Source organism: Talpa europaea, assembly GCF_964194135.1.
Source record: "Talpa europaea genome assembly, chromosome: 12".
NCBI lineage: Eukaryota > Metazoa > Chordata > Mammalia > Eulipotyphla > Talpidae > Talpa > Talpa europaea.
This window is the reverse complement of record NC_140079.1, coordinates 83701246-83768209: the sequence shown is the minus strand read 5'-3', so window position 1 is coordinate 83768209 and position 66964 is coordinate 83701246. Positions and strand designations below refer to the sequence as shown.

At 48.3% G+C, this 66964-nt stretch overlaps 4 protein-coding genes across 5 annotated transcripts; all 4 read left to right on the top strand.

The window, feature by feature from the left end:
* Positions 1 to 14409: 14409 nt before the first annotated feature.
* Positions 14410 to 24758, top strand: ZDHHC4 (zDHHC palmitoyltransferase 4). Its single transcript, XM_084251045.1, has 6 exons — positions 14410 to 14533; positions 15997 to 16070; positions 16902 to 17080; positions 18814 to 18939; positions 20433 to 20677; positions 24463 to 24758. The coding sequence occupies exons 1-6, from the start codon at positions 14417 to 14419 to the stop codon at positions 24748 to 24750; spliced, it is 1029 nt and encodes a 342-aa protein (XP_084107171.1). The 5' UTR covers positions 14410 to 14416; the 3' UTR covers positions 24751 to 24758.
* A 2143-nt stretch (positions 24759 to 26901) lies between these two features.
* On the top strand, positions 26902 to 36210 carry INTS15 (integrator complex subunit 15; the record flags this gene model as incomplete). Of its 2 annotated transcripts, XM_084250892.1 has the most annotated exons (7): positions 26902 to 27093; positions 27581 to 27745; positions 29870 to 30035; positions 31186 to 31249; positions 31481 to 31710; positions 32365 to 32404; positions 35620 to 36210. In XM_084250892.1, the coding sequence occupies 7 exons, from the start codon at positions 26902 to 26904 to the stop codon at positions 35819 to 35821; spliced, it is 1059 nt and encodes a 352-aa protein (XP_084107018.1). In that variant the 3' UTR covers positions 35822 to 36210. The 2 variants fall into 2 exon arrangements, with proteins under 2 accessions (XP_084107018.1, XP_084107017.1); XM_084250891.1 differs by having other exon boundaries at positions 27524 to 27745; positions 31186 to 31710.
* Positions 36211 to 37607: 1397 nt separating this feature from the next.
* On the top strand, positions 37608 to 37835 carry LOC311181741 (protein transport protein Sec61 subunit alpha-like; the record flags this gene model as incomplete). The annotated part of the gene is made up of 1 exon (XM_084250177.1): positions 37608 to 37835. The coding sequence occupies one exon, from the start codon at positions 37608 to 37610 to the stop codon at positions 37833 to 37835; it is 228 nt and encodes a 75-aa protein (XP_084106303.1).
* Positions 37836 to 49020: 11185 nt separating this feature from the next.
* On the top strand, positions 49021 to 53638 carry ZNF853 (zinc finger protein 853; the record flags this gene model as incomplete). Its single annotated transcript, XM_084250176.1, has 2 exons — positions 49021 to 49135; positions 51336 to 53638. Exons 1-2 carry the CDS (start codon positions 49051 to 49053, stop codon positions 53636 to 53638), a joined length of 2388 nt encoding a protein of 795 aa, XP_084106302.1. The 5' UTR covers positions 49021 to 49050.
* Between the last annotated feature and the right edge of the window lie 13326 nt (positions 53639 to 66964).

Below are 66964 nucleotides of genomic sequence, written 5' to 3'. Positions count from 1 at the left end.
CTCACAGGCCTCCTCTTACTTGAGCCATAGGAGATGGGTAAGGTGTGCCCCTCTCCAATCCCCCAGACTTCTGGAAGAACAAGTAATTATGTACTCTTCCTGGTGTGGGGGGTAGGTGAGTAGGGGGAGAGAGAGCAGACCTGGCCAATCCTGGCGTTCCAGCCTGTGTATGCCAAAGAAAGCTCCTCAGAGCTCACTCAGATTTGACATGTTGGCCTTGGGAGACAGAGGGTCATTCTCTGGGCCTATGAGCTATAAGGATAAGGCAGACTTGGGGAGGAGCAGATCTTACCATAGTATCTGAATCCTGGATCCCACTGTACCTGAAGTTCACCCAACTTCCATCTAACAAATAGACTTCCCAGGGTCTTTAACTCACAAATTCTTACTGAATTTTGTGTTTGGGGCATAGGGGGAGGACGGTTTTCCTTTTAGGTTGTGAAACTCTTCTTGACCACTTGGAAAACCGAATGTGGCTGATTTGGGTCTCTGGAATCCTGACTCTAGGACAGGCTTGGGGGGAACAGGTGTCTCTGTTCTCCAAAAGAGACTGTGTGGGGTGGTGAAGTGGAATGGAGACCCAAACCCAGCCTGGGGAGGCGAAATGGCTGTCCTGGATGGAATAGTGTCTCTGTGTTTCTCTGTGTCTATTTAGAGTGGGGTCCCTGGACAAGCTCTGAAACTGTAGATGATATATGGTGCAAGGTTTAATTTTCTTGGGAAGAGACTGTACTTCCACGCACTTCCTGACCCTGTCTTAGAAGAACCTCTGAGGATGGATTTTGAAGGCCCAGGTCTTGTGTACCCTTTAGTCTTCTGCAGATTCTTGGAGACCACCCTCTCCCATGGCAGTCACTTTCCACTGGTGCCCTCTCCCAGGAGTGGGCTTCTCCCAGAATACCTTGGAACAATTTTTGGAAGCTGAAGAGTTGGAGGGTGAACAGGAGACCCAAGGTTATAACAGCATCATGGACTAAGATGGTATATCCTTGCATAACAGCTGGTGAGAAACCCATGTCACCTGGTCTCCAGAGGGTACAGTTTGAGACCTTCTTACACTGGGTAGGGTGGAAGTTATACCCTGAGGCTGCAGGCCCACTCCTGAGGCCACCCCAGGGACCCTCTTTGTCCTCTGCCTATCCCTGGTGCTGCCACTGGCATGGAGCCTCAGGGACACCTCTGTTACGTGGTGGCAGTACTGGACTCCTCAGTCCATCAGACCCAGACCAGGTGGGGGCATCACCCTGGCTTGGGGCCAGAGGTCAATCATCGTGCCATGAGAGAAGCAGGCAGCAACTCCATGATCAGAGGGCTGATTGGAAACTGAATTTGGGGCATGTGCTGGCTCTCCATGTGCACCCCTACTCTGATCACCTCACCTGTGCAGGGTTGCCTGTCAGAGGCCAAAGCAGGCCACTCCTAAATTCTCTTCCCCAACCTATAGAGCCCACAGGGCCAAAGAAGCTGCCAGCACTAGCACCTCCCTGGGCTATTGAACCATGTCCGGCATGTCCCCGGCCCTGAAGACTGTTCCTCCCACCAGACCTCCCAGTCTAGGCCACTCTCTCCTCCCTCACCTTTACCTGGATATAGGAAGCCCAGCTCCTGTTGGGGCTTACTGGGCTATCTCAGGGTGTGAGAAGGAGGCATCCCAGTGCCCCATCAAGAATATCAGGAGCTCACCTTCCCCCCAGGCTTGCTCACCTTCCTCACTGCTGACTGCAGTGGCTGCAGGGACAGATGAGAGGGCTCCTGGAACACTGAGGGACACTTGCTTGTTGCCGGCCCTCTGTTCCTTAGAGCCTTCGCATCAGTTACTGATGTGTCTGAGGTGACAGCTGGAGTTTCTAAGGCAAAGTGATCCTCTGAGTAACCTGAGAAGCCCCCCCCCCCGCCCCCGTTACCAGGCAGACCAGCAGGATGGCTGGACAGATTGGCCACAGCCCAGGGTGGCAGGCCCCAGCTGCATAGTACTGGGGGGCAAGCAGGGTGCTCAGGCAAGAGTGGGGACTGGCCAGGACTGGGTCTTGGACCAAACCCTGCCCCATAGCAGCCATGGAACTGGGCAGGTAGATCAAGAGGATTTAATTGGGGTGTTTTGGAGTAGGAGGTGTCACGTGTCACTCAGTTTAGTGGGACCAGTGATGGCAAAGGTAGAACAGGCTGCATCGTGTATGTACTGATGAGACTCAAAGGCCCCAAATATCCAGCCCCCACAGAGAACACCACTGCCCGCGCCCCACAGGCAGGCTTCATTGGCAGGGGCCAGGGAAACAAAAATGGTGTGTATGGGAGAAAAAATGCTGACCAGAGCACTTCTGGAAATAAGTGGAGTCTGTAAAACTAAAGCAATAGGGGGCCCTCCCTGGTGCCACGGGGGTTAAAGTCTCAGCATTATCAAGCTATCGCCAGCCACTGCGGCCTGAGTTCAATCCCCGGTCAGGGAACTAACCCACATGGCGCAGCAGACCTCTCCTGTCTCGCCCGCTGCTCCCCTCAGGAGTATATTTCAGTCAATTCGCCTGTTCTGCTCCCCACTCTGTCTCTGGTGAATCCCCTTACCACATACCCCCACCCCTGCACCTCTGACCTACACCCCAGTTGTATGAATAAATAAATAAAAATAAATCTTTAAAAGAGAGAGAGAGAGAGAGAGAGAGAGAGAGAGAGAGAGAGAGACTGTCATTCCCTGCCCTTAACTATGGGCTGCTCATAGTGATGTCCCTCCAAAGAGGACAGCGAGAGGACAGTGTGCTAGCAGTATGGGTGCAGCTTTACACTGGAGAAATCTGACAAACACAGCTGCAGTCAGGTGGCAAAGGTCAACATCCATGGGGATGAATCTGGTTGACAGCATGTTCTCTTTGCCTGTGGTCCTCCTTCCAAAAACCCAGAACCAGTCTAACAATGAGATAGACACCAGGCAAGCCCAAATTGAGGGACATTCTGAAAATATCTGATTCTTCAAAACTGTCAAGGTCATCAAGAACAAGAAAAGTCTGAGAAACTCAAAGACTGGAGGAGCCTAAGGAGGCCTGATGACTGGATGCAATGTGGGGTGGTGGGACCAAGAAAAGGGCATGAGGTAAAAACTAAGGAAATCTGAATTAGTTAATAATAATAGATCAACATTAGCTCATCCGTTGTGACAAATGTACCACAGGAATGTAAGGCATAAGCAATAGGGGATGTTGGAGCAGGGTGAAAGGGAATCTGTACCATCTTTGTAACTTTTCTGAAAATCTAAAACTATTCTAAAATGAAGTTTATTTTTATTTATTTATTTTTTAAAAAAGATTTATCTATCTATCTATCTATCTATCTATCTATCTATCTATCTATTTATTTATTTATACAAGCACTGGGTACAGTCAGAAGCGCGGGAGGGTGAGAGAATTCACCAGAGCCAGAGCGGGGAGCAGAGCAGGCAGAAGGACCGAAGTACACTGCTGAGGGGAGCAGCGGGCGGCAGGAGAGGTCTGCGCGCCATGCGGGACCCTCCTCTGGTGGCCGGGGAGCAGCCGGGGATCAAACCGACACTGCAGAGGCTGTGGGCAGTTTATTTTTAAATTCTCCTCTCTGATCAGGGAATGGGCATCAGGTTGGCTCCTAATAGGTATCCATGACTGAGCTGGATGTTCTCCAGAGTTTGCTTTACTCAAAGGTGCTCTCTAAGTTTAGTATGTATGCATGTCTATGAGATAGATGAGAGAGAGAAAGAGAGAGAGAGAGAGAGAGAGAGAGAGAGAGGTGTTCTTTAGTCTTATGCATATTATATACTCTGCCAGGGAGCTTACGGTACATTTTCATCATAAAAAAAAAACAACAAAAAACACCAAAACAGAACAGTCAGTGAACAAGGATGTCCCCAGGGCACAGTAGAACAGGTTGTGGTGTTATAATAGAATTCATCTTCCAGCACAGCTCCAAATGTTTAACAGGCTGCATAATTGTGCTGCATGGTGATTAGACACAAACTGCAGCAGTCACATGGGTGAATTTACTTGGCATGCTCTTTGTTTTCTTGCATTAAAAGCTGATGTGGCTCCAGATAGTGAAAAATGGAGTTACTAGACACTGCTGATGGGAATGTAACACGGTGCAGCCATTGTGGAATTCCATTTGGCAATTTCTTAAAAAGCTAAGTAAATGTTTATCATATGACCAGGTATCCAACTCCAGGGTATTGACCCAAGAGAAATGAAAGCACAGGTCCACAAAGACTTGGACATGAATGTTTAAAGCAGCACTATTTATAGTAGTTAAAAACTGGAAACAATTTAAATATGATCTATTGGATATCCAACTGATGAGTAAAGGGTTTTGGCACATCGATACAATGGAACGCTGTTCAGTAGTCAAAAAACCATTTATCAATGTGAATTATTGATACTTGCATGGATGAAACTCCAAACATTATATTAAATGAAAGAAACTGGTCACAAAAGATGCTATGATTCCATTTATATTAAATTCTATACCATGAAAACTAATCTATAATGTCAAAAAGCAGATCAGTGATTTCTGGGACCAATGTCGAGGGAAGGATGAATTGCAAAAAGGCATGAGGAAACTTCTGGGGAGGATGGAAATGTTCTACATGTTGACTGGGATGGTAATTTTACATGTGAAAACTCAATGCACCCTTTAACTATAAATTATACTTTAATAAGATTGATTTTTGAAATTTTAATTGCTTGAGGGCCGAACATCTAAACCCTGTAACTTAAGGAATGGGGGAAATAACACACATTGAACCAGATCCAGTCATGTGCCAACTAATTGTCCTATTTGTCAGAACTGTCCCAACAAAGTCAGATTTGTCCGTCTCAGTTTAGAGAGGAGAAAATAGAGCTCCCAGGAGATGGAGGCACCTGTCCCCAAGCTCACCTGCGGCCGGGGTGGTGTTTGACTGTCTCTGCCCTCCATTCTCTGAACCCTCAGGGAGCCTCCAAGTCCAGGATTCCTTTTTTTCCAAAGTCAAAAAGCAATTTAATAGTATATCCAGTTTGCTGAGTGACTGGTTAACAGGGGGGAAATCCTTAAGAGGGGCTCCTTCTGCAGCTTGTAAATTTGATTTGCAATTTATATGTTCAGGAATGGATTACAGATTATGGTCTGAGCCTATCTAGTTATGGTTCAACTCTGTTCCCACACCGCTGTACCCTCTCCTATATCCCATCTGTCTCATTCTATGTAATCACTTTTCTGCCCCTTCTAGTTTTCTGCCCCCATCCTATCCAGTTCTGTGCTTTCTTTTCCTTACTAGGCAATTCTGCTCCCATCTCCAGCCCCAGCCTCTGATTTACAGCAGAGGCGTACTGCATTCTACACTGCCTTGTGCCTTGTGCCTTCTGCCTTCCCATAGCATCTCCCAGAAAGTTCAGCTAAGGGATGCCTGGTAGGAGTGTGCAGATCTCCTAAGTGACCTGGTTGAATTATTTTAAGGCCAACAGTTATACTTTTAACTATCTTTTTTAAAAAAGATTTATTTATTTATGCATACAGGAACTGGGGTACAGGCCAGAGGTGCGGGAGGTGAGAGGATTCACCAGAGACAGAGTGGGAAACAGAACAGGCAGACTGACTGAAAGACACTGCTGAGGGGAGCAGGGGGCAGGAGAGGTCTGCCGCGCCATGTGGGTAGCTTCCTGGCAGCAGGGATAGAACTCGTGCTACAGAGGCTGGGGACAGTTTCAACCTTTGCGCCACCAGGGATGCCCCCTACTTTTAACACTCTTAATAATAGCACCTTAAACTTAGTAAGGGACTCCTGGATGGGTCACAGAAGAAAGTATAGTGCTGCACTCAAGCCTGGGTCCTTTACTGCAAATCCCATCTTCCTTAAGGCTCTTCGTAGACCAGTTTGCCATCATACTAAATCCAGGGTCGGGGCACCAAACTTCTCCAGGGACAGCTCCCTGAGTCTCTGGGCCCCTCCCACAGGCCTGCCTGCTAGACCCTGCTGGGGAGTTCAGAGAACAAGCCCTCCTTTTGGCTTCCATGGCAGCCCTCTGGTTCTCCCCCTACTTCTTTGACCATCCTACCTTGGCTGCCTTTGCCACCCCCTCTTTTTCTGCTGGTCTGTGATGTTTAGCCTCTTCTCTCTTTACACCCTTTTGCTCTTCCAAAGGAATCTCATCCATTCTGGGTGACCTTGCAGAACTGCGTGACTGCAGCTTTGTGGCTAAAATTTCCTCTATCTTCCTTTGAATACACATTTCCTTGAACCTGTACCAGGAGAGTCGCCAGGAAGGAGTTTTATTAATAGATTTGCCTTTGAGTCTGAGAAATGAAGGCCATCTACCGCGAGCTCCTGCCATGTTCCAAACACCCCATATATTCACATTGCACCTTCAATCATCCTGGGACAAATTTTTAATTTTGTGGGCATTTTAGATCTATTCCTTTTGTCAATAAGATATAACAACTTTAGATAATTATTTATTGATTGTCTGCCCACACCCATGCCCTTTTCTAGTATTACCTAGATCTCCCAGCTGGAACCCTCCCCTCCCCTGATAAACTCCTGTGATTTGGGATAATCTGACACCCCCCACACCCCCAATGCCTCTGCAGCCTCAGCAGACGAACTTGTATAATTCACATGCCTTGCCCTGTCATTGGTTCAGGAGTGAGCCCATGACTCAGGCCAGCCCAATCAGGGTAGTCTCAGCACTCCTTAGAATGCCAGGGTAGACCTCCCCACTCTCTGCTCATTGGAAATGAATGTGGATGCATGAAGTCCCAACTGTGGCTGGCAGCCATGCCACCACCAGGGAGAAAGCTGGTCTAGGGATGACATTGATACTGGGTGTGCAGAGTGAGGGACAAAAAGAACCTCTGTCCTGGATGATGCCATTGGACTGCTGTTTCAAACCATTCCTGAAGCTTGCCCCATCTCTGGACATTTCAGTGGCAGAAACTGAAGTCTCCATTGTTATTGAATCCACTTTTTTTTTTTTTTAATAGAGGCATGTTTTCTTTCTTTCTTTATTTGTTTGTTTTGTTTATACATGCACTGGGTACAGTCAGAAGCACGGGAGGGTGAGAGAATTCACCAGAGCCAGAGCGGGGAGCAGAACAGGCAGAAGGACCGAAGTACACTGCTGAGGGGAGCAGCGGGCGGCAGGAGAGGTCTGCGCGCCATGCAGGACCCTCCTCCGGTGGCTGGGAAGCAGCCGAGGATCGAACCGACGCCGCGGAGGCCGCGGGCAGCTTTGCAACCCAGCGCTCAACCGCTGCGCCACCGGGGAGGCCCTGAATCCACTTTTGAGTTGAGTTTAGTATTTCAGCAACATAAAGAACCCTGATACTCCAACTCCCTTGGACCAGAAATTCTTCCTACTTTGTTCTTCTGTATTGATCTCAGTTGTTAACTTTGAGAATTGCATCTATGACATGGGTGTCTAATTAATTGAATGAACTATAGGAATTATCTCATTTAATCTTCACAATAACCCTTTGAAGTAGATTCTCTCATCCTTACTTATTAGCTGGTTCAAAGCCATATAGCCAGAAGAGATGGATCCTAGCACTCAGGAAGCTTAATTTCCGAGCTCGTCCTCTTAACGCCTATGTGCCTTCTCATCCAGTATTTTCATTCTGCGTGTCTTCCTGGAGTTACATCTATGTCTACCCTTCACAGACCCCACTGTTTGCCCTGATTCACTCAGTGTCAAGAGCATTAATAAGGAAGTCATGATTCTGGGACGCTAACCAAAACGTGCCGTTAATTTCTTCCCCACTGTTCTGACACAACACTCATATTATCATCCCTGGTCATTCTCAGGCCTCTTTCTGTGTAATATACAAATAAAGTCAGCTGTACTTTACACGAGAGGGTGGACCATCCTCTGTTACTCAGTCTGTAATCTCTTTGTCTGTCTTCTCCAGGTTGTCAGGGGGATTCTCTTTTCTGAAAATGTCTCAGATGGCATCCTGAGACAGTGCAGCCCAACTCCATTTCCAGGGCTGGATGTTCCTTTTGCTCTGCACGACTAGCCAAGGAATGAGTTAATTTCAAATGCAAGACTGATTCCTGGACTCAACTAGAGTAGAAAGCTAGAATCTCTTTGGGGAGGCATTAATCTGGCTATTGAAGTAGGATCTCCGGTTAACAAATAAAAACACAAGATGCCCAGATAACTGTAAATGTCAGATAAACAATGAATACTTATTTAGTATGAAAGGGAGGACTTGTATTCTATATGGCAGCCCACATTCAAGAGATTATCCCTGCTGATAGTGAACTGCAGTATCGGTGGTCAGAGAAACAGTATGTGGGGTGAGGAAAGCTGCGCAGTGCATGGGTTAAAACCAGTTCAGGAGAAAATCAACATAGAAGACAGACAGAATTCTTTTCTGACAAAGCCCTTTTACGTGGAAGGTGAACATAATTGCTTTAAGGAGCAGCAATTTGCTTTAAGCTGCAGCAATCGATGTAGCAAAGCAAAGTGGAAATTCAAAGTGTAAGGTGGCCATAACTACAGAGTGCTCTAAACTGGCTAATGATGATACACCATGGCCCCACCTACTGGCCAGAGGGATTTTTTGTTTTGGTGAATCTCTCCAGTACCATCCTTTTACTTTTATTCACCCAACACATTTTTATTGAGCATCTACTATGAGCGGGACACTAAATTAGCTGCTACTGATAAAACAATAAGCAAACACAGATCCAATCCTTGCCCTCCAACAATATAATTTTGTTACATTCCTTTAAATTTTTTTCTACTTGTTTTCTGGATTGTAAAAATTCCTCCTAACCAACAAATCACTGATTATAAATAAGAAAACCATATGCTATTTGCTTGTTGTATGGGTAGCTCTGAAGTTCTATATCCCATTTCCAAATGGTTGCCTTAGTCATTCCCTTGGGGACAAGGGATCGTGGTATAAAAGGCGGTTGATCCTGTCAACCGATCTTGTAGCAGGTAAAAAACTGATACCACAGGTCCAGTTTCAGGAGCTGACAGGAAGGTTTAGGGATGCTCCAAAGAGGGGTTCTTTGCTACATGTTTCACAGGTGGCACAATCATTTCTATCACACTTGAATCAATTTTTCGGTTTTAGGCTTAACTACTTACTGTACTACTTTTTAAATACAAGTATCAAGGTTTGTGAGGTTTTAGTTTTAAAGAATAGAGGAAGGAAATGCCAGAAATACATAAGTTTCTTGGAATTGACTGACCACTGAGAAACTTATCCTGAGAAAATAATTTAACAGAAAAAGTAAAAGCTATGAATGCATTACCCACAAAACTATAATATTCAAAAGCAGAAAATAATACAAATGTCCAACAATGAGATCTCCTTAAAAATATGTTGTACTCCTGAAAAATAGTTAAAACTATCTAAACAGATGAAAAACACATGACAAACTAACAGAAGAAGCAAAATTCAGATTTGTCTAAAAACTACAATTACAACAATGTAAACATTGACATTGGCCATGTCTTGGTTGACTTTTATTTTAAAAAATTATTGTGATGAGAAGGATAGGATTTTGCTCTGGGCCTCCCCGGTGGCGCAGCGGTTGAGTGCTGGGTTGCGAAGCTGCCCGCAGCCTCTGAAGCACCAGTTTGATGCCCAGCCGCTGGTGAGGGTCCCAATGGCGCACAGACCCCTCCTGCCGCACTCTGTGCCTGCTGCTCCCCTCAGCAGTGTCCTCCTTCTATCTGCCTGCTCTGCTTCCCGCTCTGGCTCTGGTGAATTCTCTCACCCTCCCACGGTTCTGACTGTACCCAGTGCTTGTATAAATAAATAAATTTTTTTAAAAAAATTGTGAATTCATTGCCAATGTTAACAAAATCAGAGTTGTAATAAATATCCAGATCTTCAAATACTCTTTTAACACTAGAATCAAGTCAACAACCCGTTAGTCTGTGTAAATAGCTACTTCTGCTTAGACCAAAACATGCCTGTTGTACCTTGTCACTTTGCTGACTTGTTACCTAAGTACCACGCGCAGACATTGGTGTTTCAGACCCTGGCAAGTGAGTTATGACTCAGCTAAGGAATGAAATGTCTTAATGAAGTAAATACAATGCAGTGGATATTGTGGGCTGAAATAGTGATCCTAGTAATTAGTGGTAATTAGACAAAGAGTTTATTAGCTAATCAACGTGAGGCCTGGAAACCAGGAACACCCAGACAGATTTGACTCTGACAGAATTGCTCCACTATTCACAAGTTTAAATCAAATTATGTACCTTAAGAAAAAAAGGCAATCATCATTTTCTTATATCAAACAATATAGTGATTGAAACATTACTTTTGGACAAGAGTTTCTGATTTCCAGTTGTAGCTTTTGAAGCATAAAATCCTGTTTGTTTTTTTTTTAAGGTAAACAATTGGATAACTCAAGTTTTTTTTTTTAAGATTTATTTATTTATTTATACAGGCACTGGGCACAGATTTATTTATTTATTTATTTATTTATGGCCTCCCTGGTGGCGCAGCGGTTGAACGCTGGGTTGGGAAGCTGCCCATAGCCTCTGCAGCGCCAGTTCAATACCCGGCCACTGGGTGAGGGTCCCACATGGCTTGCAGACCTCTCCTGCCACCCGCTGCTCCCCTCAGCAGTGTATTTTGTCAGTCTGCCTGTTCTGTTCCCTGCTCTGGCTCTGGTGAATTCTCTCACCCTCCTGTGCTTCTGACTGTACCCAATGCTTGTATAAATAAATAAATAAATCTTAAAAAAAATTATTTATTTACACAAGCACTGGGGTACAGGCCAGAGGCTCGGGAGGGTGAGAGGATTCACCAGAGACAGAGTGGGGAACAGAACAGGCAGACCGAAGAAATACACTGCTGAGGGGAGCAGCTGGCGAGAAAGGAGAGGTTTGCTTTGCCATGTGGGATTCTCGCCGGCCAGCCTGGATCAAACCTGGGCTGCAGAGGCTGTGGACAGCTTCACAGTGCGGCGCTCAACCACCTGCGCCACCAGGGAGGCCCTGTATAGTTTTATTCTTATAAAGTACATAATATTCCCTTACTTGAAGAAATTTTTAAAAATTAAAGGTAACCCAGGGTTCCCTGGTGGCACGGGGCATTGAGCACAGGGCACTGAGTGCAGCGCTGTGAGGCTGTCCATGGCTTTTGCAGCACAAGTTCGATTCCCGGCCAGCCCGGAGCAACCCACATGGCGTGGCATACCTCACCTGTCTCACCCGCTGCTCCCCTTAGCACTGTGTTTCGGTACATCTGCGTGTTCCCGCCTCTCTCTGGTGAATCTTCTCACACACACACCCCCACCATGACTCTGGCCTGTACCCCACTTCTTAAAAAAAATAATTAAAGGTAACCCAGCAATAGGTGATCAATCCAATATTCAATATTAGTCTCAACTGAAACCACTCAGAGAAACATGGATGAGGATAAAGTTCCATTTATGAGCAACAAAAAAGTAACTCAAAATATTTAACCATCAGCTCAGTATAAACCAACAGGTTGATGAGTCAGCTGAAGACAATGAGGAAATGAAGTGGATGTCTTGGGGCTCCAGCCACAACCAGTATTCTCTGGTGGTATCACATCTTCATATAGATTTCAAATATGTATCTACAAGTTCATGAAGGCCTGTGTACAATGTATGAGGAGGTGCCCCCCTTAATAAATTCTTTAAAAAGGAAAAGAAATCAAGAGCTGGACTGGCAACAAGGACAGAGGAAAAGAGCTTTAAGGTTCGTGTCTAGAGATCACACATTTCCCCTCAAAGAAAGAGTAGGCCCTGACTCAATTAGTCAGGTTCAGAAGCATCAAGGTTAGACTGGTATGGGCGGATTCAGACGCATTCAGAGCCAACGGGCACACCACAGAGGACTTCCCGATGCTGTTTGGAAGTGGCTCTTCTCACACCAGGTTAAACTCCCATTGTCTTCTGTCTCAAGGTTTGTAGTCAAGAAACTGTCGTTGGCAGAACCCATGTAGAACAGGCAGATTCGTGGATCTGGGGTGCCCCTCTCCCTGACCTGTAACAGTTGCTCCTAGCGTTATAGGACAGGGAGAGGGGCAGCCCAAACCCCGCAAACCTGCCTATTCTAAATGGGTTCTGCCATCCGCCGCATTAACACAAAACATATGAGACTTTAATGGGAAGGATCTTTAATAAAACTAGGAAACAATACAGGTAAGGCAGAGTCCAGTTTCTAAATGAAGCACCCAAAGTTACCCGTCCCCTCGTGGGTAAAAGTCCATCCATATGGGATTGGCCCAGAGCAAGGCCCCAAAGCCTGCCACAAGTCTAAAGCATCTTCCAGTGGGGACCCACAGAAAAGGGTCACAAACAACCGGACAAGCCCAGAAGGAAAAGAGCAAAATCAACATCAAGATAAAAGCTGCCATTGTCACCTCCCCACGGGTCTCACCCACATCTGTGTCACCCAGTCTATGACCAAAAGACAAGCGCAGTTTCTTCACGTGTCTCTAGGCTCCATGTGCCTCCTCCAGGTCTCCTGGCTCCATCCTGCTTCCTTCCTCAGTCTCTTCTTCAGCTTCTCCTCTTCCTGCTCAGCTCCACCCTCCCTTGGGTGGGGCAGGGAACCTCCCCCTTTCCTGGGGACCACCCTGTTACACTAGGATGTTCAGAGCTGTCGGAGAGAACAAGGGCAAAGACAAACGTGGATTGCAAAATCTGACCCAGATGGCTACCCATTGGGCCTCTGCCCGCCTCTGCGGTGGAAGATGCTGGAACGGTTCGAACAATTTCAACAATGTGTGTCATGGTGAAAGCAAAGTCATCTGTTCACCACCAGGGCAGCGGATGAGCCCGGCAAGTATGCATGCCCTGGGCCGCGTGGGCCCAGGCGCGGCTGGAGCCGAACCGTGCTGGGTTCTATCCGGGCCCCGGGGCTGCTCGGCCGGTTTCCCAACACCGTGATTCTCGCCTGCGCCAAACTCAAGCGGTCTTTTTGTAAGACTTCTAGCAACCACGCTGTCACGTGGGACTTCCCGACATCCGGGCAGGGTCCGCAGCTGGGCTCTCGGATAGCAGGTCGCGACCTCGCTCCCGCACTTCCGCCCGAAGTCGGGCTGGACGCTAGCGGCGCGTGGTGACGTCACCTGTACGCCGGAAGTCTCGGGCGCGCCTTCGGGGCGCCGGCGCAGTGCTGGTGGCAGTTGACTGGTGTCTGGGGTAAGGCGAGCTCCCTGGTAAGGTTCTCTCCGCAGAGCTCTTGGCCGCCCAGGCTGATCAAGGATGTTCATTTCCCCGTCTGACCGCCCCTCCCCTTTGTGTGTGAGGCCGCCCTCCCATTATCTCTCCCGAGGCCCGGGCACCCCTTTGTCTCCTCCAAACTTACTGATCCCTCCTTGCCGCGGGTCCCGGCCCTGGGAAAAACCCGGACCCTCAGAATAGTCGGGGAGGCCCTGTTGTCAAGTCGCCAGCATGGACACCTCAGGGATAGGGATAGACATCGTGAGCTAAGGCTCTCGGCTTATTTCTTCCCAACTAGCCAATTCTCTGGGAGATAAAATTTTCATCACCCCCGTGGACTGAGCATCCCCCCCACTTTCATACTCGTTCCCCTAATTGGTATTCTGCTCTTATCCTACTGCGTGAGTTTTATGTGAGTGTTGAGTTGATCTGCGCAGCCAGAGCCATCTCATGGATGAACCATGTCTTCTGCCGCCTTTGGGTACTACCTGTTGTGCCAGGCGCACACTCCTGCATAAAAGAAGATGCCGTTCGAATTCTCCCTGAAGGTTAGGAAGAGGAATGCCAGCGCTGCGGGCTGATAATTATCCAAACAAGAGAAATATGTGGGGTGGGGACCCGGAATCACCTCATGAGAATTGCTGCTCTTTGTTTCCTCTGTCATATCTCTTGAATAGTTTCTGGTTTAGTTATCTCTATTGGAATTCCGGCCCAGAATCATTTTTGTAAAGGTCCAAAGTAAAAGTAACCATTTCCAGTTTCTTAACATAGACCTTTGTGTTCACACGCAGGTTTTTGTGGGTGACCCTTGATGGTTGTGGTCACTGTCCCAGAGGGACGCTTCATAAGACAGGTTGCCTGATGCTGGGCTTGGGCCCCTGAATGCCTCTAGGGGGTACTTGTTACAACAGTATTACCATCAGATTCTTTTGGGTACCCTCTGTATCCGTGTGAATACTTATATTTAAGAAATAAAAGAATACTCTTGCAGGCTGGGGGAGGGAAGGTACATGCATTTTGCATATTTACCACTTTATTTTGGAATTTGAAGGCGGGAGATGCTCCAAAGCAGAGCATAGTTGAAGGAGAGAGTGCTCAGGACCATGTGGGAGGCCTCTTGGAGCTGCAGTGTGCTCTTGCTAGCCAATGGATTCTGTTTTGGGAGCCATTTATGGAGTTGATGTCTGAGAATATCACCATGGAATAAATTCCCCTGTAGTAGTAGTCACTTTCTTTCTGTTCCTTTGTAGCCCCAGGATGGACTTTCTGTTTCTCTTCCTGTTCTACCTGGCTTTGATGCTGATTGGTGTCGTTATGATATGCATCTGCCCAGAAATGCATTATGTGACAGGCCTGGTCAGGGGAAGAACACAGGTAATGACGATGCTTGGAGACCACTGGACTTTGAACACCTCCAGTTTAAAAGTTCACCAACTTCCTAACAGAAGGAAAAAGAGATGCCATTTTATTCATTTGTTCATTTGTTTTTTCATTTATAGCAGTTATGGTACAGGCGCACCTAAGCTATTGTGAATTGTGTGCCAGACCACCACAATAAAGTGAATGTCGCATAAAGTGAGTTACACAAATTTTTGGTTTCCCAGTGCATATAGAAGTTAGGTTTATGCTATCCTGTAATCTACAAAGTGTTCAGTAATATTATGTCTGAAACAATAGTGTATGTGTTTTAGTTAAATATACCGCAAAGACACAAAGTGAGCACCTGGAAAAATGGCACCCACAGACTTGTTCAATGCAGGGTTGCCACATACCTTCAATTTATAAAAAACAGTATCTGCAAAGTGCAGTAATGCAAAGCATAGTAAAATGAGGTATGCTGGTATATTCAAGAATCTCTTTTTTGTTACTCTTGAAAGTAATCTTTTTTTTTTTTTTTTTTTTGTTCGATCCCCGGTGGCCAGGGATCGAACCGGCGCTGCAGAGGCTGCGGACAGCTTCACAGCATGGTGTTCAACCGCTGCGCCAGCAGGGGAGACCCTTGAAAGTAATCTTGTGATGATACTTTGAGAAAAGATAGCATTCTCAAGTTTCACTATTTTTTCTCTGGATTTGATGCCTGCCATTGGGCATGGAATGTGAGCAGTATCTGCCTGGAGGGGGCAGATGGGTGCAGATGGGGGATGTGTGAGCTCTTGGGAAAAGGATGACTAGAGAGGGACCAGGGCTAGTGATCTACAGATGGACTCTGGAACCCAAGTGAGGGAAAGGTATGGCATTAACATTAACATTACCTGATCCACCTCTGCTGCTCACATCCCTTTGACTGAAGACCTTGATATGGGGTCAGGGTGGAAATGGAGGAGTTGGTATTAAAGGAAAGGTAGCTGAGGGAAACCCTCCTCTTTATTCTCTTTTATTTAATTTTTTTTTTATAGAGGCATGTTTTATTTATTTATTTATTTATTTGTTTGTTTGTTTTGTTTATACATGCACTGGGTACAGTCAGAAGCGCGGGAGGGTGAGAGAATTCACCAGAGGCAGAGCGGGGAGCAGAGCAGGTAGAAGGACCGAAGTACACTGCTTGGGGAGCAGCGGGCGGCAGGAGAGGTCTGCGCGCCATGTGGGACCCCCCTCCGGTGGCCGGGGAACAGCCGGGGATCGAACCGGCGCCACAGAGGCTGCGGGCAGCTTCGCAACCCAGCGCTCAACCGCTGCGCCACCGAGGAGGCCCTTTATTCTCTTTTAAATCTCTTCTCTGGCCACATGCAGAAACACAACTTAATACCACCAATATTACCAACTGAATGTGTAGCATCTAATTTGTTTCAGAGTAGGGAAATGAGAAATTAAATTGAATCTTTTTTTCTTTGTTTCAGATATTCTCCTGTATAATTTCAGAATGCCTTCAGCAAGCCATACTAGGACTGCTTCATTATCTCTTCCATACACGGTATCTCTGTCTCAACATTTAAATATTATCTTCTTTTCTGTTCGATTGTTAATTGTTGTCCTCTAGCTTCAGACACCTTCTATGGTTTCCTGCATGGTACAGGGAAGAAAGCTAGAAAGGATCAAGCTGGGTTCAAACCCTCTACTCAGATAAAATCTCTAATGTCTGATATCTTGATATGTGTATTTTTAAATAGAAATATTGAAAGAGTGGGAAAATATTGACATGTACTTCTGTAAAAATAAGTATAGTTGGCTCTTGAACCACATCAGTTGGAGCTGCATGGGTCTTCTTATATGTGGAGTTTTTTTCTCTTCATGATTCCCACATTCTCTGACTCAGCCAACCATGGGTATTGATTGGTTGAACCTGAAGATATGAAACCCACAGATATGGAGGATGAAAGACTTGTAAAGGACTTGAGCATCTGCAGATTTTGGCATGGGGGTATGTCTGGGGAGTGGGGGCTATTCTGAAACTAATCCTGCATAGTACCAAGGGATGACTTTAATTAAGTTTTGGGGAATCAAAAGTTTAAGTGGATTTAACTGCTCAGGGGTCAGTGCCCCTAATATCAGAGTTGTTCAGGAGGCAGCTGTATGCTCTGACACAATACAGAGACCAAATACAAAGAAAGTAATAATAATAATAGATACCACTTATTGAATACTTATTATGTGCTAGGTGCTATGCAAAATGTTTCACATGGTTACTTATGTTACTCTTACTACTATTTCAGGCCCAAAAGCAGTGGTTAGCCTTTCCTTAGTATTATATGATTTCTTCATGGAAAAGTCCCCAGGAATAAGCCATGTGCCTATTTCTTTTCAGAAACTATATCTTCATTATCTTGCACCTCATCTTGCAAGGGGCGATTTATACTGAATACACCTGGGAAATATTTGGCTACTGTCAAGAGCTGGAGTTCTCCTTATGTTATCTTATTCTGCCCTATCTGCTTCTGATTATAAACCTGATCTTTTTCACATTAACTTGTGTCAGCAACCCCGGTAAGTTGAGGCTTTTAGCATAAAGACTAGTGGCAACTCAACTGTCATCTTTCCTGATAGTGCTGCAACAAATAGTGATCCTGCCAAGAACTTTGCAAAAGATTTGATATGTATTATTCTCATGATCTTTCAGTTTTGGGTGTTTTTTTCCCCCCCTTTGGGTTATTTAGAACAGCTAAAAAATTTGCATAGCTGTTTTTTTGGTTTATTTTTTGATAGTTATGTTGTCTATAGGGCTTGTGGTTTGTATGATACAGTTCCTTTTTTAATCCTACTGATATTTGCGTTATGCTGATAAGTGGTCCATTTTTTTAAATGATCCATATGTACTTGAAAAGAATGTGTATTTTCTAATTCTTGAATACAGAGGACCATATAAATTCATTGGCTCAAGCTTGCTAATTATGTTCAAATCTTTTATATTCATACTAATTTTTTGTTTTGAGCAATTACTGAGAGAGGTATATTATCTCATTCTGATGGTAAATTTGACAGATTTCTCCTTCTGCTTTGTTTTTGCTTTATGTATTTTGAAACTATTGTGTGTGTATACATATATAGGTGCATACACATGTATACACATATATATATATATGACTATGACAGTGGTCCCAATAGGCTGCACCGGAGAGCCTCAGTGTGTAGTAACCTATACCATTTAGGTTTGTGTAACTACACTAGGATTTTCACACAATGACAACATTGCCTAATGATGGAACACATTTACATCATAAGTGACATATGACTGTATATTCTGATTAGATCCATTCAAGGCTAAGATCAGCATTATCTCTTTCTTGAATTTTTTTCAAAATATAATGAGCCTCTTTGTCCCTTGTAATACTCTTTGCTCTTAAGTCTCTTTTGTCTAATATTAGTATCACACTATCTTTTGATTGATATTTGCTTGATATTTTTTCCATCCTTTTACTTTTAACCTCTTCTGTCCTTGAAATAACAAATATTTATTAACTGATAAATGAATACATAAAATGTGATATGTCTATTCAATGGGATATCATTCAGAAATCAGAACAAATGAATTCCTTTGCAGCTACAGCATGGATCAACCTTTAACACATTCTACTAAGCAAAAGAAATCACATATTATACAATTCCATTTATGTGAATTACCCAGGAAAGGCAAATCCTTAGATTATTGATTGCCAGGGGCTGGGAGACTAGAGAGAAATGAGGAGTAGGTGCTTAAAGGATTTCTTTTTAGGGTGATATAAGTGTTCCTAATTGATTTGGTGATTGTTGCACAATTCTGTGATTATATTGAAACCAGTGAGTTAATACTTTTTTTTAAAGATTTATTCATTTATGCATACAAGAGCTGGGGTACAGGCCAGAGATGCGGTGGGTGAGAGGATTCACCAGAGACAGAGTGGGGAACAATACAGGCAGATTGACCAAAATACACTGCTGAGGGGAGGAGCGGGCGAGTCAGGAGAGCTCTACTGCGCCATGTGGGTTGCTCTCTGGCCAGCTGAGATCGAACTCATGCTGCAGAGACTGTGGATAGCTTCATAGGTTGCGTCTTAACCCTTGCGCCACCAGGGAGGTCCAGTTATACATTTTCAATGAGTAAGTTAGGTTTATGAATTATATCTCAATAAAGCTGTTCAAATTTATAAAATGAATTCTTTAACTATTAAGTATGGAGTTTTGGTTGTGCTGTTGGTTGTCTTGTATTGTTCAAATCTGACATTTGTCCTTACTTATTTCAGGAACCATAACAAAGGCAAATGAATTACTGTTTCTTAAAGTATATGAATTTGATGAAGTGATGTTCCCAATGAACAGGAGCTGCCCCACTTGTGATTTAAGGAAACCCGCGCGATCCAAGCACTGCAGTGAGTGTGCTCTGGCTGCTCTAGTTCATCCCTTGCACCTCAGACACATAGGCTTAGTTGAAGGGAATGTTACAGAAGTCTAAAAGCAGGATGTCTGATCATGGCTTTTTTCAGATGTCTGGAATGAGGTCTTGTGCCTTTCTTTTTTTTTTTTTTTTTTTTTAAAGATTTATTTATTTATTTATACAAGCACTGGGTACAGTCAGAAGCATGGGAGGGTGAGAGAACTCGCCAGAGCCAGAGCGGGGAGCAGAGCAGGCAGAAGGACCGAAGTACACTGCTGAGGGGAGCAGCGGGCGGCAGGAGAGGTCTGCGCGCCATGCGGGACCCTCCTCTGGTGGCCGGGGAGCAGCCGGGGATCGAACCGGCGCCGCAGAGGCTGCGGACAGCCTCGCAACCCAGCGCTCAACCGCTGCGCCACAGGGGAGGCCCGGTCTTGTGCCTTTCTGCCCCCGCCCCAGGCGTGCTGTCCTTCACTGCCATGCGGCAGAGCATGCTGCCCTTCACTGCCATGCGGCAGAGCATGCTGCCCTTCACTGCCATGCGGCAGAGCATGCTGCCCTTCACTGCCATGCGGCAGAGCATGCTGCCCTTCACTGCCATGCGGCAGAGCATGCTGCCCAAGAGATGTTTCAGCAGGATGTTGTGTTTGCCTGCTCTTGTAGGAGAGGCCAAGATTCTAGATTAATGCTGTCCAACAAAAATGTAATATCAGCCACATGTGTGATTTTAATTTTCCAGTAGTCACATTACAAAAGTAAAAAGAAATAGGCAAAATTAATTTTAATCATGTTTTATTAAACTAACACACTAAAATACTATTTTAACATATCAATGTAAAAAAGTCATTCATGTGATAATTTGTTCCTTTTTCAAGCTAAGTCTTTGAAATCTAGTATTTATTTTACATTTACAGCATATCTCAATTAAAACACTAAATTTTCATTGGAAATCTTTTACTCGTATTTAGATTTCATAAAATTTACAGTTGACAGAGTAGATTCACATACCTGAACTATTCCAGATGTTCTTGGAAGTTTATCAGTAATTGAATCAGTACCAAAAAAATCATTCTTTAATATCCATATCCACATTATCATAATAGTTCATCTGTATTAGAACTGATTTGAGTTTAAAGCAGGGGTGTCTTTTAAAATTAGTTTTGTCCAAGTTATGTAAATTCACCAACTCATGTGATATGACAGTATTATTCATACCGAGTCAAAGGAGCATTTCATAAATTGAAAACAATTGGACAATTATCAATATCAACAAAATATTCTTTAAAATTTTTTTTGTAGCTACATTTCAAGTGCTCAATACCTACATGTGGCTAACAGCTACTATATTGGGTACTGTAGTTCTCAAAACTTGAAGATAGTAGCTGCCAGTTCCCCCAGCAGTCAGTTTGTAAGGATCTCTGTAGGTGTGCATGCTGTGTCATTGTCCCATGAAGGATCAACCAAGAGTTGTGACTCCTCATTTCTGTGCAGGCGTCTGTAACCGCTGTGTACACCGTTTTGACCATCACTGCATTTGGGTGAACAACTGCATTGGAGCCTGGAATGTGAAGTATTTCTTTCTATACCTCTTGACATTGACGGCCTCAGCTGCCTCCATGGCTGTCGTGAGCACTGTGTTTCTGGTCCAGTTGGTGGTGTTGTCCGACATGTACTCGAAGACTTACATCGATGACCTGGGGCACTCCCAAGTTATTGACACCGTCTTTCTTATTCAGGTAATGAGTTATTCAGGCAGTTGTGTTGTGGGCTATATGTTTATGACTTCAGGTCAAAATTGAAAAAAGGACATTTGTTTTCTTAGTAAAAACATGAAATTATTCCTTTTTTAAAAAATTATAATTTAAAAAATTAATATATAATTCACGTGGTAAAATTTACCCTTTTAAAATTCATGATTAGTGGTTTTGGTATGTGCACTGGGTGGTACAGTCATTGCCACCTTCAGGGCATCTCATCACCCCAAAAAGAAGTTTATACCTATTAGCAATTATTCCCTATTCCCTTCTCTTCCAGTCCCTGGCATCCACTAATCTACTCTTTGTCTCTATGGAATTGCCTTTGTTTTGCTGTTTCAGTTCAGTGGAATCATAAAGCATGTGGCCTTTGAAGTGGCTTCTTTCACTTAATGTTTTCAAACATCATCTGTGTTGTAGCACAATCGCTACTTCTTTCCTTTTTATAGCTGAGTAATATTTCATCATGCTGATATGCCACATTTTATTTATATATCAATTGATGGACATTTGGGGGGTTCCACTTTTTGTTTCTTTTTGAATAATGATGCTGGGAATATTGGTGTACAGTGTTTGTGTGAACGTAGGTATTTATTTGAGTAGATACCTAGAACGGGAATTTCTGGGTCATGTTGGTAACTCTATTTCTAATCATTTGAGGAACTGCTAGACTATTCTCCAAAATGTTTGCAGCATTTTACATTCCCGCCAGCAGTGTATGAGGGCTCTGGGGCTCCGATTTCTTTTTTATTTTATTTTATTTTTGCATAGAAAAACTGGGGTATAGGCCAGAGGGGTGGATGTGTGTGTAAGAGGATTCACCAGAGACAAGAGTGCAGAGCAGAACAGGCAGATCTACTGATATACACTGCTGAGGGGAGCAGCCATTGAGACAGGAGAGATGTGCTATGCCATGTGGATTACCTCCCTGCCTGGGGATTAGATCCCTGGCCAGGGATCAAACTCAGGCTGTAGTGGTGATCGTGCCAAGAGTTAACCCATAGGCTACCAGGGAGACCCCCAGGGCTCCAATTTCTCTGCATTTCATGAGTACTTTATGTCCTTTTGATTAGGGCTGTACTAATGGATAGAAAGTCATTATGGTTTGATTTGGATTTCCTTCTTTTCATGTGCTTCTTGGCTATTTGTGTATCTTCTTTGGAGAAGAAGGTTTAGAAAAGGAGGAGCTCAGTTTTAGGTTGGGTTAGTTGTCTTTTTTTTTTTTTTTAAAGAAAGATTTATCTATTTATTTTTTTATACAATCACTGGGTATAGTCAGAAGCATGGGAGGGTGAGAGAATTCACCAGAGCCAGAGCAGGGAACAGAACAGGCAGACCGACGAAATACACTGCTGAGGGGAGCAGCGGGCGGCAGGAGAGGTCTGTGGCGCCATGTGGGGCCCTCGCCCGGTGGCCGGGGATCGAACTTGTGCTGCAGAGGCTGCGGGCAGCTTCGCAACCCAGTGCTCAACCGCTGTGCCACCGGGGAGGCCCTGGGTTAGTTGTCTTTTATTCTTGTGTTTTATTTTATATTTTGGACACTTGAGCCTTATATATAATTTGCAAATATTTTCTTCCATTCTGTGGGTTGTGTTTTCACTTTTTTGATCATTTTCTCTAAAACATGGGCATTTTTACTTTTTTTTTTTTTAAGACTTATTTATTTATGCATACAAGAGCTGGGTACAGGCCAGAGGTGTAGGGGGTAAGAGAATTCACCAGAGACAGAGAGGGGAACAGAACAGGCAGACTGAAATACACTGATGAAGGGGCCCAGCAGCGGGCGAGACAGGAGAGGTCTCCTTTGCGATGTGGGTTGCTCCCTGGCCGGCCGGGGATCGAACTCGTGCTGCAGAGGCTGTTTATTGCTTCATAGTGTGGTACTTAACCCCTTTCGCCACCAGGGAGGTCCCATTTTTACTTTTGATGTTTGATTTCTTTTTTCTTTTTTCTTTTATTGCTTGTGTTTTGGTGTCACATCTGAGAGACCATTGCTAAGGTCATAAAGATTTACACTTGTGTTTTCTTCTAATTTTTTTCATAGTTTTAACTCTTACATTTAGGTCCATGGTCCACTTTGAGTTAATTTTTGTATGTGGTATGAGATAGGGTTCCAACTTTATTTTTTGGTATGTGGATATCCAGTTGCCCCAGCACCTTTTGTTGAAAAGACTGTTCTTTTCTTGTATTGGGACCCTTGTCAAAAATTAGTTTACCACAATGTAGGACTGAAGTCATTCTTTTAAAAACTCATTTGGTTGCTAAAAGACTTCTTTTTCTTTAATGTGAAACAATGTACGACCATTTTTTAAAACTTCCTAATTCTCCTAGAACGTTTGCTCTTTGCCATGAGCAAAGAAAATAAAATGCCATGAGCAAGTGATATGCATTTCATGAATTTCAGGTAGGTTCAATATTAGTAAATTGATTAATATTTCAAACCATATCGTTAAGGATAAGGAAAAATGGCATGGTTATTTCTCTAGATTCTAAAAAGACTTTCACAAAATTCAATCCCATTCCATGATAAAAACAATCAAAAATAGGAATTGAAGGTATTATCTCTTTTTTTTTTTAAAGATTTACTTATTTATGCATACAAGAACTGGGGTACAGGCCAGAAGTGCAGAGGGTGAGCGGATTCACCAGAGACAGAGTGGGGAGCACAACAGGCAAACTGACTGAAATACACTGCTGAGGGGAGCAGCAGGTGAGACAGGAGAAGTCTGCTGCACCATGTGGGCAGCTCCCTGGCCTGGGATCAAACTTGTGCTGCAGTGGCTGTGGACAGCTTCATAGGTTTTGTAGTTTGGTGTCTTATTTACAGGCTTTTTCCTTATATTATGCAAATGGCCATATATCTTTACAGAGGCAGCTTTATTTGTTTTTTACATGAATAGGAACCCATTAGGCTCCTTGCTTCTTGTTTGTCTTTTGAGCGACATGTTACCAACATCTTTTTCCAAATCAGTACATAGAAACTAACCTCATTTTTAACAACTCCTTATTATCCCATAGTTGGTGGAAAGATATTTAACTTCTTCCCTTGGGGAGTAGGGGTTGAAGCCAACACTATAGTGAAAACCCCATAAATGTTTTTCCGTGGTCATATTATTTATTTATTATTTATTTTTTTAACTTTTTTTTAATAAATCTTTTTTTAAAGATTTATTTATTTATTTATACAAGCACTGGGTACAGTCAGAAGCACGGGAGGGTGAGAGAATTCACCAGAGCCAGAGCGGGGAAGAGAACAGGCAGAGTGACGAAACACACTGCTGAGGGGAGCTGAGGGCAGCAGGAGAGGTCTGCGCCCCATGTGGGACCCTCACCGGCGGCCGGGGAACAAACCAGCACTGCAGAGGCTGCGGGCAGCATAGCAGCCCAGCGCTCAACCGCTGTGCCACCAGGGGAGGCCCTGTGGTCATCTTATTTTAAGAGGGAGATTGGGCTCTTCTGTTCATCTGGGACTTAATTTTGATCCATGCATGAGCTAAGCTCTACATTTATTTCTTTACTTTCTCCTGAGTATTCTTCCCCTTGTCCTCCAACATACACACTTCATTTATCCCATGATAGAATCTTGTACATACTAGGGTTTCATCCTAAGCTGTTGATTGTGCTGTTTATGGTTCTGATTGGTGGCTCAGTGAGTCAGATGTATATGGAGGTGGGTAAGCTGTGGGCAAGCAGCTCTGATGTGTTTATAGAAAGGACTGAGCCTGATGGGTGCTGATTAACTAACACGCCGTTTCTTTTGCCCCCAGTACCTGTTCCTGACCTTCCCAAGGATTGTCTTCATGTTGGGCTTTGTTGTGGTGCTCAGCTTCCTCCTGGGGGGCTACCTGTGCTTCTCTCTGTACCTGGCTGCCACCAACCAGACCACTAATGAGTGGCACAAGGCTCGGGCCTACTGCCAACCTTGCCACCCTGCATCCCGACCTCCATCAGCAAAGTCACATGTCTACCAGAACATTTACTCCCGTAGACTTTGGAGCAACCTTGGAGAGATCTTTCTACCTGCTGCAGCACATTATGACAGGAAGAAGAAATAAGAATGGAAAGAGTATTACTGCCTTTTAAATATTGTATACAGTTATTTATACATACGGATATTTTTTAAGAATTTGTTTTATTAAGTTTTGTCTTTCTGGTTTCTGTTTTATGTTTATAAATTGGCCTCCAGGGGTTAAGGATGGGAGAGTGCTAATCCTTGATGGGTATGGGGCCAGATCCTGTGGTAGAAATCCCCCTTGCCTATCCTCAGCACGTTGGAACGAGTGTCTCTGAAGTACAGATGCCAGTGGGATCATGGAGGACTTCTCAGTCGCTACCCACCACACTTCTCACCCTGGACTAGGCTTCCCCACACCAGGAACTTATGGCTGTTCCTTGATGTGCAGGAGGGTGTAACTGACGCAGAGCTGTGCCCTCTTTGATGCCTTTCCCTCCTCTCTATCCCATCTCTCCCAGGGAATCCCTTGACTTATTTTTCATCTCCTTACACCCAGCATCCTCACCCTCATTGGCTCTTGGCCCACAAAGTACATTTCTGTAACTAGCCTCCTCCTGTTATAGGACAGGGAGAGGGTCAGCCCAAACCCCGCAAACCTGCCTATTGTCTATTCTAAATGGGTTCTGCCATCCGCCGCATCAACAGAAAGCATAGAAGACTTTAAGGGGAAGGAACTTTAATAAAACTAGGAAACAATACAGGTAAGGCAGAGTCCAGTTTCTAAATGAAGCACCCAAAGTTACCCATCCCCTTGTGGGTAAAAGTCCATCCATATGGGATCGGCCCAGAACAAGGCCCCAAAGCCTGCTAAAAAGTCTAAAGCATCTTCCAGTGGGGACCCACAGAAAAGGGTCACAAACAACCGGACAAGTCCGGAAGGAAAAGAGCAAAATCAACATCAAGATAAAAGCTGCCATTGTCACCTCCCCATGGGTGTCACCGACATCTGTGTCACCCAGTCCACGACCAAAAGACAAGCGCAGTTTCTTCACGTGTCTCTAGGCTCCATGTGCCTCCTCCAGGTCTCCTGGCTCCATCCTGCTCCTTCCTTCCTCAGTCTCTTCCGCAGCTTCTCCTCTTCCTACTCAGTTCCACCCTCCCTTGGGTGGGGCAGGGAACCTCTCCCTTTCCTGGGGACCACCTTGTTACACTCCTGCCACTGGCCATTTAGGGTCGTGGCCTCTTAAGCCTTTTTCTAACATTTAAAAATTCCAAAACTACGTTCCCTCTATCCAGCCTTCCCTCTTCCCAACCCCAGGTAATTCTCTGCAGAGATGAATGCCAGAAAAGACCTTCACAGGAAGCGCTGAGGACTTTCAGCGCTCCTTTTCTCAGTCTTCAGGAACAAAAGAGGGTGCAATAGTGAAAGATAAGAACTTGCAGGATAGCTAAGGTCTCCATGGCCTTCCTAGGCTAGGTGACATGGGGGAGATTGGGAACCAGGGGCCCTTGGGACAGGAATCGGGTGGGTAGGTATCATGTTGTCATTGTAGCCTATGAGTGCAGCACCGGTGTAATCCATTTGGTGAATTCTAGGGCCTAGCCCCGGGCCCGGCACCACCAACCTATCTCCTGGTGGAAAAACACGGTGAAATCAAATAGTGGAGGCTTTTAAGGTTGCATGAAGGAAGCCAGACGAGCTCGAGAAAGTCTTGCGCTGGGTGGGGGCGCGATCACCATTAAGCGGTCACAGGTGGGTGTGGCACCTCCCGCCGGACGGCCGTGGACCCCCGGGCTCGGGTCCGGGGGCGGTTCGGGGCCCGGGGTGGGGCCCGCGGGGGCGGAGTCTGCCGCCGCCGCGGCCTCCCGCGCCCGCCGGCCGGGCCGCCAGGGGGCGCCCTCCGAGAGCGGGCGCTCGCCGCCGCCGCCCGAGCTTGGCCCCTGCGGGCCGCCGTCGCGCACTCGGCATTCCGCCGCCGTTCGGCTCCGCGGCGTCGGGCTCCCGCGGCTCTCGGTGGCGCAGCCGTCGCACACCCGGGGCGCCCGCCGGCCGGCGGCGGCGATGGCCCCCTGAGCAGGCCCGGGCGGGAAGCGGCGGGCGGCCGGGCACCGCGGCCCGCGCCCGGGGGCGGCGGGCGGCGGGCCGGTCGCGGCCTCTTTGTCTCGGCGGCGGCGGCGGCGGGCGCGGCGCGGCGCGGGCGCGGGCGGAAGTCCCGACGCGCTCCCCGCGCCCGGCCGCCGCGGCGGCGCCATGAGCGACATCCGCCACTCGCTGCTGCGCCGCGACGCGCTGAGCGCCGCCAAGGAGGTGCTGTACCACCTGGACATCTACTTCAGCAGCCAGCTGCAGAGCGCGCCGCTGCCCATCGTGGACAAGGGCCCCGCGGAGCTGCTCGAGGAGTTCGTGTTCCAGGTGCCCAAGGAGCGCGGCGCGCAGCCCAAGGTGCGGCGGGCGGGCGAGCCCCGCGGCCCGGGGCCGAGCTCCCTCCTCCCCTCCCCTCCCCTCCCCCGGGGGCGCGGCGCGCCGGGCGTGCGTTCTCGCCCCGGCCTCGCTCCTTCCGCAGCCGCCAGACCCACCTCCTCTGGGCGCGGGGCGCTGCTCGCGGGCGCCTGGGTCGCGGGACGCGTGACAGCCGCTGCTGAGGGGTGGTGAGGGCCTGGTAGCCGAGCGTCTCGAACCGCCGCAGGTGATCCCCGGTCCCCCCGGACTGACATTTCCTGCGAGCCACGGTAGAGCTCTGCTCTGGGAGTGGGCTGTAGAGTGCTGAGAAGTTCTCAGGGGAGACTAGTGTATGTTCTGCTTTCTTGCTGTGTGAGTTAATGAGCATGCCCAAGCCAAATTTCTTACTGCTTCGCCTGGATTTGTTTTACAGAGATTGAATTCACTGCAGGAGCTTCAGCTTCTTGAAATCATGTGCAATTATTTCCAGGAGCAAACCAAGGACTCTGTCCGGCAGATTATTTTCTCATCCCTTTTCAGCCCTCAAGGGAACAAAGCTGATGACAGCCGGATGAGCTTGTTGGGAAAACTAGTCTCCATGGCGGTAGCTGTGTGTCGCATCCCAGTGTTAGAGTGTGCAGCCTCCTGGCTCCAGGTACTTCTCTAGAAATTGCCTTCTCCCCAGGGTCTCTGTCCCTGTGTCACTGGATGTGTGACAGCCACATCTCAATGGTGTTAAAGGCCTGTTATTGAGAGTCTCAAGTCTGAAGAGGACTTTAGTGTCAGGATTTTGCATTTAATTGGATTTCCGTGGAAGCCTTTTTCGCATGTTACCTCCTTGATGCCACTACCCAGTGTGCTGATACTCTAGAGCTGAATTTACACATAGATAGTAACCATTCTTGAGAAAACTTTAGTTTGTAGTGGTAAATAAATTAAGAAAGCAAGTGGAAAATCACTTTTCTTAGTTGGAAGTTACATGGTAGGATTTTGAAAACAGGTATGCATGCAGCCCCAAAGGTAGGATTTTTTTAAAAGATCATTATATGTCTATTTTTGGCAGTTAGATTTTCTGCTTAATTTTCTGTAGTTAGTGAACATGTGAATTGTTTTGCATCATTTCAGGGTGATTTTGCAAAGTTTGCAAAGTGCATGGCTCTTAATGAATATGCATGAAGTATCAAGAAAAAATGTATATTTACAATAAATTTTGTGTTGGATGGTATTTTTGGATGATTTATTTTGGTTTTTGTTAATTAAAGTGTTTGAAAATTTGATAATCCATCATTATCAACTCAAAATTTAGTTAATGTGATCCTCAGCCAAGTTAATGGAATTTATTACATTCAGTTTCACAACCTGCTGCTCTACTCCCAAGCGTGTAGAATCATTTGCATTTGTTTCAGTTTATTTTTCTTGTAATCTTGTTTATCCTGAAAATTTGGCTAGCAAAAATATATTTTTTTTTTAGTGCATAGGTAGATTTCAGTGAAAACTATATCTTAGTTCTCACCAGTCTGATTTCTAGGGTGCGTTGTATTGAACATAAGAATTGTCTCTAACCCTTGACAGACTAGTGAAGTCAAGCTTGGCATCTTGTAATTCATCATGTAGTTTTCTGTTTTCCTCTCATGGTGCTGCTGCGCTGGCTTTTTGGCAAAATGAAAACAAATATTAGTGACAGGAAAGGATTTTAGTGGTTTGGGCCAGATTTTGCCCTAGTGAAGAAGGTTCCAGATGGCCGGGTTGAGATTGTAGGAGCAGATTTCAGCTTGAATGATTGGTCTGGTCTACTGTCTCTGCACTTGCCCCTGCAGCCTCATTGAGCCTGGGAGCTGTAGCATCCTGAGCAGCAGTTGTATGAAGGTGGCCATAACTATAGATTGGTTTCTGAGTGGGAAGGAGAAAAGCAGAGGAGGGTGGTCCTGTTGGATTGAAAAACAGTACTCAGTCATGGTATAGGAAGCCTGAAAGAGGGTAGAATTGGAAAGGAAATCCAGAAAGGAATCCTCTAAATAAACATCTGAAGCATAAATGGTTCACAGACCCTCCTAAACCTCTTGAAAGTAATCACAAGCGTTAGTTTTTACCTGTGAAGTGTCATCTGTGGGATTATATAAGTTGTCATTTCCTCACTGGAAGTCAGGTACCGTCTTTCCTAAGTGAACTTGAAAGCAAGGGTCAGCAGGTATATTATATGTAAAGGGTAAGACGGTAAATATTTCAGGCTCTGACACAATAACTCAGCTCTGCTTTGCAGTGTAAGAGCAGCCTCAGACAATAGGCAAGCACATAGGAAAGCTGTGTTTTAATAAAAGTATTTTTTTAAAGATTTATTTATTTATTTATACAAGAACCGGGGTACAGGCCAGATGCGCAGGAGGGTGAGAGGATTCACCAGAGACAAAGTGGGGAACAGAACAGGCAGACTGACAAAATACACTGCTGAAGGGAGCAGCGGGTGCAACAGGAGAGGTCTGCAGCGCCATGTGGGACCCTCGCCAGCGCTGTAGAGGCTGCAGACAGCTTCATAGCGCAGCACTCAACTGCCTGCGCCACCAGGGGAGACCCTTAATAAAAGTTTATTTACAGAAACAGATAATGGGATGGGTTTGGTCTGTGGACTTTAATTGACCAACCCCTGCTTCAAAGTAAGCTCCTTACCTCTTCCACTCCTGGAAGAGGTCCTGCCACTAATGACGGCCTCCGCCATGTATGCTTCGGTGCTAGTCTACTAGCTCACAACGCCTGTAGTTACATGGGCTGTGCTTCTTTGCAGCGGACCCCCGTGGTGTACTGTGTGAGGTTAGCCAGGGCCCTTGTGGACGACTACTGCTGCTTGGTGCCAGGATCCGTTCAGACCCTGAAGCAGATATTCAGTGCCAGTCCTCGCTTCTGCTGCCAGTTCATAACCTCCGTCACTGCGCTTTATGACCTCTCTTCAGGTAAACTTTATACAGGTTGTTGCCATTTGAGAAGCTTTAACTGATGCCAATTTTATTTCTACTGAACCCCAGGTGAAATGTACAGTGATTGCTTTAGCCTTTTTTTCTTTCAAATGTGTATTTTATTTTAGGCTGAAAGCTAAAGGTACAGACCACTGAACTTCTAGAATTTGCTAACCGGGAACTTTTCTTAGTGATATCCAGTTGCCTGACTTCTACTGACATGTGTCTCCCCCACCCCACACTTTCCTCTTCGTGTTTGACTTTGGCCCTTAGCAACCTAGATGGGGCTTGGGTATCCTTACCTAGCTTTCCCAGGGGCTCTGGGGTGCCCAGCCCTAGACAGGAGGCTGGGGACCTGCTCCCAGGCACACAGCCAACTCAAGGGCATTGCATGCCGATCCCAGGGGGGATTGTGCCTAATGGTAAGAGCCAGGCCACCCGGACCAGACCTTTTGATGACTCCTGGGGAGAGTATTTCACTTGGCCTCGGTTTCCTCATCTCATCTAATAGATGGGATGGTTGGAGGATTAAACAAGCCAATCTGTGTAAAAGATTTAGACCAATGCCGGACACATGGCAAGCCAAAAATAAATGTCAACTTTTTTTTTTTTTCATGGTGCTCTCTCTGGGCTGTAGGATGTGCCAGTTCTTGAGTCAAATTGTGCTTACACAGAGGTTCCAGGTTTGGGGCAGATGACCCTTGGAATCCCTGACCAGGCTGCTCCTGAAGCCCACTGTGGCTGTCACTGTGTTATGGAGGGGATACCAAACACTGGGATGGCAGGGAAGAGTAATGTGTGATATAGTGTTAGACACAAAACCTGGCATTTTATTTAAATTGACCCATAGGATGAAATTTCTTCAAGGTATAATAGGATTTTAGGGAATTGTTTTAACAAATATTTTTTGAGCCCACCTTGGACAGATGATTCTAGCACTGGGGATTTAACACTGAAGAAGATGAAAGTGCCAGCGCTCACAGAGGGGCTCTTCTAGAAAAGGAGACAGAAAGTAGATAAGTACAGGACGTATGTGGTCAGAAAGTCAGGTGGTCAGTCCAGTATCAAGGGGTCCGTCTCCTCTCCCCCACTTCCATTTCCTTGTGGCAGCTGGAAGCCCTCTGACCTCATGTATCTCTGTTTGCAGATGATCTCATTCCACCATTGGACTTGCTCGAAATGATTGTCAACTGGGTTTTTGAGGACCCTCGGTTGATTCTTATCACTTTTTTAAATACTCCAATAGCAGCCAATCTCCCAATAGGATTTTTAGAGCTCACCCCGCTTACTGGATTGATCCGCTGGTGTGTGAAGGCCCCTCTGGCTTATAAAAGGAAGAAGAAGCCCTCCTTATCCAATGGCCATGTCACTGCCAAAGTTCCAAAGGACTCGGGAGGGATGGACAGAGACTTCCACCTCTTGTACTCGAAACTCCACCTCAGCGTCCTGCAGGTGCTCATGATGCTTCAGGTGCACTTGACTGAGAAGAATCTTTATGGGCGCCTGGGACTGATCCTGTTTGACCACATGGTCCCACTGGTCGAAGAGATCAATAGACTGGCAGATGAACTGAACCCCCTCAATGCCTCCCAGGAAATTGAGCTGTCTCTGGACCGTCTCGCACAGGCTTTACAGGTGGCCATGGCCTCTGGAGCCCTGCTGTGCACACGAGGTGGGTGATTTCAGGGCCCAGGCCTTCCTAGGGGTGGGCACATCTCTACCCATCAGAGAAAGAACTAGGGCTTCCTGGATGGTACTGTTTTCTGCTGCACTTAGGACTCCTATTCTAAGTGAGGACGACTCCAGGCCTGCATCATAGCTTCGTATTTTTCTCATTAAGGAATCTTTTCCTTCTCCTGTGCAGTCCTTCCCTCCCACCCCAATTGAGGTATAGTTTTCATCCAGTAAAATGCAGAGGCTTAAGTGTAAAGCTTGATGGGTTTTGACCAAATGTATTCACTTATAACCACCCCCCGTACGTGTAAAACATACCCACCACCTGTTGTTCTCCCACACATCGGTGCTGCATGTTAACTATCGGCTCCCAGAGGTGGCCTGCGGCCTGTGTGGTGGTCGCAGGCACTGGGTTCCCCCTTGCTGCTCTTATAAGGCCATGGTGTCTGATAAGCTCGGTGAGAGCCCCGCCTTGGGGGCGCATCTGGACAAGTTGCCCAGAGCTGCCTCTCCTAAGTAACATATTTTGTTTGAGATTTAGTTGTTAAAGCAAAAATGGGAGAAAAAGAGAACCTCGTTTCTCAGAGATGCTGAAAGTGCAGTGCAGCTGCTCTTCTGTGCACCTCTCCTTACTACGTGTCTTTGATTTCAGATGACCTGAGGACCTTATGCTCCCGGCTGCCCCACAATAAGTAAGTGCCTCGCAGACTTCTTACTGGGGGCAGGGCGTGCAAGTGGGGACACCCCTCGTCCTGGCTTCCTTGGGGAGCTGGTCTGCAGGGTTCAGAGCTGCTGTCCATAAGGAGCCCCTGGAGGACCTGATGATAAATGGGGAGTGGACATGAGAGGAAGCCCGAGTAGAAACAAAATTAGAGATGAGGAAAGGGGTGATCCTGCTGGTTCAGGGAAGAAAACCAGAATAAACTGATGTGGTCACAGCGCATCAGTGTTTCCTGGTGACGCTGAATCGCACACACCTCTCTCTCAGACAGCACAGCCCTGGCACTGGGTGTCAGTTGGGCTGCGAGCTGGCAGCAGGTGATGCAGACCAGGTTCTGAGTGTGGTCTTGTTTGGGGTTTGCTTCCTCACCTGGGTGATCTCACGTCAGTTCCCCTACACACACGTGCGTGCGCACACACATGCGCTTGTAAAATGCAGATGGTGTTTTTGGTTGTGTCTTAGTGTTGTGGTAGGGGTTGAACCGGGTGGTGGTGGGAAATTCCTGAGCATGGGTTGTGGCGTGCAGGGTCTCGGCAGGTGGTGGTTACTGTCATCATTCTAGGGAGGCAGCGATGGTGGTGCACAGCGGGATCCGTGTGGCCGCCTCGCTCCGGGGGAAGAATTCCAACTTTGCTACTTCCTGCCTCTCTGACCTTGGGCAAGTTCCTGCCTCTCTGACCTCGGGCAAGTTCCTTATCTCCTGCTGCACCTGTTTTCCCTAGAAATAGATTTTTTTCTTTCTCTAGAAATAGATTTTTTTCTATTGAGAAAATAATAGTAACCTGTTCAATGCACACCGTCCCCTCCACCCCGCCATATGATTTTTGTGAGACTTAAATGAGTGAAAACACCGAAAGCACTTACAACAGTACTTGGATGTAGTATCTACTAAGTGTGACTACTGCCACTTACTTTACTAACAGGCATTTCATTTAATCTTATTCACTGAACCTAAGAGCAAAAGACTGTGTGCCCAAAAATGTCCCATGCAAATGCGGCAATACTAGTAGCAAAACCCCAGAAGCAGCCCTGTCTCCAGCGTGGGATGCTTAGTAAGTAGGGACACATCAGAAGGCTAGAACCGGGTATCCACTAAAAACAGTCATTGTGGCCGCTGTGTGGGGAAGTGTCTGCAGCAGAGGCCAGACTCCCCTGCACGCTGTAGGTGCGCCTGCGCAGGGTCATGGAAAGGAACGTGACTGAGTTAAGTCGGTAGGATGATTAGGGTTCTTCAAGGACCCCACTAATTTTTTTTTGAAGATTTATTTATACAAGAGCTGGGGTACAGGCCAGAGGCGCGAGAGGGTGAGAGGATTCACCAGAGACAGAGTTGGGAGTGGAACAGGCAGATGGACCAAAAGCACTGCTGAGGGAAGCAGCGGGCAAGACAGGAGAGATCCGCTGCGCCATGTGGGAATCTCCCTGGCTGGCTGGGAATCGAACCCATGCTGCAGAGGCTATAGATAGCTTCACAGCACTGCACTGAACCCACTGCGCCACAGGGGAGGCCCTGACCCTATTGATTTTTAACAGGGATAGTGGGCTCCATGGCTGCTGATCGCAGCTGGTAGTTAGCGGGTGGGCGCGCCAGTCTGACTCCATGGTGCTGGGTGTGCTGCCCTCTGCCCAGGACCTGGCCTGACTCTTCCAGGCCCTAAAGACTGGGCAGGTGCTACAGGCTGGTAAAGAAACGTGCCTGATGTGAGGGCAAAGCCTCAGCAAAATACTGATTCCTGGGCTGAGCTTAGAATAGCTCCAACCGTAGGACCAGTGTCCTCTTCCCGTGTTGGGGGCTCGGCATGGCACTCTGGGGGAAATGGGCTGCTGCGGTCAGGTGTCTAGGTAGATAACGAGGACTGAGATGGTAAAGTGCATGGTTCCTGGCAGCACAGAGTGTTTGTGCCTGAGCTGTTACAGCACAGAGTGGACAGCTTGTGCAGAGCAGCCACACCCTCCTTTTTTTCTGGGTTCCATCAAAATTCCTTGGCATCTCAGGACATTGTCTTATAAGTTAGCCCTTGTCCCCCACTCTTGGCAATAATCCCTTCTTACTGCAGTTTTTATTTAATGTTTAATATTTTCAGGGTATTTAAATGATGACAGGTTGTAAATCCATTATCCCAATAATATAATCCCTCTAGAACATCTTAACAGCCCCTTCTAGCCCTACCATAATGCTCTGACACTGCCCTCCAGGCCTGACTCCGCCCTGCAGGCTGTGACCCTGCCCTCTGGAGCCTGTGGTTGCCTCTCCTGAGGCAAGTCCAAGGCCTCCTGGGGGCAGCCTCTAACTGATGTGGGTAGAGAGAAGACATATAGTTGCTGGGAATACTTCTCTGAATTCTGATTGTCTCATTGGTGTTAATTGTCTTTCCCACTAGACCAGAAACTTCTTGAAAACCCTTTTATCTCTGGGAGGCTATGTAGATTCAAACAAATGTGACCTAAATTTTGCATCTGTAATAATTCCTCCTAAACCAACTTGTTTAGGAAGGTTGGTTGCAGGGAGTAGCATGAAGGAACTAGTGAGCAGGGGTTCTGAAGCTGCTTGGCATAAGAGTAGGGGGTGTAAGGGGGAGGGGAGTGGCCCAACAGTGGTAAGGACTGATCTAGGCCCGGGCCATCTCTGAGGGTGGGGCCTACACTGATGCCCGGTCAGGAGATCTGAAAGGTCTGCTTTCGTGTGGCTTTGCTTAGAATTCATCTGGAACTCAGTCGTGAAGAATGATGCATAGAGAACTGGCCTGCTGCCCTGTCAGCTGAGGCTCCTCAGCCACAGCGTTATATGAGTGGACAGTTGAAACTGAGGCACAAACCACCCATCGTGGTCCCCATGCCACTGAGAGTGAGGGCAGGCCTGTGTTGTCTGCCTCGTCACCTGGGGATCCTGGCTTTTCCCTCTGGTGGCCCCTGCTGTCTCCTCTGCCTGGGCCCTAGTCTGAATCCTGCCACCTCAGGGGTTTACCTGCTGCTGGGCCCCAGGCACAGGCCTGTGTCCTTCCTGTGGAATCTGCATGTTCTGCGCCTCCACCTGGTATCTTTCCTGGTGCAAGTGTGAGGCCGCCACCCTTCTCTTTTCTCCCCCATGGCACAGCCAGTAGGGGGACAGGCCAGCCCTGATGCCACATGTTGGTGAGCCTTGTTACTGCCATCAGTGTGTCCTCACCCGTCTCCTTATATTTGCAGCCTGCTCCAGCTGGTGATCTCGGGCCCAGTACAGCAGTCGCCACATGCAGCGCTCCCTCCTGGGTTCTACCCTCACATCCACACGCCCCCGCTGGGCTACGGGGCCGTGCCAGCCCACCCTGCTGCTCACCCTGCCCTGCCCACACACCCCGGGCACACCTTCATCTCAGGCATGACGTTTCCATTCAGGCCCATCCGCTAGGCTGGGCCCCTGTGCTGCCATGTGGCAGTGTGCCTTCTGTGCCTGGTGTGGAGGAACCTTTCAGAGAAAGGGTGACCGACCCCATAGAAGAGGACCTTTGGGAGGTGACCAGCTATCCCCTCTTCGCCGGCAGAACTACCCTGGTGTGGAAGTTCTGTGGCCTCGCCGCCCAGGTGCCTCCTCCCGGGTCCCAGCTGTGAGAGTCCAGATTGGATCGAAGAAGGAAGAATGTCCAGCCTGCAGCGCAATGAGGGTGTCTTAAAAGATGCCCATGCTGTGAGCCTCCTTTCAGACACACACGTCTGAGCCTGCGCTGTCCGGGAGAGGACGTGCCAAGCAGCCTTTGCTGATCCAGTCGTCTGGCTTCTCTCCTTGGGAAAGTGCCGCAAGCACAGGCTGCTGTGGCAGCGGCTCCATGAGCTCCAAGTGGGACGAGTGCGGCAGCGTCCCCAAGGCACTTGGCTCTGTGCAAGGAAACTGGGGGGGGGGGCTGCCCCCACCAGGGAAAGCAACTTCTGTTTTATTGGGGTCTCTAAATTTTCCTTTTCATATGTTCAAATAAATTTTTCCTAAACAAGTTTTGTAGACTTTATGAAAGGTACATCCATGACCTGCTAAATGTAAGCCGCGGGGGCTGCCTCGCCAGTCTGCGGTGTCCCCTGCTGGGATCTGCTGGCACGGCAGAGCGCTGCCCAGGCCCCTTGCCCCAGGTACAGGTTCTTCCCTCAGGTACGAAACACAGCCCTCAGGAATTGGTATTTTAGTGCATGAAAGGAAGGGGTGTGCCCTGAGTTCTCATCAGTTTAGGGAGGGCAAAGCTCCCAGTAAGCTTGCCACCGCACCCCGCTAGGCTGGACACCAGGAATGAGAGGGTTCCAAAATTTGACATTGTGGTAGAGAAAGGGAGAGGTTTAAGGCATTCCTCAAGATAAGGAACAGGCACTGTTCGCCATAAAGGCCACCCCCCGTTGCCAAGACCCCTACACGTGCTTCCTCAGACAAGCCCCTAGCCTGCCCTGAGCCCTGAGTGTCCAGCCAGGATCCTGCGGCCACAGCCTGTGTAGAGGGCCCCGCCTGCAAAGTGAAGGCTGTGGGAATCTTTTTTAAATTGCTGTTGAAAGCAATGACTGGAAAGGAAATTTCCAACTGAAGTGGCCTGTCTCCATCTCTGGATGGGACGCGTCTGTGAAACTCAGGGTGAGTACTTGTCTGCTCTTCGGTGGCCGGCTGATGGGCGTATATTCCAAACAGGTGGGAAAGGAAGGACACTCTCACCACTGTCTAGCGAGGTGTAGTCTCTGAGCTGTCTCAGAAGGCAGCCCCCCCCCCCCCAAACATGTCCAGGGCCTAGATATGTCCAAGTTCACTGGCAAAGGTGGGTTTTGCCAAAAGGAAAAGGAAATTGTAGGGAAAAAAAATAAAACCGCTAGAGCTACGGACTCCCTTTGCTGGTATTTCTAGTAGTGTGTGAACAATTGAGTCAACCTATTAAACATAGATGCAGGTGGATGGCTCACACCTTCCCCCATTCTTGCCTTTTTTCTTATTAATAATAGCTCCAGCCAGTAATTGTGTACCAGGTCCTCTTAAGAGGTTTACATATGTTAAAAATTGATATGAGAAAATGTTGGTAACAGAAAACAAAGTATACAGAATGTGTAAAAACTACAGATCAGGCGGGGCTGGCTGGAGCGAGTCGGGAGCGGGCGCAGAGGCCCCAGCAGCAGGACCCTAACGAAGGCAGCACTGAGGCTGCTGTGCCCCGACGGGCTGCTCAGCCACCGCCATGGGCATCAAATTTTTAGAAGTTATCAAATCTTTCTGTGCAGTTTTACCGGAAATTCAGAAACCTGAAAGGAAGATCCAGTTTAGAGAGAAGGTACTATGGACTGCTATAACTCTCTTCATTTTCTTAGTATGTTGTCACATACCGCTATTTGGAATCATGTCATCAGATTCTGCAGATCCTTTCTACTGGATGAGAGTTATTCTTGCATCCAACAGAGATTTATAGAGAGCTGAAAATGAAGTCTTTCTTCTCAGGAGTAACTTCTGGAAAGATAATTCGTTGATGAATTAAGACCTCTTCTCTGCATACATCATTATACATGCAAATCTATGTACTTTTTTTCAATTAAAGTTTTATATAAAAAAACTACAGATCAATCAAGAGACATTCCAATTAAAAAACAAAATTCACAAAAGAAAACAGAAGTGGCCAATAAATACGGAACGATTCCAAAGCTAGTAACCAGAGAAATGTAAATTAAAATGAGATGCCATTTTTTTTCACTTACCTATCAGGTTGGCAAAATCAGAAGCATACCTGCTACGGTTGTGGGGAGATGATCATACTCCAGAGAAATTAGGAGATAAAGTGACTCTCTAACCCAGCAATTCCAGAAAGTCAAAGGAATTCACAGCAGTATCATTTGTTTAAGTGATAGCTTTATAGAGAGAGAATTCATATACCCAGCTCACTCATTGAAAGCGTGCAATTTGGGGCCTCTTGCTCAGGGGTTAAAGTCTCAGTGTTATCAAGGGTACCACCAGCCATTGAGGCATGAATTAGATCTCCGGCCAGGGAGCTACTCACATGGCGCAGCAGACCTCTCCTATCTTGCCTGCTGCTCCCCTCAGCAGTGTATTTCAGTAGATATGTCTGTTCTGCCCCCACTCTGTCTCTGGTGAATCTTCCCACCCCCTGCACCTCTGGCCTACACACTAGTTCTTGTATGCATGAATAAATCTTTAAAGAAAAAAATGCAATTCACTGGTTTTTAGTATATTTACAGAGTTGTACAACTGTCACAACTACATTAGAACATTTCATCATCTCCCAAAGGAAAACCCATCTCCATTAGCAGTCACTACCCTGCTCCTCGGTCCCCCAACCACTAATTTACTGTCTGTCTCTAGGGTTCATCTTTTCAAACATTCATAGACATGGAAGCACTCTGCATATGGCCCTTGGCCACTGGCTTCTACCATGGAGTATATACGGTGTTTTCAAGGTTCATCTGTGCTGTAATGTGGGTCAAAGCTTCATCTCTTTCTATGTCTGAATTATATTCCATTGTATGCATGAAGCACATTTTGTTTATCTGTTTCTCCATTCATGGGCATTTGAGCCTTTTGACTTACAAATATTGCTACTGTGGACATCAGTGTACAGGTTTTTGTGTGGACATGTTTTCAATTGGAGATATAGCTATATACATATGGAGATTTATCTCAATATACACATATACACACATCTATATGGAAATGCTGAATGCAGGTTTTTTAAGATTTATTTTTAGGGCCTCCCCTGGTGGCGCAGGCGGTTCAGCCCCGCGATGTGAAGCTGTCCGAAGCCTCTGCAGCGCCAGTTTGATCCCCGCTGGCCGGTGAGAGTCCCACATGGCGCAGCAGACCTCTCCTGTTGCGCCCGCTACTCCCCTCAGCAGTGTATTTCGTCAGAACAGCCTGTTCTGTTCCCCTCTCTGTCTCTGGTAAATCTTCTCACCCTCCCGCACATCTGGCCTGTACCCTGGTTCTTGTATAAAATAAATAAATAAATCTTAAAAAAAAATTTAATTTTATTTATGCATACAAGAGCTGAGGTGTAGGCCAGAGGTATGGGAGGTGAAAGGATTCACCAGAGTGGGGAGCAGAACAGCAGGCAGATCTACTGAAATACGCTGCTGAGGAGAGCAGCAGGTGAGACAGGAGAGGTCTGCTGCACCATGTGGGTCAGCTCCCTGGCCAGGGGTCAAACTCATGTTGCTGTGGTTGCCAATAGCTTGATAGTGCTGTGTCTTTAACCCCTGCGCCACCATGCAGTAATTTTTTATTTATTTTTTATTTTTTTTAAACTTTTCCCTTTTATTTATTTATTTATTTATTAGTATTATTTTTAATTTTGTATAGAGGCATATTTTATTTATTTGTTTGTTTGTTTGTTTTTGTTTATACAAGCACTGGGTACAGTCAGAAGCGCAGGAGGGTGAGAGGATTCACCAGAGCCAGAGCGGGGAGCAGAGCAGGCAGAAGGACCGAAGTACACTGCTGAGGGGAGCAGCGGGCAGCAGGAGAGGTCTGCGCGCCATGTGGGACCCTCCTCCGGTGGCCGGGGAGCAGCCGGGGATCAAACCGGCGCTGCAGAGGCCGCGGGAAGCTTCTCAACCCAGTGCTCAACCGTTGCGCCACCGGGGAGGCCCCATGCAGTAATTTTTTAATGAGGGAAATTCAAATACAACTTGACCAGTCATCCAAACAGGACTACCAACTGAGAGTCGTGAGCACCGATGCCCCTAGTGACTAGGCAGGTAATGTCAGCTGGTGGGGCCTTTGGAATTAGGAGTGGGGTGTGCTAAAGTTGAGAACACTTAGAGCTGATGGATGCCAAGCTGGACCCATGGACCAGGATGAGTATTGCCAGGACTTCTGAGTTTACCAAAGGAGATAGAGATAAGATTTTTACATATTTTCTTTTTTAAAAAAAAATATATATTATTTTTGCATACAAGAACTGGGGTACAGGCCAGAGATGCGGGGGGTAAGAGGATTCACCAGAAACAGAGTGGGAAACAGAACAGGCAGACTGACTGAAATACACTGCTGAGGGAAGCAGCAGGTTGAGTCAGGAGAGGTCTGCTGCGCCATGTGGGTAGCTCCCTAGCCAGGGATCGAACTCATGCTGTAGTGGCTGTGGATAGCTTTATAAGTTGTGCCTTAACCCCTTGCACCACCAGGGAGGCCTTCATTATATTTTCCTAATTAAAAAAATAAAGCCCACATATGAAAACTAATTGACAGTGTTACAAGTGAAGATGGTGGTGGAGGATGTGTGGTGTCTAAAAGAGGCTGTCAGTGCTGGTTACACAGAAATATGCAGTTTGTGAAAATTCAAGTTGTACGTGACATGCATTTTTCTGTATGTTATTCTACTTACCCCCAAACCCCACAACATTACTTGGGTGAACCTTAATATATTCATTAGCCAGATTTGACCTTAGAGGCTTTCTATTTTTGCCCCTTAGGCTGCAGACATGGAAAGAACCTCAAGAAATATTACTAAGTGAAAGCCCCCATAGCATTTTTTCCCCAAAGATTTATTTATTTATGCATACAAGAACTGGGGTTACTGGCCAGAGGTGTGGGGGTGGTGAGAGGATTCACCAGAGACAGAGTGGGGAACAGAACAGGCAGACTGACTGAAATACACTGCTGAGGGGAGCAGCGGGTGAGTCAGGAGAGGTCTGCTGCACCATGTGGGTTGCTCTCTGGCCAGGGATTGAGCTTATGCTGCAGTGGCTGAGGTTATCTTCATAGGTTGTGTCTTAACCCCTTGTGCCACCAGGGAGGCCCCCCTACCATAGCATTTTGAAGAATAATACCACATGTAAAGGGCCAAACAGACAAGCTGATACATCTCTTCTACAGGTACGTGGATGTGTGTGCAAATGTGTTTAAAATTATATACATCTAACTGAAAATGGAAAACTCTGGGAGGGTGTTGGAAATGGGATAATAGAAAAGAGAGTTGTCTAATCTGTGTAGTTTTAAAGTTTGGATTTTGATTTAAAATTTTGAAGACATACTGAGTTACAGTAAAACAGGTACCAAGACTTGAATTAGTGCTTGACATGAGGAAGAGGATTGGCATGTATACAATCGTGCATATTAAACTTTTTTATAAGGATAATAATTCACATGTTACTTAAAGAAATTTTTATTAGAACTTGTGTTTCTGGGGAATGATGGGCCAGATTTTTCAGATCAACCCAATAACCCACAGGCAGGTAAGGTGCACTAAGGCACTACTGCTCTGAGGGCCTCAAGGGATTGAGGAGGAGGCCTCTCACCATCAGCTGGAACCCCAAGTGCTACATTGTCCCTGAGCACAGAAGACTGCAGGGAAGGTAGTTCTGGCACTGAACACAAACTTGGGTGGGGGTGGGGAAGCCTTGTTTCTGAGAAGTGAGGGACTGGGTTGTTTCTCATTCCAGTGGACAATTACCCCAGGCCACCCCCTCTGTGACCTCAGTTCATGGAAGTTCCTAGCCTTGTAGCTCATTCTCACAGGTGCCTGGCAGGAGCAATGCACATGCTCTGGAGGAAAATCATTCCTCCTAGCCCTCAAAGAGAACACACCCGATTACTCAAGGACAACAACCAGTCAACAGTGAAAAATAAATGCAACAGATGGAACCACCCCCAGCACAGCTTCACAAAGTCTCCCAGTGTCAGATTGTTAGGACTAGACCATAAGCCCGTATGCCCCCTTTGTTTAAAGGCATAAAAGACATGTGTGAAACCATCCTCCGGGGGGAAAAAATGATGAATGGCCTAGCAGATTTTAAAAAGAGGCAGAGAAAACTTCTAGAAATGAAAAGGAGATTCACTTGCTTAATTCAATGAAACTGGCAGAGATGCAAACTGGAACAACCTCTTGGGGAAAAAATTGGGCAATATTTAGCAAAATTGCATATGCATTTGCCCTTTGACCTAACAATTGACTTCTAGAAATGTACCCTAAAGAGCCAATGACAAAAATACAAAATAAGGGCCTCCCCGGTTGAGCGCTGGGTTGCGAAGCTGCCCGCAGCCTTTGCGGCGCCGGTTCGATCCCCGGCTGCTCCCTGGCCACCAGAGGAGGGTCCCACATGGCGCGCAGACCTCTCCTGCCGCCCGCTGCTCCCCTCAGCAGTGTACTTCAGTCCTTCTGCCTGCTCTGCTCCCCGCTCTGGCTCTGGTGAATTCTCTCACCCTCCCGTGCTTCTGACTGTACCCAGTGCATGTATAAACAAAACAAACAAACAAACAAACAAATAAATAAATAAAAACATGCCTCTATAAAAAAAAAAGTTTAAAAAAAAATACAAAATAATATATATCCTAGGCTTTTTTTATTGCAGCTTTATGTGTAAAAGCAAAAGATTAAAAACTTCCCACCAGTCTCTCAACAGATGTTTTATCCACATGGCAGACTATTTATTATGCCACTGTTTAAGAAGGAAAAAAAAAAGATATTCTTACTCTGCTATGGAATGACTGCCAGAATTTAGTGTTAAGTAAAAAGAAAAATCAAGGCCCAGAAAAGTGTTGATAGTGTGTTATCTTTTGCAGAAGTAAGGAAATAGGGGAACTAGAAATAGAAATGAAGATGAAATTAGTGTCCTGAGACCAGTTTCATGGTTGGGGGGGTGGCTCCCTCACACTAGTAAGCAATTCTTATACACCTGGAGGGTACCTGAGCTTCAACTCAGTTCTGACGCTATCTACCCAGAGGGAGCATCAGATGCTGCAGACGAAGGACTCATTCTCTCAAAACTGCCCCATCTGCATCAGATGCCACCACAAGCCCACCCCCACCCCCATTCCCTGGGCTTCCGACCCACTGGCTTTTCAGGTTGACATTATTTGCTAAAGCAGGTCTCAGAACTCAAGAAATCCATCTACTCGTTAGACTACTGATTTATTACAAGGAGATTTTATTCAGGAAAAACCAGAAGGAAGAGATGCACAGAGCAAGGAATGACGAAAAAGCTGGGAGGCTCAGGCCTTCTCAGGTGTGCCACTCTCCTCACAGAAGTTCTCCAGATCCTGTCCTCTTTGGGTTTTATGGAGGTTGCCTTATACAGACAGTATCGATTAAATCATTGACCATTGGCGACTCAACTCGATCTCCAGTCTCTCTCCTCTTCCTCCAACCAACCCTGTAAATATGAGGTTGGTTCTCCAGGCACCCATCCCCCATCCTTAATTGTTTCTGATTCACGAAAGAAAAGACCCTGTGTTTACACCCTCAATCTTAGGGAATGCCAAGAGTTTTGGGAGTTGAGAGCCAAGATTGGTGAAGACTAAGTATATATGAGAGAGAAATGCTTCTTCAACTTAAAAGACTTGATATCACTAAGGAATTTTTAGAAAGCAAATTAAAATGATGAGATAATCTTGCCTAACACATTGGCTGTTGTTACAATTTTTTTGGTGGTTTTTACCAGTGAATGTGGCAGAATTACTGGCCATCTCCTACCTGCCATCCTTCTTCCTTTTCTTGATAAAGTTTCATTTGGGGTGAGTAAGATTTGGAAACTGCCCCAGGAGGTTCAGCCCCAACCATGGAGTGAACTGGGATCCGTATGAAACAGTCTGTCTTCCACACTCTGGTCAGAATTTGGTTCCATAGGGCCTCCCTGGTGGCGCAGCGGTTGAGCGCTGGGTTGCAAAGCTGCCCGCAGCTTTTGCAGCGCTGGTTTGATCCTCGGCTGCTCCCCGGCCACTGGAGGAGGGTCCCACATGGTGCGTAGACCTCTCCTGCCGCCCGCTGCTCCCCTCAGCAGTGTACTTCGGTCCTTCTGCCTGCTCTGCTCCCCGCTCTGGCTCTGGTGAATTCTCTCACCCTCTCGTGCTTCTGACTGTACCCAGTGCTTGTGTAAATAAATAAATAAATCTTTAAAAAAAAAAAAGAGAGAGAATTTGGTTCCATAATGGGTAAGGGTGGTCTACTCACTAGACCACTGATTTATTACAAGGAGATTTTATCATATTTTGGCCAGATGTGATTCTGGCCAACGTGGGGCGAGTCTGAGAAGATGGCTTCCTGGAATGTTTTCTAGCCAAAGGTACCAGAAGTAGGGACATGCTGTTTTAATGCTGGACACACTGTCTCTATTCTGAGTCACTGGGTATTTTGGCATCGTCTTGGGAAGCTGGTCGCTGAGGTATCCTTGGGCCACTAAATAAACCAATCCTAAAATATCCTACCCTTACACTTCCGGTGAAATGGGATAACAGTTTTAACTGGGTATTTTTGAAATTTAGAACTAAAGATATCCCTGGGCCTCCCTGGTGGCGCAAAGGGTTAAGACGCAACCTATGAAGCTGTCCACAGCCTGTCCACAGCCACGAGTTCAATCCCCGGCCAGGGAGCAACCCACATGGTGCAGTAGAACTCTCCTGTCTTGCCTGCTGCTCCCCTCAGCAGTGTACTTCGGTCAGTCTGCCTGTTCTGCTCCCCGCTCTGTCTCTGGTGAATCCTCTCACTCCCCACTTCTGGCCTGCACCCCAGTTCTTGTATGCATAAATAAATAAATCTTTAAAAAAAAAAAAGATCTAAAGATATCCTTGATATAAGAGTGGTGAGGAAAAACACTGGCCTCCTTAGCTGGTGAAGATTTAAATTGGTATCACCTTGTCCTGCAGAACCCATCAGAACTTAAAACTGTATCCTTTCACCAGCGATTCCACTACCGGGACAGAGCCCACAGAGAGCCACACAGATCAATTGCGTTTTCTGTATGAGCATGTTTGCAGTAGCAAAATACAAGAAACAGCTTAGTGATTCATCAGTAGGGGATGGGCTTTACAAATTAAGTGTATCCTTGCAATTGGAGGTGAGGGGGGATTTTTTCTAATTTGGTAGATTTTTTTTGTTCTATATGGAAAGATGTCTGAAATATATTTAGTTATAAAAAGCAAATTGTTACAAGTCAATGTGTATATTGTGATCAGCTATGTAAATACATTATAAATAAATAGCAATATATTCTAGTTATGATGCATCTCTTGTTTTCACCCAAAATCTCGTTCTTTCTTTCCTTCTAGTGACAGCTTCTTGATTTCACCCCAAGGCCCTTGCTCTATCCCTGACAACGGGGGCTCAGGATGCAGGCCTAGCATGACAGAGCACTGCAGCCCCCATGGTGCTTAACCGAAGATGTACACATCTTTAAGAAACACCTGACTAAACAGTCATCCTAACTACCCAATACACTGCACAAGCAACTGAGGAGGGAAGAGTGGACACATCACCTGCAAATAAGCAAAGAAACCCTTGTTAGCAAACAAGAGTTAAACCCCTGAAATGGAAAAATCAAGTAACCGCATTTTAAGCACATTATTTTCAAGTATGTCAACAAATACCAAAAGAAATGGGGGTGGAGTGGGAAGTGGGGAGAGACTGTTGCTAAAAAATTTAAAGAAGAAAAGAGGTGACTGCTGGTGAAGTGCTCAGGTCTGGGCAGGAGAAATACTCTTTGGGACAAGACTGGAGCTTTGAGGAGACTGGCACTTCCACCCTACTGCCCTTTTCATTGCGTGAAGAGGCGCCAGGGGTCTGGCGAAGGACGCAGAGCCTGCAAGGGACGGGGGTGGGCAGAGGGAGAGGCAGGGAAACAAAGTCTTCTCTCTTGGCAGCCACTGAAGAAGTGTTCCAAGCTGCCTAGAGATGGAATAAGATGACATTTGTGACGTGGGGCTCACTGGTGAAGTTAGAGCCAGCTCTCTGGGTGGGGTGGTGGGGCACAGGTCAGGTTGGAGAGGGGAAGGAGGGAGGCAGAAGGAGATATGGACACTGTTTTGGGCTTCTTTCCAGGAAACCTGGTCACCTAGGGCAGGAGAGAAGTAGAGATGCATGTTTTTAAATGTGAGAGCTGTGAGGATGAGCAAATGCAGTGGGAAAGACACAGCAAGGGGGAGGTTAAAGATTCAAGGAGAGAGCCCACTCTCTGCACCCCTCTGGAAGATGTCTCCTGGGAGGCAGAGGGCAGCAGAGACAGCTCAGCTCCTCGCCTGCCCAGGGAAGGGAACTCACCTGCCTGGGGCACCAGGGGGTGCAGCTATACATAAGGCTGTCTGGCTAGCAGGAGCGGTCCCCATCCTAGGAAAAGGGGCAATACTTTCACCTCAAGTCATCTGACTGGAATGGGGTCCGTCCCTATAAGCCCAGACTCGTTACCTCCAAAGCGACACTTGCCCCCTGGATGAGGGAGACGTGGCCTTCTGTTCTGCAGGCCAACTCCTCTCTGGGGGAGGCTGCCAGAGTGCAGGCTTTTCAGGCAAGAGCCCTAGGGGAAGGCCCAGTTTTCAGTGCCTGTGGAAGGATCTAAAATGCAACAAGGGCTGCATATCCGGCAGCACCGGAGCTTGGAGATGGGAAGGCGGGAAAGGGGCTGCGTCTGCTCCAGTGGGGCTTCCCACACTCCACCCAGGAGCACGTCTCCAACACCAGCTGTTAAGAGAATTCGAGGATCCCAATTTTCATGTGAGCTCTTCAGACCGGACTGGTCTGCTCTGACAACACTCAGCAAAGTGATGAGGTATTGAGCTGGTCAGGTAAGGCCTTTCCAAGAAGGAGGCCCCTGACCCTGGCATGAAACAGCTTGGCGTAGGGGCAGGGTCCTGGAGGAGCGTGGGCGGTCTGCCCACTGCCCTGTGCACGCAGGAGCGAGTAAGAGGGCTGAAGCGGGATGAGCCTCGCACTGCCAGCTAATGGGGGTGACCCTGACAGCCCCATCGGAACCTCTTCGGTCTCAGCTCACCGCCCCGACTGGCCTCCACTCCAGCGCCTTCTCCCGCCGCGCCCGCCACCCCAGGGGCCCCGGAGCAGGGGTCCAACCTGTGGCTGCAAGGGGAGGCCTCTTTAGGGTCTGCGGGGCAGGAGGAGGCCTCCTCAATGACTGGGCGCCCTCTAATTGAGTGCTAATTGGCCATAATTTGTACCCGGACCGGGAGCGCCCCCAGGCCGTGCCTGCCCCTCAGCGCGGCCGGGCCGGGGCCGGGAGGCTCCGCTGCGCGGGTGCAGCCGCGGTCGCCGAGCCCTGCGCGCGCCCCGGGATGCGTCTGCGCGCGGGTCGCTCGCCCCCGCGGGTCCCCGCGCGTCCCCCGCCGCCGGTGAGCGCCGGGCGGGGAAGGGTTAAGCCCACCGAGCTCGCCGCGGCCTAGAGCGGCGGCGGCGGTGTCGGCGGCGGGGGCCGGGGCGCGGGGGCGCGGCGGGCGGCGGGCGGGGGACAGGATGCAGATGCCGGGGGGACTTCCTGTGCCGGCCCCCGCCGCCCCCGCCCCCGGCCCGGTCCGCTGCCCGCACGGACGCACGGCCGGCCGGACGCACGCTCGGGCGGGCGGGCGAGCGATCCAGGACCCCGGTCCGGCCGCGGCGCCCGCCCCCCGCCCGCGCGCCCCGGCCCGGGCCCCGGCCGCCCGCCCGCTCCGGGCACCTGTGGCCGCCGGCGGACCCCGGCCGGACCCGGGCTGAGCGACACCGCGGGCGCCAGCCCCCGCCGACCGCAGACCCGGCGACCCCGCCCGGGGCCGCCCCCTGGACATGGTCCCGCTCGGCCAGCCCCGAGCCCGGCGCTGACTCCGGCTTCGCCTGCTCCCGCGCCCTGCACCGCAGCGCCCGCTGGGGCGCAGCAACTTCTGCTCTTGGTCTCCGCGCTGCCCCTTCTTTTGGGCCAGGGCGACCGCCACAGCCCTCACAGCGCAGACCCTCCCGAGTGCCCAGAAAGGCCTCCGGCTGGCCCAGCGCCTCCCCAACTACTGCTGGATGGAGGCGCCCCAGGAAGGAGCCGGCTGAACGCCTTGGCCTTCACCTTCCAGCCCGTGCTGACCACACCTCCCCTAGTGCGGAGGCTGCCCTGAGGAGCAGGAAATGCTGTACCAGGTAAGGCCCAGTGGGTCTGGGAGCTGCGCAAGCCAGGAACGTCTCTTGAGAGGTTTTGGGCTGGATTTTGAAAGGCTAGAGGGAGCTGGACTCATCCTGTTAGGAGGAGCGGAGGACTGGTTGTGGGGACACCTCTGCAGGGGCCCGGGGTGGACAAGCGCAGGAGGGAGGGGGGGTCCTTCCAGCCTTATGAGCGCCAGAGACAGAGCTGCTTCCTGGGTTGTGGTGCCTTGGAATCCTGCATTCCCAAGGAGCTGAGGTGGCACCTGGACTCACCTTGCCTGGACCCAACAGTGTGCTGGTAGTCTGGCGGGCTGGACAAACCCACCCCTCCCCCTGCCCAGAGTAGTCTGGGAGGCAAGAGACCAGGGAGGTGGACTTATTTGTCAGTATCTTTAAGGAGGCAGAAGAAGCGTGATATGAACAAGCTCCTTAAATATGTGCCCCCCAGCGACTGCAGCTCCCATTCTAGTGAGGGTCTCTGGCCCACAGCCGTCTCTCAGCGAGGAGCAGCTGTACAGGCTGTGGCATGGGGCTAAATGTGGGGTCATGAATGTGGGCACCATCTGTGTCCTGGGACGTGGGTTCAGGGAGCTGGCCTTACTGTTCCCTTCCCAGCTGTGGCACTGTGGCAGCAGGGGTGGAGCTGCCACCCTGGAGGACCCTAGGCAGAGGGAGCAGGCTCTGGGCAGTCAGTGCCTTGGGGCTGGGGGACTCGCAGCACTCCCACCTATCTGGACAGCCACCTTCCTTCCTCTCAGCGCAGCTGGCTACTCAGGATCTCGGTGTGACTGCCAGGATGGAACTGGGGCCAGCAACGCAGACCTTCGTGCTGGAGCTTCGGTGTCTTGAAGATGGGGGCCCAGGGCCTGATACCCTCTCAGGTGAGGGGCTGGGGTGGGTGATCAGCTCCTAAGCCAGGTCCCCAGGGAGGATCCTTTGATGGAGTCCCAGGCCAGGCACAGCAAAGAAGGACTTGGAGGGTGGCAGACAACTTGCTGTCTGGAAGGGCACTCATCTGGCTATTTCTGGTGTGGAAGGCAGACTGGGCCCCCCAAAACAGCCAACTTCAGCAGCCTCAACTGTCTTCCCACCTGTCCCTGCCTTAGAACTTCAGTGCCCAGATGGAACCCAAGGGCTACGGAGCTCAGTGCTCCACCCACCCTCATGCATTGGCCCTGAGGGTCTCTGACTTTATCCACTTTTCCTCTACCTCTGCTTCCATCCATCTTTCTCCCTTTTTGCAAAGGGGCAAATGTAGTCCTATAGAACATTCTAAAACACCCCCTCTCTCTTTGGGACCCACACTATGGTGGGTCTCACTCATGGGAGCTGTGTTTCCCATCTGTGCTTTCAGGGTGCTGAGTGAGGGGCTGAAACAGTCAAGCAGAGCATGAAAAGGAGAAAGGAAACTGGAGGGCCGGGATGGGGATGTGTGAACTTGTAAATTTCACTGACTAAAATTTTGTGGGGATATACATCACAGGTGACATTTAATGATACATTTATTAAAACATTATTATTAAAAATACTGAAATTGCTGCAGGAAGTCAGGAGTGGCTAGGTGATCGAACAGGGCTAGAAATGAGAGGATGCCCACACACAGATGTGTGACGTGTCCCTGCCACTCCCAGAGGTGACTGGGGAAAAAAGTGTGTCTGAGACCTAGACCAATTGGCTGTACAGGTTTTCATGGCAGTCGTCACCCACCACCTGAATACTCCCAGCTGGCATGAGTGTGTAGGAAACATGTATTCACTGATCCATTAGCCTAAGAAAAGGTTCTTAAGACTAGTTTCCTATAAAGAAATTATTTATGAGACATTTCTTGGTTTTATTAAATCAATGTATTCCTGGAAAAGAGGCCGAAAGCAAATTTTATAAATCAGACCACTACTATTTTCCATTACAAAACTGAAAAAATCATACCACATAAAACAGGTGTTGAAATCAGTCTTGGAAATTGAGAAAGTCTCTTAGGATCAATCACACATATAAAGAATTAGGATTTCCTGAGAATACAATAGTAACACTTAAAATGGGAATCTGCGTGTGTGGATAGTGTGTGGAAAGTGAAAGGTAGGAATGGAACAGTTCCTTTTTGCAGGGCTTACTCTATGCCTTGCCTAATACTGGGGCTGGACATTGTTCCTCCTTATTCTCCCAACATCCCTAAAAACTATTTATCTCCCTTTGCAGATGGGGAAACTGGAGTTAAATAATGTTGACTTGGGGCTGCAAGTTAATCCTCTCCATTACAGAATACTTAAAAAATACCTCCAGTCTTTAGGTTGTTTTAAATGAAGCTGATTATATCCTTGGTATTTCCAAATCATTTGTTAGTTTGCCAACTAATTCTGAACCTACATGGAGAGGGATTCTTTCAAACATCTGCCAGGTCCCAGGGAGTATGGCAGTACCTTTCCTGTTTTAAACTGGCATTTTGGGTATCATTAAGTTGTTTCACAGACAGGGACAGCTTAGAGGCTGCAGGAGGTTGGGCAGTTGCTAACTGGTGGAGTTGAGGTGCACCAAAACCTTGCATTCTCTTTGACACTTTGGTAGCTTTTAGAAACTGCTATGGAAATGATTCTAGGTAGCTTTACAGAAATTTTTCACTATTTACAGAGAAGGCTAGTTTCATTTATTTAAAGTATGACCTGAATTGAGGTCAGAGTTCAGCATGGGCTTGCAGCTTAGCCTTTGGAATGGCTGGTTTGCTGATTTCCACTGGATGGTTCCCACTAAGTACAGGGACTGATCAGGAAATGTGTCAGGCACCTATGCCAAGATCCAAGCATGAGGTCTGTGTGTGGAGGAAAGCCTGAGGAGTGACTGGAAACTGGGGTCCTGAGTGCTATGACTAGCAGTCCTTTGGGCACATTTGTAAGCCAGCCCCACACCTCTCAGTATTTCCATTTTCACCATGCTGCCACTGTCTCGAGTCAGTGCTTTGGGTCCCTGATGGGAGCTCAGTAGTATACCATAGTGTGACTGCACTTGGAACAGGGTGAGGGGGGAAGTCTGGATTAGAGAGCTGCATGTAGATCTTTCTCTCCTGGTTCCTTGCCATTTCCAAAACAGGTGGCAGTGGTGGGAATGAGAGTCAGGAGGAAGAAGAGGCTCAAGAGAGGAGCAGCAGCCCACCACAGCCAGCAATCTCAACCCCCAAAGTGGCCAGTGACACTACCAAGGAAGCACAGCTGGGACAGCAGGAGTTGCGAATGCAGGAACAGCAGCCAGAGCTGTATCAACAACCACAGCAGGAGCAGCTGCAACAGCAGCAGCCACAAAACCAGCTAGTAGAACATCGCCCAGAATTGCTGCAGCAGCAAGATGGGCAAGAAAAGCTACTTCCACAACTACAGGAGCTACAGGAAAATCAACAGCCCCTACAACAAATGCAATCAAAATCACAACCTCAGCTGATGCAACAGCAGGAACAGTTACAACCACAGCAGCAATTGCAGCAGCAGAAACTGTTGCAGCAGGAGCAATTAGAGGAGAAACAGCTTCAGCCACAACAGCTGCAGCAAGAACAGTTACAGCAGCAACAGTTACAAAAACAGCAGCTATTACAACAACAAGAACAATTAAAGCAGCAGCTGCATCAGGAACAGATACAGAAACAGCAGGAACAGTTACAGGAGCAGCAGGAACAGTTACAGGAGCAGCAGCTGCAGCAGGAACAGTTGCAGCAGCAGTTACAACAGAAACAACTACAGCAAGAACAGTTACAGCAGCAGCATCTACAGCAAGAACAGCTACAACAAAAGCAGCTACAGCAGGAACAGTTACAGCAGCTGCAGCAGGAACAATTGCAGCAGCAGCAGCTACAGCAGGAACAGTTACAGCAAGCACAGTTACAGCAGCAGCAGCTACAGCAGGAACAGTTACAGCAAGCACAGTTACAGCAGCAGCAGCTACAGCAAGAACAGCAGCTACAACAGGCACAGTTACAGCAGCAACAGCAGCAACAACAGCTACAGCAGCAACAGCAACAGAAGGATCAGTCACAGCAGCAGCAGCAGCAACAACAGGAACAGTTGCAGCAACTGTTGCGGCAACAGCAACAAGAACAATTACAGCAGCATCTGCAGCAAGAACAGTTACAGCAGCAGCAACTATTGCAACAACAGCAGCAAGAACAGTTACAGCAGCAGCTGTTGCAGCAGCAACAGTTACAGCAGCAGCAGCTGTTGCAGCAGGAGCAGTTACAGCAGCAGCTGTTACAGCAGCAACAGTTACAACAGCAGCAGCTCTTGCAGCAGCAGCAGGAACAGTTACAGCAGCAGCTGTTGCAGCAGCAACAGTTACAGCAGCAACAGCTTTTGCAGCAACAGCAAGAACAGTTGCAACAGCAGCAGCCAGAGGAGGAGGAAGAAGTGGAGCTGGAGCTCATGCCAGTGGATCTGGGGTCAGAGCAGGAACTGGAGCAGCAGCGGCTGGCGCTGGAGAGGCAACAGGAGCTAGAGAGACAACAGGAGCAGCGGCAGCTCCAGCTCAAACTTCAGGAGGAACTGCAGCAGCTGGAACAGCAGTTGGAGCAGCAGCAGCAGCAGCTGGAGCAGCAGCAGCTGGAGCAGCAAGAGGTGCAGCTGGAGCTGACCCCGGTGGAGCTGGGGGCCCAGCAGCAGGAGGTGCAACTGGAGCTCACCCCTGTGCAGCCCGAACTGCAGCTGGAGCTCGTGCCCGCCTCAGGAGGTGACGGGGCCTCGGTACCCGGGGCTCCGGCCACTGTTGTGGTGGCCCCACCGGGCTACGTGGTGGTGCAGGAGCTCATGGTGCTCCCAGCCGTGACCACGCCTGCGGTGATGGCCATCCCAGGCCCCGCGGGCAGCGCGGCCCTGACGCCGGCCCGGCAGCGGCGGCGGCGACGTGCCCGGGACCGACCAACCATCTGTGGGGAGTGTGGCAAGGGCTTCAGCCGCAGCACGGACCTGGTGCGGCACCAGGCCACGCACACGGGCGAGCGGCCGCACCGCTGCAGCGAGTGTGGCAAAGGCTTCTCCCAGCACTCCAACCTGGTGACGCACCAGCGCATCCACACGGGCGAGAAGCCCTACGCCTGCTCCTACTGCTCCAAGCGCTTCAGCGAGAGCTCGGCGCTCGTGCAGCACCAGCGCACGCACACCGGCGAGCGGCCCTACGCCTGCGGCGACTGCGGCAAGCGCTTCAGCGTCTCCTCCAACCTGCTGCGCCACCGGCGCACACACTCGGGCGAGCGGCCCTACGTCTGCGAGGACTGCGGCGAGCGCTTCCGCCACAAGGTGCAGATCCGCCGCCACGAGCGCCAGCTGCACGGCGCCGGCCGCTCCCGGGGCCTGGGGCTGCTCCGCAGCGCGCGCTCCGCCGGCGGGCCCCCGCGCGCCGAGCAGGCCCCGTGACCCAGGGCACTGAGCGGGGCAGAGCGCTGCCTCAGGGGAGACCTGCTAGGGAGGATGTCTGGACCCCATTCCGAGGTCTCTCCAGACACCCTGGAATGCCGCTGGAAAAGACTTCCAGCCTCCTCCCGGAGGAGCCGGGAACCCCAAATTCCCCGTGGAAGCGCTTCGCGGAGGAAAGCCGTTGTGGCTGCAGCAGCACATCCCTTGCACGGCGCTAGAAACACTAGAAACGGCACGTGGTGAGAATCTGGTGCTGGAGGCCGCGGGTGACAGGGCAGTCACCGCTTTCCCCGGGAAAACTGGACTCACTAGAAACTGAGAACCACAGAAGAAGACTGTGCTGACAGATGTGCTATACTGACAAGCAGTAGCATCTGGCACGGATCAAGCACCAGCCAGGGAATCAAATATATGTGGTAAGACACACATCGAAAGGATTTGATCCTGGTGAAAATTATTTCAAGGAAATAAATTTATCTGCACTATGGAGAAAACTGATCAAGGCATTAAATTGTCCTCAGTGGCATTTGCCTTGAAAATACTTTCTAGGATGAAAATTCATCAGGATGGATGCTATCCTGATTAAATATTTGTGTTCATAAACACAGATCAGTTTCCATGGGTCAATGTGCAAATGCTTCTGCTCTGCGTGGAAGGTACAACCTTCCCTCCAGGGCAGTCCCGGCACCCCCAACGTCTGAGGTAGGCGCTGGATCTCTTGGCTGCCACGGTCCTTGTCCACAGCGACCCCTTAAACGTCCTCTTGAATGGAAGCCTGTGGCTGAAGCGGAGGGCATTTGGGGAGTGCTCGCCTTGGTTGGAAGGAGTGGCTCCTGAAAGAGTTGCCTGGCCGGGTCCTGCCCTCTCTGGGCTCCACCAGCTCAAGACTTCTCAGATTGCCCAGGGGCCAGGCTCTGGGGCTGGAGTCTTAAAACCCAAGGGCAGGATTCTGGGCCATGCCAGGCAGGGGCTGGCCTGAGCAGACCTTCCTCACTGCAGGGGGTCAAAGGGAGAGTGCTGGGGTTGGGAGCAACAGAAATGCTCTTTTTACCACGTTTACAGAATCGCCTGGGGGTCCTTAAGAGCAGCAGCCATCCCTGAGGCCCATGGTGACACAGGGCACTAGAGGAGGCTGCCTGCCATCTCTGGTCCCCAAATGCTTCCTGCTCCAGCCTCCCCACGAGTGGCTGCTAACACCCTGCCCTCCCTGGTTCTCCTTTACTAACACAGCCTGCTACCTTGTATCAGTGTGTTGGTAAGTGGGAAACTAAAAATGAAAAAATAAATTAAAATGAAGAAATACATGGTTCTGTGTTTTCTCCTCTGGGTTTTGTGGGACTTCATTTCTATGGAATGTTTTCCTGGTTGCTCTACACACGAGGGACTGATTTTCAGGCCCCTGTCCAGGGCTCCTCCACCCCAGGCCCTTCATCCCAGCTTCAGGCCCTTGGCCCTCTGGGAGAGGTGGGGGCCATAGCACGGAAGTTGAGGAGGCCAGTTTGGGCATCTCCTAAGCACAAGCTTAGGGGCAGTTTGGCCCAACAGCACACTGGAGTTCTGTGATGGTGGTTCGTTGGCCCTGGTCGGATGGTCACTTGGAGGAAGTCATGGGCATGGGGGACCCTCCCAGCCCTGAGAGGCCTTGATTCTAAGATCCAATCAGCCAGATGTTCTCAGATTCCTGTTTACCAACCATTCTTGTGTCCTTCTGTCCTATGTGGAGGGCGCTGGGGCTGCTGGAGCCCCTGACCACTTGTGCAGAGACCTGGGTGCCCAATGATTGCCTCCCCCATGGTGGCTCTCGGCCCTTGAGAGAATGCTTTGGGAGGAACCTGCAAGTCAAGTTCTTCTGCTTGGGGGCTTGACATCCAGACAGCTCAACGGCTTCAATCACACCCTAGAGTGTGCTTGCAAGAGCCCTTTGAAGCACCCTCTGCAGGTTTTACTTGAGACTGCATTGTTCCTTTTTTTTTTTTTTTTTAAAGATTTATTTATTTATGTATACAAGAACTGGGGTACAACCAGAGTTGTGGGGAGGGGGTGAGAGATTCACCAGAGTCAGAGTGGGTAACAGAACAGGCAGATTGACTGAAACACACTGCTGAGGGGAGCAGCGGGCAAGACAGGAGAGGTCTGCTGCGCCATGTGCGTAGCTCCCTGGCTGGGGATTGAATTCGTGCTGCAGTGGCTGCAGACAGCTTCATAGATTGCGTCTTAACCCCTTGCTCCACCAGGGAGTTCCCCTGCATCATTCCTTTTTGTCCCACTTCCCTTTCTCTGATAGCCCTCAGAGCATGGCCTTAATATATCACTGAAACGTAAATCCCGGTTTCAAGGTCTGCTTGGAATCCTGCCCTAAGGATGGTGCTGGCAGTGATCTTAGGAAGTGTATTTTGGGTTTGGACATCTGGCCTCTTTACAGGGTCCCCTTGGAGGTGGCAAGTTGTGACTTCTGGCTGTTGTATTGATGGCCAGGATGAGATACCACCAGGTGAGAAGAGATACCCCAGCTCCTGCAGTACCTTAAAGCACTTGAGATATGTGGGAGCAATGGTTACTACAAGGTCTGTGGAATTAGTTGGTGTTGCTGAACAGTTAATGTCATGATGGGGGGAAATGAGACATTCTGACCCACTGTTAAAGCAAGAGGGACCTCCGTGCAGAGGTCACATGCCAATATTAAGACCAGGCATAGAGTTTGATGCAAGAACCGTAGGACTTCAGAGAAGGCTGCACTATGCCCATGTCAGGACCTGATGTGGAAGGAGTGGGTACTTCTGACTTGGACTGGGGGTATTTGAGCAATGGACAGTAAGTGCTCACTTGACGTCATTGAAAGTTTCTTGAAAACTGACTGTACGTGAAATGACATAATGAAACCAGTTACCAAAGATTAACTGATATCAAGTTAAGTTGCTATGGCTATTTCTGGTCACAAAAACCACTAAATGTCTAAAGATTCCAAACACTTCCAATATTCAACAGTCATTTGTATTCATTCAACAGTCATTTGTATTCATTCATTTTCCAACCCACTTATTCTAGGCCAGGGCCAGAGTCTCTCCTTGAGCTCAGGGGTCAAGGCAGGACCTACCCTTGACAAGATGCTTTTCCATCACAGAGCACATCACACACCCACACTCCAATGGGGACCTCGAATGCACATTTTTGGAGATGTGGGAGGAGACCAGAGTCCCTGAGGGAAACCCAGGCAGACATGGGGAGAATGTGCATACTCCACCCAGACAGTGGCCCCGGCCAGGAGCCCATTATTTTTTTTCAACTTTATAACAGAACACCATTATTCATGGACCTGCTGTACTTAAGAATACCTCCGACCCTCTGGGCCTGCAGAAGTGATCTAATTTCCCTTACTAAAAATATCAGCTATGACCCCCAAAGACCATGCAGAGATCTAATTGAGCAGATGTCTTTCAAGACCACCACTCACTCTCCTGCAATCTGCTCCCACCTTGCCAGTCACCGGTCCTGTGACAGAGTCACAACCCTGGCCAAATGGGGCCAGCGCAGTTTCTGCTAAGGGAGGGGCAGGAGTCTTTGCCAAAGGAGTGGCAAGTCCTGGCTGATATGCACAGGCAGGAACAGGAGTGCATGCCCAGGAGTGGATCTGGAGGGTGAGTGGCTTGCATGGGTGGGAAATGGGCAAGGAAAGGGAGACTTTATAGCTCCAGAGGGGTTCCCCTGTGTCCCACCATGTCATGCTCTGGCAGTGGCACCTGGAATCAGTCCTAATGCTCTGTGGAGAAACTTGGGCATGACCATGGCCCACATTAAATGAGCTGGAGTCTTCAGGAATGCCTTGGTAGAGTACTGAATTTTGGAGGAAACAGTCAGTTTTATCCTAAAGAACCTGTTACTCTTAGAAGAGCCCAAAAGGCACTCCCTCCACTAAGGAGATAGAATTTGCTGGTGAGGGGGCACTGACCTCACTGTGCTGCTCAGTAGAGGCTGTTTTCCGTAGCTGGGGCTGACATTATCGGCGCTGTCATGGAGATGGACTCTCTTATGTCAGTGCAGTGGCTGATGTGGCACTTAACATCAGGAAAGGTGGACACATTACAGAATTGTGCAGTAAGGTTGGAATGGCCCCAGAAGGCCCAGACCTGAGGGCGTCTATGGTGACAGCTCTCAGACCATGGTGTTTCCAGGGGCAAAATAAGTGGGCAGCCAACTCAGGTATTGCTTGACTTTATTTCTCCAATCCCCTCAAAAAAAGGCCAAGTGGTGACTTTCAATGCAACGTTGGCTTCCCTGATAGAAAGTCATGATTGCAGGGCCTCCCTGGTGGTGTAAGGGGTTAAGACTCAGCACAATGAAGCTATCCACAGCCACTGTAGCATGAGTTTGATTCTCAGTGGCCAGGGAGCTGACCCACACAGGGCAGCAGACCTCTCCTGTCTCTCCCGCTGCTCCCCTCAGCAGTGTATTTCAGTCAGTCTGCCTGTTCTGTTTCCCACTCTGTCTCTGGTGAATCCTCTCACCCCCCGCATCTCTGGCCTGTACCCAAGCTCTGATTACAAGCTTGGAATTTTCAACCCCACTTCCCCCACCCTAACTTCTCCGGAGAAGGGAGAGGGGCTGGGAGTAGAGTTAATAATTAATCATGCCTGTATGAGGAAGCCTCCATAAAATCCCAATCACAGAGCCATGGAGCACCAGGCTGGTGAACTGATTCTCAGTGTTGGGGGACATATCCCCAACCCCATAGGGACAGAAGCTCCTGTGCTTGGGACCCTCCCTGACCTCTTCCCCAGGTTTGCTCATCGGTGTCTGTACCATATCCTTGAAGAAATTGGAAATCAGTTGTAAGCCATGCTAGCAAGAGAACTGAACCAGAGAAGGGGCCCAACTGGACCCTCCCATCTACTGCCAGCTGATCAGAAGGACAGGTGATGACATCGCCTGTGTGTGGTGGGGGGCAGGCTGGGTAGATAGTATCAGGATCAAGGCAAATTGTAAGACACTCAGCTGGTGTCAGAGAACAGCTTGGGGCGGAGGACACCCTCCATGCATTTGGTGACAGGAAGTGAATTTTTCCGCAGAGGTTGAGGAAACACATGGTAGGGAAGAACTGGGGTTTTTCCTGACATGAAGGAAAAACTGAGCTTTCTCTTTTATAGAAGGTGAAGGCCTTGTCTTGGGGATGGTGAGTGAGAGGTAGAGAGCCCAAATTTGTTCAGGTACAGACAGGTGGCCCTTGGTGTTGAAGGGCATTGGCTAAAGAGGTCACAGCCCAGTGGAAGAGGCAGACACAGATACATGGTCATATAATGGATGGGCTGTGGGGCACGGGTGAGAGTTGTCATAGGAGTTTTGCTGGGGCAGGGAGTGTTTGCAAGGTGAGAACTGGAGGAGCAGGTGGGGGAGACATCCCAGACAGATGCCACATTATATGCAAAGGAGCAGAGTCCGAGAACAGCCTGATAAGGTCAGGAATGGTGAGCGGGTCTGGAGGCAGGGGGTGGGAAGAGGGGCAGAGCTAGGCAGGGTGCCGGCGATGGGGACCCTGCTCGGGAGGATGTCAGGATTGTGTGGAATCAGTGATTCTTTTTTTTTTTTTAAAGATTTATTTATTTATGCATACAAGAGCTGGGGTACAGGCCAGAGATGCGGGGAAGAAGTGAGAGGATTCACCACAGACAGAGTGGGGAACAGAACAGGCAGATTGACTGAAATACACTGCTGAGGGGAGCGGCAGGCGAGACAGGAGAGGTCTGCTGCACCATGTGGGTTGCTCCCTGGCCAGCCAGGGATCAGGCTGTGGATTGCTTCATAGTGTGGTGCTTAACCCCTTGCGCCACTAGGGAGGCCCAGAATCAGTGATTCTTAAACCAAGAAGTCCATGCTTAAATCTGGGAGTCGGTGTGTGGCCATTTGCATATTATATCTATTATAGCCGCCTACACTACTACTGATGTAATCAACTTTTTTTTTTTTAAAGATTTATTTATTTATTTATACGAGCACTGGGTACAGTCAGAGGCACGGGAGGGTGAGAGAATTCACCAGAGCCAGAGCGGGGAGCAGAGCAGGCAGAAGGACCGAAGTACACTGCTGAGGGGAGCAGCGGGCGGCAGGAGAGGTCTGCATGCCATGTAGGACCCTCACACGGCCGGGGATCGAACCGGCGCTGCAGAGGCTGCGGGCAACCTCGCAACCCAGCACTCAACTGCTGTGCCATTGGGGAGGCCCTGTAATCAACTTTTCTTGAACAACTGATACTGTTCTCAGATTTATTTCAAATGAGCACTTTGTTTCACCACTAAAACTCTGGAAAGCAGGTGGGGCAGCTTTGCAGTACCTGTGTCTGGGGGACTGAGCCAACTACACTTTTTAGAGCTCCCTTTCCTGGCTCCCTAAAGTCCACCACAGGGGGGATAGGGCTTGCTGGGTCAGCAGGAAGGTGTACAGGAAGGCAGTCATACCCACAGCCACGACTGGTTGTCCTTAGCAGGAAGGCAGGCTGTGAGAATGGTGAGTATTATGCCATGTTTTGATGTGAATCTATTTGTTTCTGTATTAACCACCTTTTCTTTCCTCGGGTCATTTTCCTAACATTGCACATAAAATGCTCTACTAGTAGTGAACTCTCAGACACTCAACAGTATTCAAGTTACAGGAAGTTAAAAATAGAAGAGGAATGACATCACCCAAAGTGGACCAAGGGACTTTGTGTCCTCTTGGGAAAAGGTGGGGATGCTATGGTCACAGAGCGGTGGTTGTGCCTTCTAGGAGGGTTGCTGCCTTTGGACATTAAGTGTGATTTATTGCTTTGGTTTTACACATCTCTGGGGCCGTGGTAGCAAATGCACTGTGATGCGTTTCCACAACAGTTCTCTCCCTACACTTTAAAAAATTGCCTATGGAGTCAATGATCCATGAGCCACTCTTAAAAACAGAGAGCACGTGTCTGACAATGACTCCCAACAATTGTGACATATGTACATTCAACATTTATCTGATAATCTGAGCAATTGTCTTCAGGAAGTGGTGTTTCCATTTTCACTGGGAATAAATGTGAATGCTGAGCTTGCAAATTCACAAAGTTTCTCCCACACCACACAGAGCAACTGACTGGCATTTCCTGGAAGTTTGCCCAGGTGTCCTCTTCAATCTTCTTTCCCAGATGGGCACCTTGACCCAAAGAACCTGTGGGTCTGCAGTAGCATCCAGGATGGTGAGTGCAGGCCTGAGACTGAGTGTCCTCACCACTCCAAGAATCTTAGAGTAACGATGCTGTCCCCAGGATGACTCCTAAGTCCTGACCCAGCCAAGTCTGACCGCTAGAAGGTTCCATGAGTGGGGTCCTGCCCCTGAGGCCTGCTTAATCCTATCACATCCTCCTCCCGCCACCCTCCCTGACCACAGGTCAGTTCTCTTCAATCTCTGCATCCATACTTGCCAGCAATCTGGGCAGCAGGGACCTCTTCTACTACCCACATCCCCAAAGGGACAGGAGCATCCCTACTGCCCAAGCCATCTCTCACCCCTGCACTTTTGTCCAGAATAAATGCCAAGGCCAGATCCTTGGTGGAGGCCCTGGGGTGACCCAAACCAGCAGCCAGTGTGCCCATCCACCTGAGTGACATTGAGTTCCTAGGGCCTCTGCCTGCTGCCACCCCAGCTTCCTTGCATTCTGAAACCCTGTCTGTGCAACCCAGAAGCACCTTGGCTCATCCCACATTCCCCATCCCCTCAGGCCAGTGAGTCCCAGACTTGAATTTCTGTCCCAGGTTGCAAAGACATATCACCCCCAACCCCTACCCGAAGCCCTGGAAGGAGGTCACAGAGAGGCAGGGCTGAAGAGGGGAAACAGGGAGGCAACTGACTGAGACCCTATGGGAGACCTGGCTTATGATGCCCAAATCCCAGGACCAAAAGACATATGGGGGGTGGGGGAGAGGCCTCCTGGTTCCACAATCCTCACCTACCCACTATGGCAACAGCAACTCCTCAGGGTGACACCACTGGGGTGTGGACACAGGGCAGAAGTGTTGGGTCACGTGCTGTTGTGGTCATGGCTTATGGGGCACGTGAAGTTGTTGCTGTTTGAATTACATCTGCACTGTTGTGTTTCCCCCAAATGCTTCCAAGTTTTACAAGAATCCTAGGAATTTGCAGCATCCTTTGATGTCAGTTTTCCACCTGAGGAAGGAATTCTGGGCATCTTTTGGACCCAGATGCATGGCCACCTAGAAGAGCCACCTCTCCACAGTCTTCAGGGGCCCGAGAGCAGGATTCCAAAAGAATTTGAGTCCAGCCCTGCCTCTGTTTGCTGACTCCTAGAACAAGCGTGCAGAAGGGTGCTCCCAGGACCCCAGTAAGGGCCTTTTCACGCATTTAGAAACGTGTCCCTCTTCCCAGTGGACACAACCCACTCCAGGGCGGGGGGACGTGTCGGGGGAGGTAAGCTGAGCCGTAGGTGCACTGTCTTGTGGTCTCTGGCTCTTTGACCTGAGTCAGCCATTGCCACCTCCATTCCAGGTCTTCACTCCCTGCAGGGCTGCTTTTCTCTTTGGGCTGCACTTCTGCTGTTGCGTGCTGGCAGCTACTCACGCTGACTAATTCATATGTGTTGGGAAACATCAAGATGAGAGCATTGAGAAAGGAGTTTTACTTGGGAAGCTCTGTAAAGCAGTCCAGACCTCACAAGTCTGACTCATCAAATGAAAAAATACAAAGGGATCTTTAAAACAAAACAAAACAAATCTACATTGTTCCCAAGAGTATAATTCATCTTAACATTTCACAGAAAGGTCCTATCTACAAGGGTTTGCAAAAGGTCGGACTGGGTTGCTTTTTATGTGAAGGGGTTTGGAAAAGGTCCAAGGTTTTGACTATTTTGCTAGACAAACGGACCCAGGTACGAAGTCCTTCTTGCCCTTTGTGATGTGTTAGACATGATAATAGTGACAGGGTGGTGTCACTTTGCTTTCTTAGCAAGTTGGTAAATATGTCTGTGGGCTGACCCAGAGGCTGCTTTTGTGCCATAAAAGGGGCTGGCTGATAAAGCCCAGAATTCTCTGGTAAAATGGAGACTGTCCAGGGCGATACGATAAAGTTAAATCTTTAAAACAAAGAGCTTGACCTATATTAATGGTCTTGCTTCCCTTGAGTTGGTTTGGGCTCTTTTCGGAACTAGTGATGGTCTTCCAGTGAGGACTTCAGGATTGCAGTTCTGGCCACAGTTACTATGTGACAGCATTCCTTGCCTATAAAGTTGGAGCAAGAGTGTCTATTTTTCCAGGTTATTATGTGGCAACAAGTAAAATCAAAAAGACAAATGGGCCTGGCTCACAATAGATACTTTGAATACGTTTGTTGCATCTGAAGCAGGAAGATTTTAACAGGTATTTACTCTGGTTAGATTTTCTATGAGATAACATTTTGTGTATTCCAAGATTTAAAAGCTTAGACCTTGTAAAAATGTAAACTGTGTGAGACCCCCAAAGGGTAGCAGGCAAAGGGATGCCCTTAGGATCCTCCCTTGCCAGTAGGGGCTGTAGGGTCCCTAAGTGACTATCCAAGCCTGTGACATAGGCTGCCACTGAGACCTCTCCTGAAATCCTGAGGACGTGCGGACTCATTGGTCTCCCAGACTTGGTTGTTCCATAGCGCTTCAGGGGACCACCCAGGGTTCTCATCCCTGGGCAAGCCTGCACCCCTGATTTCAGTCTTCAGTGGCTGGCAGCCCTGTGCACATGGAGACATGGAGACAAAAACCTAAGAGTCCTTGCAGAGACTCCCTGCTTCTCTGTTTTGTTAACTATTGCTATGCAATAGCCCACCCCAAAACAGTGACTTGAAACAACAAATACTTTATTATTTTTCATGGTTCTGCAGGAGACCTTGGCACAGTTGGGTTATTCTTCTGCTCCGTGTGATTTTAGTTGGGGTGTATCATCTGAGTGTCCAGAGCAGTTGAGACTTCCAAAGTGTTCATCCAAGGCTGGTAGTCAATAATGGTGGCCAGCAGGCAGGTCAGCAGGACATACCTACACACAACCTCTCTGGGTGGATGCGTCCCCAGGGGGGCTATCCAGGAGATCTGGCTTGGAGTCTACAAGACTTAGAATTTGGCCTGAGTTCTGTCACTTATGCCCCATACTATGTATCTAAGTAAGTCAAGGAAAACATATTTTACTGTTTTTACTGGCATTTTGGGGAGGGAAACATTATAAATACATTAGATTTGTTCCCCATGTTTAATCAGAAATATCTACCTTCTGCCTTTTGGCCTCTTCTAATCCATCCTCCTCAACACTATCACAGTGATGGTTCTGAAAAACCAATGCCATGGCTGCTCCTCTGATTAAGCCCCTTCTGAGACTCCTTTCCTGGACTAATTCTTGGTGACTTGGGGAGTATTTGCTATATGCATCTTCCACTTATACAAGGATATCAATTATACTCACAAAAGTGCAGGGCTTCCTAAGATGGGGGACCCCTCTGGAGTTTCTAAGTCTCAGACTTGTTCTCACTGAGCCTCTAATAATACATCAATTAGTTTAAGGTTTTAGTTCCAGCACTGGCTCCAGCGCAGTTTCTGTGCCCGCAGGGGCTTCTGCTCCAGTAAGCTCTGATTCTCTGTGTCGACATCTCTCTCTCCACTTTGGGGGGCAGTGGTTTACGCTGTGACCTTAGTTCTCTGATGGATCAGAGATGAGTTGCTGACTCTCATTTTTGTCTTGAGAAGATGGCATGACAAATGCCAAGCTCCTTATATATGGAACCAGAGACTGGAAGTCCATCATTTTATTTTATTTTATTTAAGATTTATTTATGCATACAAGAGCAGGGGGACAGACCAGATGTGTGTGTGGGGGTGGTGGTGAGAGGATTCACCAGAGACAGAGCGGGGAACAAAACAGGCAGATTGACCAAGGTACACTGCTGAGGGGAGCAGCAGGCAAGACAGGAGAGGTCTGCCACGCCATGTGGGTTGCTCCCTGGCCAGCCCAGGGATTGAATTCGTGCTGCAGAGGCTGTGGACAGCTTCATGGGCTGATTCTTAACCCCTTGCACCACCAGGGAGGCCCCATCGATTTATTTTAAAAGACAATTTAAATATTGTCAATGGAAAGCTAGTGTGAGCTGATATAAACAGAAGGTGGCTATAAAAATAAATACAGTGGAAACAAAAGGATATTAAATTATGGGGCGATCCAGTTTCCTACTGAAAGTTTTGAATTTAAGGCTCAATCTCTCTTTGTTTAAAGAGATGAGCAGGTGTTGAAGGCCAGCTGGCCCCACACAGAGAAGTGTGGAAGGAATGTAAAGTAAAAAGTGCTTCAGAGTGGAATGGAGGTCAGAGTTATTAAAGACTTTTCTCAGTTCCTTCTCAAATGATTATAGGAGGAAATCTAAATTTGTTACCTAAAATCTAAATTTGTAAAAAATTTTTTTAAAATTGCAAATTTAAATTTGTAAATCTCAATTTGTATGTAAGGCTTTTCAGATGTGTTTTCAGATGCCCCCAGTTGCACTTTCATGATTTTGACTTCCAGAAGCCCTACCTACAGGTACTCACAGTGAAAATCAAAGAAAAATCCCCTCATGCTTCTAAATACACCCTGAACACACCATTCCTTTTTTTTTTTTTCTTTTAAAGATTTATTTATTTATTTATTTACACAAGAACTGGGTACAGTCAGAAGCGCGGGAGGGTGAGAGAATTCACCAGAGCCAGAGCGGGGAGCAGAGCAGGCAGAAGGACCGAAGTACACTGCTGAGGGGAGCAGCCGACGGCAGGAGAGGTCTGCGCGCCATGTGGGACCCTCTTCTGGAGGCGGGGGGGGGGGGGGGGGGGGGGGAGGGGAGCAGCCGGGGATCGAACCAGCATTGCAGAGGCTGCGGGCAGCTTCGCAACCCAGCGCTCAACCGCTGCACCACCGGGGAGGCTCGAACACGCCATTCTTAACAAAATCTTCTCTTAAACTATTTTACTGGACCCTAACTAACTGCCTTTCTTTCTTTCTTTTTAATCTTCCAGGCTCTTTTCTATCTCCTCTGACAGGCATTATAAACTCCAGCCATAAACTGATTTACCCTCCCAATTTACTCTCAATGTTCATCTGTTTTAGTAATAAACAATTAATGGTGCAATAAGTAAATATATGAACACAAACCGAATGTGGTTACAATGTAAATTGCCCAACAACAATCTTGCCTCTTGCTCCCAGCAGCGTGGTTAGGTTGCCAGTGATTGATTCCTGGGTGTGGGGGCACTTACATTGCTGCAGCCGTGGAGAGCTGCTGGACTAAGCCTGGATCACAGTCCTCGGGGTCCTCTCACCCGAGGAAAATAACGTCTTGCGTCATATAAACTGGCTGTGGTGGACTTGCCCATTACTCACTGCTGAACTCATTCTCCAAATTTCCCAGTTCACCTGGAGAAGAAGTAATTTTAAAACACATCAAAATGAGAGATAAGAAATCAAATGGCCTCCAAAAAGACTCCCCATTATGTACTTTTGCATAAATTTCCATGTCCCACTTAAGTGTCTACAAACAGTTTGGGTGGCAAGTGCAAGTGTCAGCTGCCTCGTTCCTGCCCTGCCCTCCATGCGGATACTGGCAGGGGAGGCCGTCAGACCCCCAGTGTGGTCATGAAGTTTGTGCTGTGTGTCAGCCTCCCTGTGGAAAACAGGGGCATCAGCGGGAAAACGAGCGTGGGAGGCAGGTGACAGCGTGGTGATTTGTAGTTTTGTGAGACCCAGGGTGTCCCTTGGATCACAGTGCTCTCTGCACAGGCCAGCGGCATGTATGGACTTGAGACTGCCTCCTATTTAGCTAGGCAGGGGCTTGCTCAGCTGTCTTCTCCTGCAGGAAGCCTTCCTGGGCTTCACCAGCAGGTGCTGGCAGGGAGCCTGACACAGATGGGTGCTTATGGATGTCCCTGCCTCCCCAGCCCCCACAAGCCCAGAGTGGAGAAGGGGGCAGAAAATGCCACTGTCCAGAGAACCAGAGTTAGAAGCTAAAGCAGTAGAAATAGATTTTACTCAGAACCTAACACACTAGGAGAAAAGAGACTCTTGAATAGAACTGGACTCAGTTCTGAACACAGCAAGAACACACAGGGATTTGCAGCCAAGGAATAGGTTGGGGAGAGACTGGAGAATAGAAAATTACCAAGAGGAAGGAAACAGCAGTGGGGGGATGCTGGATAAACAGACCAGACAGGATTCTTGTTGAAGGCAGATGGGGTGATCAGACATCACTTGGGGGGATGGTAGGGGTTAGGACTTTGATCAGATATGGAGGGTGGGGATTCTGGCTAAACCGACTTGACAAGATGTTTGCTAA

Coding starts and splice junctions, on each gene's coding strand:
- ZDHHC4 (XM_084251045.1), top strand. CDS start 14,417: ATGGACTTTCTGTTTCTCTTCCTGTTCTACCTGGCTTTGATGCTGATT. Junction 14,534..15,996: donor TGGTCAGGGGAAGAACACAG/GTAATGACGATG, acceptor TCTTTGTTTCAG/ATATTCTCCTGTATAATTTC. Junction 18,940..20,432: donor CGCGCGATCCAAGCACTGCA/GTGAGTGTGCTC, acceptor ATTTCTGTGCAG/GCGTCTGTAACCGCTGTGTA.